Raw genomic sequence first — 72,089 nt, 5'->3', positions numbered from 1 at the left:
ACTTTGTAAACTGTGTATTATTTTGAGGTTAATGAATAGAAGATATAATAATATGTCACATGGGGAATCAAGAACACAGAGACCCCCTAGTATTTTTGTGAATAGAGTCGTTTATGAAAACTGTGTATTTGTTCATTTCTTCTGTATAATTGGACCATGCCAAAAATAAGGAAGGAGTAGCCTTAACATACATGAAGTAGGAAAAACTCCGTATAATACTCTTGGAGAAGATTGCACGTATTACTCTAGAACAACAAAATTTTACGTTTCTATGATTCTAACAAATTCTCGTTAGAATTGTGTTGTTGCAATTTAAAACCGCAACATTGGATTGAATTTGGTTATGTTCTTGAAATATTCGAACCAGGAAAGGATGTTCCTTGTTTAAGATTTTGGTCCTTTTTTTTGGTTCCTTTGTCTAAATGAAAATGGAATAAGATTGTAGTGAATATTTATCTATTAAATTCTAAATGTTTCTTAGTTAGCCACCTAATTCATTAATTAACTAGGTAATGACTAGTTATTCAATAATTAACCAGTTACCCGCATAATTAAGAATTCTCTCAAATTACCTAAAAATACTACTCATTTTGTTTATATACTTTATACATCATACTATTGTGGTCATATGATACCTGAAATGGTACTAGTCCATAATTATCGGGTATTATCGCTCGATCCGTATTTTATCCCAAATCGGACACCTTCAACGAAACTCATTTTATTTAATTCGTGTGCCCTTTATCCTTCATGACACTTACTTATCGCTTGTTATATATACCGTAAATTCATTAACCTCAAGATAATCTCATCCCCGAGTCTACGTCGATTAACTGAAGACGAAACTTTTAACGTACGAAAACGCGAGATGTAACATCATTTCCCACTTAGAAACATTCGTCCTCGAATGTTCAACTTCCCGGGATCTATATAACTTTTGGGAGAGTCTCCTTTGTAACAATACTACTACCAATTCTTCCTGTAGAAACTCAATAATTCGATGCCACATAGGACCACAATCATCAATAACGACAATGGCCTCACACGACCAATGAAAATAACCAACACAAGAATTTATACATGTACCTTATGGTTTGATGTCCCAATCGGACCCTTCTCTGGAGGAGGAAATAAGTAAGGATATCTAGACTTCATGTCTTCTTCGGCCTCCCAAGTCATTTCCTTCACATTGTTGTTTCTCCAAAGTACTTTCATGGAGGCTATCTCCTTATTCCGTAGCTTGCGGATTAGTCGGTGTAGGACAACAATCGAAATTTCCTTGTATGACAAGTTCTCTGTAATCTGTACATCATTCGTAGGCACCACTCGGGTAGGATCGCCAATGCACTTCCATAACATAGATACGTGAAAAATCGGATGGACATACTCCAATTCCGAGGGCAATTCTAACTCATAAGCTATTTGGCCTACTTCTGAATGATCCTATAAGACCCAATATACCATGGGATATGTTTACCTTTCTTACCCAACCTCATCACACCCTTCATAGGTGACACCTTTAAGAATACCCCGTCATTAACCCTGAACTCTAAATCTCGTCACCGAACGTCAGAATATGACTTTTGATGACTCTGAGCTGTCAACAATCGATCACGGATAAGCTTTATATTTTCTATGGCTTGCTGAACCAAGTCTTGCCCATGTAACCCAGATTCTCCAACATCAAACCACCATATAGGAGATCTTCACCTACGCCCATACAAAGCCTCATATGGAGCCATCTGGATACTGGAGTAGTAATTGTTACTATATACAAACTTGATAAGAGGTAGATGTTCATCCCAACTTCTCTTAAAATTCAATACACATGCTCGTAACATATCCTTGAGTGCTTGAATTGTGCGCTCGGCTTGTCCATCAGTATGTGGATGAAAAGTTATGCTAAGATTCACCTCTCTAAAATGACCTCAAAAAATGTTCTGTAAACTAGGCCCTATGGTCAGATATAATAGATACTGGTACTCCATGCAGTCGCACTATCTCTTTAATATATAACTTTGCATACTCTTCTATAGTATATGTCGATCTAACCGATAGGAAATGAGCTGATTTTGTGAGCCTATCGACTATTACCCATATGGAATCAAACTCACGATGAGAATGAGGTAAACTCGTGACAAAGTCCATGTTTATCGCCTCCTATTTCCATGTCGGGATCTCTATAGTCTACAGTAGCCCTCCAGGCTTCTGGTGCTCTATCTTCACCTGCTGGCAACTAGGGCACTGAGTGAAAAACTCAGCAATGTTCTTTTTTATATCATTCCACTAGTACACCTCCTTAATGTCATGATACATTTTCGTTGATCCAAGGTGAATGGAGTACCACGAATAATGTGCCTCTGACATAATCCAGTCTCGTGGCCCTGCTACATCTGGAACGCACAAACGACCCATGTATCTGAGAACTCTATCTCCCTTGAGTTCTAACAATGGCTTCTTCTGCTGTGGAACTCGCTCTCTCAACTTGACCAATTCTGATTCATCGTACTGCCTCTCCTTTACTTCAGCTATGAGAGATGATTATATAGTGTTCTGGAGTAGAACTCCACTATTGCTAGAGTCTACTAACTGAACCCCCAAACAAGCCAGATGATGAATCTCTCTAGTTAATTGCCTTTTTTCAGCCTCAACACGTGCTAAGCTACCCATAGATCGACGACTTAAGGCGTCTACGACTACATTAGCTTTACCTGGATGGTAGAGAATGTTAACATTCGAATCTTTCAATAACTCAAGCCATCGCCTCTGTAGCAAATTCAACTCTTTTTGCTTAAAGATATATTATGATCTGTGAATACATTAACATGAACACCATACAAATAATGTCGCCATATCTTAAGTGCATGAAAAAATGCAACTAACTCAAGGTCATGGGTCGGATAATTCTGCTCATGCTTCCTTAACTGCCTTGAAGCACACACAATTACCTTCCCATGTTGCATCAGGACACAACCCAATCAAATGCTTGAAGCATCACAATAGACAACATAACCATCTGTCCCTTCAAGGAGCGTTAGAATTGGTGCCGAAGTTAATCTATCTTTCAATGCCTAGAAACTCCGTTCGCAAGCATCAGTCCATTGAAACTTTGCTCCTTTCTGAGTCAACTTTGTCAGAGGTGCTAAATGGTCAGAAAATCTCTCTACAAATCTCCTGTAATATCCTGCCATACTGAGAAAGCTACGAACCTTCGTCGATGTTGTGGGTCTAAGCCAAGTCTTCATTGCCTTAATCTTTTGTGTATCCACCCGGATGCCTTCTCCCGAAATCATATTCCCAAGGAAAGCTATAGAGTTTAACAAGAATTCACATTTGGAGAATTTTGCAGACATCTTACCTTTTTTAAGAGTTCTGAGTACAGTATGCAAATGATCTACATGTTTAGCCTCTGAATGAGAATACACCAATATATCATCGATAAGTATAATTACAAACAGATCCAAAAAAGGCCTGAACACACGGTTCTTCAAATCCATGAATACTGCTGGGGAAATTGTCAAACTGAATGACATAACATGAAACTTAAAGTGCTCGTATCTTGTTCTGAATGCTGTCTTCGGAATAACTTCATCCTTAACCCTTACCTGATGGTACCCGGTCCTTATGTCTATCTTTGAAAACGCTTGACACCTTGCAACTGATCAAATAAATCATCAATCCTCGGGAGAGGGTACTTATTCTTTATCGTCACCTTATTCAACTGTCTATAATCAATACACATCCATAAGGAACCACCTTTCTTCCTCACATAAAACACAGTTGCTCCCCACGGTGACGTTCTAGGTCTGATAAAACCTTTTCCAAGCAAGTCCCTTTGTTATTCCTTTAACTCTTTCAGCTTTGTGGGGGCCATTCTATAGGGAGAAATAGATATTGGCTGAGTACATGGTAGTATATCAATGGAAAACTCAATTTCTCGCTCAGGCGGAAGACCCGAAAGCTCATCGGAAAAAACTTCGGGAAACTCGTTTACCACAGAGATGGACTGAATGGTTGGTGACTTTACATCCATATACTGAACCCGAATTATGTGATAAATGCATCCCTTACTGATCATCTTCCTTGCCTTGAGATAGCAAATAAATCTACCTCTCGGCGATGCCTATTACCTTTCCACTCCAAGACAAGCTCCCCTGGAGATTAAAATCAGACTATCTTTGCTCTACAATCAACGTTGGTATGACAAGAAGCCAACCAATCCATACCTATTATAACATCAAATTCTACCATATCTAACTCGATTAGGTCTGCTACAGCAGATCGATCATGAACTACTATTATACAACCCATATATACTCACTTAGCTACCACTGAGTCCCGAATAGGTTTAGACACTTCAAAGGATTTAACCAATAAGGGCTTTAGTCCAAACTTACTAGCAATTAATGGAGTAACATATAATAAGTTGGAAACTGGATCAATCAGTGCATATACATCATATGAGGAGACTGATAATATACCTGTAACAACATCAAGAGATGACTCCTGATCCTGTCATCCTGCAAATGCATAAATGCGGTTCTGAGGACTGCTCGAGCTAGATGTTCCACCTCTGCCTCCACCATGATTCATTGGTACTTACGGACCTTGATCGGGGGGCGTACTAATTATGAAGAACCAACTACAGATCCCACTGGTTGAGCTATGCTTCCATCACTTCTCATCGGACAATCCCTCATATCGGGTCCCGGATAACCACATGTGTAACAAACACCTAATCCCATATGACACTGCCTGGTATGCTGCTTACCACATTGAGCACATCTTGGCAAGGGCGGCCTCATCTGACTTGAATCACCCCTATACTGAGAACCTGATGACTTAAAATTTTGACCAGACCCTGAATATGTGGAATGATCAAATCTCTTACTGCCAAACTGAGGGGTTGCTCTAGCCGATGGCTGGGCTGGATACCTCGGGCACTATTGCCTCTAACCACCTCAAAACTCACCAGGAGGACCGAAGACCTCGCTCTCTTATTTTGGGCCCTATCATGCTCACGATCGGCCTTCTGTTTTTGGTTATGCTTCTCTACACCCTGAGTGTATGCCTGGATACAAGAAATATGCATGTTTGGCTGAAGTGAGACCAACATACAATCGTTAAGCAAGTGCGGCTCTAATCCCATCATGAACCGGTGAGCTCGATCCTCCATATTAGATACAATAGTGGGAGCATACCTAGACAATGAATCAAACTGAAGACTATACTCCGAACATTCATGTTACCCTGCCTAAGGGTCAAGAACCTATCAACTCTGACCCGTCTAAGCTCTGGTGGTAGATAATGATGAAGAAAAGCTTTTGTAAACTCCTACCATACTGCTGAAGGGGCATCCTCACCCCTGGACAATTCCAAAGACTCGTACCAATTAATTGCAACATCTCAGATCCTATAGGAATCTAGCTCAACTGACTCAGTTGTAGTGGCCTTCATTACCCTTAACGTCCTCTGCATCCTATTAACAAATACTTGAGGGTCCTCATTTGGATCTGCATCTAGTGAATATCGGAGGTTCTAAATTAACGAAGTCACAAACCCTTGCCCTGACGGACCTATCTGCATGCCCAATACCTACTTCCTGATGCCGAGCATGTGCAGCTACTAATCGGGTTAATAGCTGAATAGCATCTCTCATCTCCTGACCCGGTGCATCTGGCTGAGGAACTGGACGTACAGGGGCGGGCGCTGAAGCAAGTGCCTCTCGAAACTCTTATGGAAAGGGCGGGGTATGTGAAGTCTGAGATGGAATCTCATTATGAGACTCTCCCCGAGCCCTTGTAACTCGTGGCGCTCGACTAGTGGTCTCACCAGCCATAGAATTTCCCTTCTAGGCGGTTGTACTCTTTGGAGGCATCGCTGAAAATATAACATATCGTTAGGAACATGAATCCTAATATTGCACGATCTAAGATAAGAAGAAAGTATAACATCCTATATGTCTTGTAGCCGTATGTCTATAAGTGTGGTGCACAACACACCCATAAACAAGACTCTACCAGACATGGCTTGTAGACTACCCTAATACAGAACAACTCTGATACCACTTTTGTCACGACTCAAATCGAAGGGCCGCGACAGATGCCCGAGCCCTACCTGTCGATCACCCCTAAGCATGCATCTAAGCTATAAACCTGATTAACATCTGCCGAATTATGAGAATAACATACATGAAAGAAACCTATCCAAAAGATATATATACGTATATGAGCGGGTTACCGTGAGCGAGCCGACAAGGCCGCGATAGACAATTATATACCCAAACTAAAAGCCGGCAAGGCCAAATGCTATCCAATTGTACATAACTGTCTACAGAACTCTAACAAAAATACAATTGTAAAAAGACGAGACTGAGTCACATCATACCCATATATGTATACAAGCATATCGTACTAAAATCAAAAGTAGCTCCGTGTCAAGTGGAGCACGCAAACTCTCATTGATCAAGTATCCTAAGAAGGGGGACCGTCAACTTGCCTCCCTGCACCTGTAGGCATGAAACGCAGGACCTATAAAATAGGGCGTCAGTATAAAAAATGTACTGAGTATGTACGACATGAAAATCTGTAGGTAAAAGACATAAATGAAACATGGAATAAAGAAATCCATCTGTAAATCTGAATAACTTTGTAAATTCTGAAACATTTTTGTCGTTATGAACGTGCATATAAATGTCGTGTCATGCATGTATATAGGTGTACAAAACTTCATCAAGCCACTGAGGGCATCCCGTCATATCGTCTCGGCCACTGTGGGCAACATCATCAACATATACAAATTGATCAGGTGGTGGTGTGTATATAACGCCGTAACGTTTTTACCATATCCCATATACATAAATATATACATATAAATACGCGTATATAATGCCGTCTAGTTATGGGTCAATGTACATGCATAAATGAATAAAATGCATGAAAATATGTTAAAACTCTCAATATTTTTTTCGGATAAACTTTATGAATTGCGTATTATTTTGAGGCCCATGAACAGAAGATATAATAATGCGTCACATAGGGAATCAAGAACATAGAGGCCCCTATTATTTCTATGAATAGAGTCGTTTTTGAAAATTGTGTATTTGCTCATTTCTTCTGTATAATTGGACCATGCCAAAAAGAAGGAAGGGGTAGCCTTAACATACCTGGAGTAGGGAAAACTTTGTATAATACTCTTGGAGAAGATTGCACGTATTCCTCTAGAACCGCAAAATTTTACGTTGCTACGATTCTAACGAATTTTTGTTCGAATTGTGTTGTTGCAATTTAAAATTGCAACATCGGATTGAATTTTTGCTTCTGTTCTTGAAATATTTGAACCAGGAAAGGACATTCCTTGTTTTAAGATTTTGGACCTTTTTTTGGTTCCTTTGTCCAAATGAATATGGAATAAGATTGCAGTGAATCTTTATCTCTTAAATTCTAAATGTTTCTTAGTTAGCCACCTAATCTTTAGAATGACTAAGAGTCATTTTATGTTGTTTAGATAAAGCTTCCACGTTTCCTTTCTTGGGAGGGGGTTAGGCTTAACTCATAATTTATTAATTAATTAGGTAATATCCAGTTATCTAGTAATTAACCAATTACCCTGTATAATTATGAATTATCTCAAATTACCTAAAAATACTACTCATTTTTTTATATGCTTTATACATCATACTACCGTGGTCATATAGTACCTGGAATGGTACTAGTCCATAATTATCGAGTATTATCTCTCGATCCGTATTTTATCTCAAATCAGCCACCTTCTACGAAACTCGTTTTCTTTAATTTGTGTACCCATTATCCTTCATGACATTTACTTATCGCTTGTTATAAATAGCGTAAATACGTTAACCTCAAGATAATCTCTTCCCCGAGTCTACGTCGATTAATTGAAGACGAAACTTTTAATGTATGAAAATGCAAGATGTAACATCCTTCCCCCCTTAGAAACATTCGTCCTCGAATATTCAATTCCCCGCGATCTATATAACTTTTGGCAAAGTCACCTTTATAACAATACTACTACCAATTCTTCTTGTGTGAACTCAATAATTCGACGCCGCATAGGACTACAATCATCAATAATGTCAATGGCCTCATAGGACCAATGACAACAACCAACAGAAGAATTTATACACGTACCTTATGGTTGTGATGTCCCTGTCAGACCTTTCTCAGGAGGAGGAAATAAGTAAGGATATCTAGGCTTCTTGTCTACTTCAGCCTCCTAAGTCATTTCCTCCACATTGTTTGTGTACTGTGAAATCGGGGGACCAATTTCTCATTGACAAAGTGCTTCAGGAGACCGCCTCGGAGGCTTGAGGCCTCGAGCTAGGTATTTCCCTCATGCTCTGCCAACACCCAGTCTGGGGATAATGTTGGTCGAGACCCCGACGAGCATGGGAGACCTTCGAAGAAGCTAGTTAGCTGTCCCATGCCGCTTCCTTTATCACTTAACGCATCTTGTACTAATTTTGGTTTCCCCTCTTATAAAAGGGTAATCATTAACACTATGTAGAGACACAATTCAACTATTCTATACAAGATCAATAACAACTCCCTCTCTGTTTTCTCTCTAACTTACTCGCTCGAGGCGACTCTTTCCATTTATTGCTTTCATACTTGTTCTTCTTTTATTGCTTGATATTGGCCACAAAGAGCCTTGTTAATTATATCATTACTGTTATTCCCTTCCCGGTTATCCCCGATAGCTCGAGCTCGACCCCAGGCATCGACCTCGAGGCCTTTCATCGAACAGTCTGAGGCCCAGGTAGCAAGCCCCTCGGTTTGATTACTGCCCCATTTTAGCTTGTATTTCGTCGATAGAACTTCACATATCTAGCATCCACTGCTCTAACAACTGGCATAAAAATAGATCACATATTTTTAGAGTCCCATTTACAAATTTAATTGCTATTACCATTTTCACGGTAAATAGTTTGGTGCCACCGTGGGGCTAAAAATAATTGTGATTATTTTCTTGCTGGTTTCATTACACAACACAAGTCATATTTCACACTTTTTCTTATCCAAGATCTTTTGATTTCAGGACAAAATGTCTGGCTTAGTAAACAGAGTCAAGAACGAAAACCACAAAAAACATGGGGAAAACGGTGTGGATGTTCAAGCCATCAGCGCGCCACCGGTGAATCCTGATAACGCACCCAGACCGATTTCAGCGGACGCAGATTCGCAGGACACACAACAGGTCAACAAAACCTCACACATCGACAGGAGCATACGACATAACGACCAACAGGAAGCCCAAAAAACTCCAGCCCGGGAAGAGCAGGAAGTTAGTCTTCATGTTATTTTTGAAATGTTGCAGGCACAGCAGTTGGCTATTGCTAAGTTGCAAAGCCATCCAAACACTCCCAGCACAGTAGCGCCGGAAATAGCTCCCCCAGCCGAACAAGTACCCGAAAGATGGAGCAATAATAGGTCGATAGTAAAAATGATTGGGGATCTCACCAAAAGGATCGAATCAGGCGAGAAAATCATAGCAGCCAACGACAGGAAGGTCGAGACCTAGAAATCTAGGGTCGACCAGATCCCGGGTGCGCCCCCGGTCCTCAAGGGCATGGATTCGAAGAAGTTCATATGAAGGTCGTTCCCTGAGGAAGCGTCCTCAAAACCCATTCCAAAGAAGTTTAGAATACCGCAACTCCCTAAGTACAACGGGACCACTGACCCTAATGAACACGTTATAGCCTACACCCATTCGGTAAAAGGTAACGATATAAAGAATGACGAGATCGAGTCTGTATTGTTGAAAATATTAGGGGAAACACTCCCGAAAGGGGCCATGATGTTGTATCACAACTTTGCTCCTAAGTCCATAGATTAGTTCGCCATGCTAGCAGACTCCTTCGTAAAGGCACATGCTGGTGCCATCAAACTAGCGACGAGAGAGTCCGACGTTTTCAAAATCAAGCAAAGGGAGAATGAGATGCTGCGGGAATTCGTGGCTCGCTTTTAGATGGAACGGATGGAGCTACCGCCAGTCTCCAGCTACTGGGCAGTGTCAGCCTTCACTCAAGGTCTGAACGAACGAAGCCCGGTGGCTTCAAAACAGCTAAAACAGAACCTGATCGAGTACCTAGTTGTGACCTGGTCAGACATACACAACCGGTACCAGTCAAAAATTAGAGTCGAGGATGACCAACTGGGAGCCCCTTTGGGCTTAGTATATCCGAGAATGCTCCTAACAAAGGAACTAAAACCAAACAAAGAAAGGTATCAGCCATACCTCGAAGATAGGAGGAATGCCCCGAGGCGCAACCTACCTCGGAATGATAAGAGAGTGGATCGAGGACAGGATCCTCGAGGGCTCATCAACAGAGCCAGGTTTGATCGCAACGTAGTGACAACGGGTGCGCCTCACTTGTCAGAATACAACTTCAACATTGATGTGTCGGACATCGTGTTCGCCATCAGTAAAATCATAGACGCCAAGTGGCCCAAACCTATACAATCGGATCCTTCGCAAAGGAATTACAACTTGGTATGCGAATTTCACAACATGCACACACACAAGACCGAGTATTGTCATCAGTTGGGAGAAGAGGTAGCTCGACTGCTTAACAAAGGGCATCTCCGTGAATTCATTATCGATCGAGCCAAAAATCAGTTCCAGGAAAGGGAGGCGACCATGAAGAACAGGGCAAATGAGCCGCAAAATGTCATCCACATGATCACGGGGGGCGCCGATGCCCTGCAGAAACCTGTAATATGAAGAACAAAAATATGCATCACCAGAGAAAAGTGAACTTGGGGATATATTCCCGAGGACGCCCTCACATTCAGTGAAGAAGACACCGAGGCCTTGTCTTAACCTCACAATGACGCACTGGTAATCTCCTTCCTTGTGAATTCTTTTCAAATAAAACTTGTACTCGTAGATCCAGGTAGCTCGACTAATATTGTCAGGTCGAGGGTGATAAAGCAGCTTGTCGAGTCCTCAACAGATTAAGCGTGGCAAGTGAAACAACGAAAGGAGAAATCATCTTTCAGGTCACCGTGGCCGGCTTGACCCAAGACGCCAAATTCCATGTCATCGAAGGAGACATGAGGTATAACGACTTATTCGAGTGGTCGTGGATACACTACATGAGAGCTGTACCATCCATCCTTCACCGGATGATGAAATTTCCAACAAAGGATGGAATTAAAACCGTCTACGGGGAACAACATGCGGCAAAGGAAATGTTTGCAATATGTGATGTGGTACCAACGCTCGTACCTCCGCCCCTGAATAAACCAAAGGGCAAATGGGGCCTCACCCTCGATCGAAACAAATTAGTCCGCACGATTGTAGCAAATCAATTCTGAGGCGTAGCCAGCATATCTCACTTCAAGGTACGACCATCTCCCTTTTTGTTTTGAATTTAGGACTAACCCTTATGCAGGCACTCTATGGGAGCGGTCAGAACGCTAATCCTGCCCGAAGACCTTAAGGCTCTAAAAGCCCCCGTTGCACTCTTTTCCTTTGGTTGAGATTTTGTCCGAAAAGAAGGGTTTTTACCGGCAAGGTTTTTACCAAGGCAACGTCTATGGGCTACCTAAGGATAACTCAGCAAATGCTCAAAACTTCTTTTGCAATCATCTTTGAACGATGGGGGGCATTCCCTCAAGAAGCCACCCGCTCGGAAAAGTTGTGAAACGCCAAATGGGGTCCCTATAGGAAAGTAATGTACCAGGCCAAACGGTCAAACGAACTATTTCCATATAGCTAGGCACCCATCAGCAAATATGTGTACTGTTGTACCGAACTATCAAAAAATATCTTTTATCAAAAGCGCCTTCGCAAGCTCAGGTGATAATTTATCCGCTGGAAACATCTCGAACACTCGGGGACTGACGTCGGCAATTCAACACTCAGATAATCTCCGGGTTGAAACTCCAAAATCATAAAATCTTCAGGAAAGGCAATGCAGAAATCGCCAAGCATCTCCAAAATCGAGGGTACCTTGAGTACTCGGAAACTGACATCAAAAGCTCGAAAGAGAAACGTACGGCCTCAAAGGTCAGAACTCCATGCTCATAAGGCCTCAACAAGGCAATTCCGAGCTCACGAGTAATGGCCTTCGAACCTAAGCAAACTGGATGACTCGGAGACTATCGTCAATCGCCACTCACTTCAAAAACCCAAGCCCGTAAGACCCTGAGCGGGCAAACTCGGTCCAGGAAGGTCTATTCAACATAGCAACAAAATCTGTAAGACCTCAACTGCATGAGAAATGTTTTAAGACCTCAACGGCATGAAAAACGCTGTGAGACCTCAACGGCGGGAAAAACCTGTAAGACCTCAACGACATGAAAAACCTGTAAGACCTCAACGGCATGAAAAAAGCTGTAAGACCTCAACGGCATGAAAAAACTATAAGACCTCAACGGCGTGAAAAATCTGTAAGTTCTCAACAGGCATGAAAAAACTGTAAGACCTCAACAGGCATGAAAAAAACTGTAAGACCTCAACAGGCATGAAAAAACTGTAAGACCACAACAGGCATGAAAACTTTGTACGACCTTACTACAAGCATAAAACTAAATCCCGAAGTTTAGGCTATGTGTCGCATTTTTAAGACTCCCGAAAGGGCATACCCTCGATCTAGACACCTAAACTATCACACTCGGGATAAAAAACGGCTTCGGCCAAATACACATGACTATGGTCTAAATGGTTGCACCATCCAAATTAATGCGACTCGAGGATGCTCGACCGTTGCTAAAGAAATCACAGGCCATTACTTCGAATCTACTTCGAAAAGAACCGGTTAAAACAGGCTACCCTCGATAGGCAAATGAGCTTCGACCATGTAAGCTCCAAATCACGAAGGCTTCAAGCTACTTAGCCTACGAGCTAAACCTTCCGAGATTCTCGAACATCACTGCTAAACGACTTAAAATCGAGGTTCTTCCCAAACCGACAACGGGTCAGGCAAAATTATCTCAAAGTCCTTAACGAGAGGAAAACAAAGCCTACACATGCCTAAGGGAAAAAACGTAAAAGCTATTGTTGCTAGCCAAATGAGCCTCAGGGCCACAGATTAAAAGATCGCAATGGCTAAAAGCGTAAGAGCCACTGTCGCTAGCTTAAAATTTGAAAACTTAAGGGTAAAAGTGAGCTCGAGTCGTAACCAGATTCGGAAACCGGATCCAAAATAGGTAAATATACATGCCTAAGGGCATGTCATAAGAGCCATCGTCGCCAGCTTCACAAGCCTCAGGGCCAAATACATAAGAGGTCGCTTCGACCCAAGGCGTAAGAGCCATTATCGCCAGCCCTAAAAAAAACTTGAGGGCCAATTAAGCTCGAGTCGCAACCCGACTCGGAGACTGAATCCAAAATAGTTAAAGTACAAATGCCCAAGGGCAAGGCATAAGTGCCATTTTCGCTCGCCCATACAGACGCAAAAGCTTAAGGGTCGAATAGGCTCGAGTCGAAACCCGACTCGGAGACTAAACCCAAAGCTGTTGAACAAAGCAGAAGAGCTCTAACGCCAGATTGCACTAAAGGCCACATCAACCAAGAGTGTAAAAGCCTCCGGGCTTGCCTAATGAGCTCCGGAACCGTACTACGAATCTAAGGATTCTCGCCAACTCCGAAACTAGCCCGCCTGGTCAAAAGCAAAGTAGAAAGGGATACATAAGAGGTAAAGTATCAGGTTTTCTTTTATTTACATACGCAAAAAGGATTGTTCTCAATTTACAAATGCGCTCTGTGAGTATCACATACAAAATGGCAAAGTCTACGCTCCACTTCAGAAGGCTACGGCCTACCAGCCTCATCTTCACTCTTCGCGGCATCGACAAGAAGTGACCAAGCATCATGCTCGTCCGCCCTTGCTCGAGCCAGCTCTTCTGGGAGAACAAAAACCCTAGCGCCGACCTCTTCAAGTACCTCTCTTCGAGATCTGCAACGAACATATTCCTCGATCCTCTTTTCACGATCGAGGGCCCTCTTAAACTCGGCTTGGGCATCAGTAGCATCCTTCAAATGAATCACCATCTCCTGATCAGGCCTAGTCCGACTCAATGCTGCTTCAGCTCGAGCATCAACGATTTCAGTCCTGACCTTCGAAAGTTTGAACTCGAGCTTTGCGATCATATCCGCTTGAACTGAAACATTGTCACGAGCCAAGCGAAGTTGGGCCTCGAAAGCGGGAACTTTAGCCAAGGCACCCTTTTCCTCTGAAGCTTGAGCCTGCACCTAAGCTCTTAGTTCGTCATATTCATTCCTAACTCGGTCGGCTCCACCCCTAAGGTGCTCTAGAGCCTCTGTCTTTCTCTACAACTGAAACAGGCAGGAAGTTAAATTGAAATGTTAAAAGGCAAAATATGTACCGCGGGAAGTTACCTGCTCCATCAAATAGCTCTCGTAATTCGATCACCAATATTCCTCATATCGCCAGTACATCAACCCAACTTCCTTCTCCTCGCGAAGGAGCCTAAGGGAAATTGTCACGCCCAAAAAACCGAGGAGCGCAACCGGCGCTCAACCGAGTAAACCCGACTGAGCAAGCCTATTAGGTTTCATTCTACCCATGCAAATTCATAAATAAAGAGAAGATGGACTCCATTAATCGTACTTTGTACATATATCATTAACGACTTCCATTTCATTTCCATTAGAGATTTCATTCATAATGTTTTAAAAAAAATTACAAGTTTTATACATCTTTGTCAAATATCAATATTTCTAATTCAATTCCCCATTATCAAATTCATCCACAACCTGTATACAGAGCCTCTAAATACAACTGAAGAATAATATGATAATGGCAGCAACAAGGCTCCAGCTATACCTCAAATACAAAGTACATGATAAACAGATGAAACAGGACCCCAAATTGAAGTGGGGCTCACCAACTCAGCTGAAAGAATAATGCAGCACTAGATGCGACCAACACTGCCTGCTATAGAAACACCTACATTCATTTAAAGACATAGCTCCCCCGGCAAAAGGGACGTTAGTGCCATCTAATAGCACTAGTATGTATAACTAAACACCATCTCGTTAGAAAGAACAACCATACAAGGGCAAAGAAATAATAAGGATTCAACAAAAGCTTTAAACAATCACTACATCATCAAATAAAAGGAATCACATAGCTTTCACATTATTTACATAGCTTTAGTTTGGGGCTTTTAATATTGTTCATCATCATTCACAATACCACCGCTTTCTTGAGCAGAGTTCGATCACAGCCCAATCGGCTAAGCCGTCTTACATGATGTTACCCTTATTTCAGTCTCACTTTCCAGTTTCAGTTATCATTGCATTACCACCATGTGTGTATAACATGATGTCCAATCATGGCCCGATAGGATAAGCCGTCTCACCAAGACATTACCCCTTTTCCGTTAACCATCTCACTTCAATCTTTGATTTTACATGTGTTAGTTAATTGGCACTTGGGGCCACAATTATCACATCATGCTTGGCACTAGGCCATATTTCATAGCTCTCATTCCGGATCACTTTTACTTTCAACTTCAAACTTGCAATTTAAGATAATGGGCACATACAAGAGCAATTCAAGTTATAAGCATAGAGAGGAATTCTCATGATTCGGCATAATAATCACAATTTAACTTAACTTGAAATCTAGGCAATTTAGAATATAGTTCACATTGAACACATTGAGACACACCTTTCACATATATTCTTGCAACACCAAATCCTTTGAAATAACAAATACTACATAAATCAAATTCCGGACTTACAACATATGCGGGGACACCATGGGAGCTCAATTTCTAAGAATAGGGTGTTTTAGCCATACATACCTTGTTTAAGCGTTCCTTAAGTTAGTACGACATTCCAAATATTCTAGCAATCCCAATCTACTTTGATACATGACAAAATTGAATACAAATTAGGAAGGTATTCATGGTTTTAGCTCATTTGAGCATTTTATCAAATACTAGTTGTGCATCTTAATTTCAAATCACTCTTTTACAAGATTTCCTTCATTGCCCAGCCCAATCTTTACTTATTTATGATCAACAAACTTTTGCAAAACCTAATTTGTAAATGCATGTATACATAATACTTTTACGCCCAAGAATCATACCTCAATAATCCCATCTTATACCCAAAACTCAAAATTAAAGTTTAGTGTATAGAACCTTACCTCTTAGATGAAGATCTTGTGATTGGTTTCCTTGATTCTTGAAGATTGATCGAAGATTGAATGGTTAGAATGTTAGGCTCCCTCCTTCTCTCTCTAAAATTCTCTTAACTCTCTCTAAAATCATCAGAATATCGCCCCAAATGAAAACACAAAGCCTATATATTAATATGGGGTCAAGTCATGAAAATAGGAAGATTAACCCTCCGAATTCGGGTTTGCGGTCGCATAATGGACCACATAATGGCTATGCTGGCCGCATACACGTCACAAAACCTGGTGCACAAAACTAGGCTACACTGGTCCAATTTCGACCAGATTTACGATCGCAGATCATTATGCGGACCGCATAATGGTTTTGCGATCGCAGAACTGACACAGGATCGCATTTTCCCAGCCTTTGGTAATTTTATCATAACTCTTTGTAGGAAGTACAAATGACGAACGGTTTGAAGCATTGGAAACTAGACTCGAAGAACTTTCATATGATAGGTTGTTCATTAAATAAAACCTCATACATATTTAGATATGCTCGTTAAAGTGCGGACTTGTGCAAAGGCATTTGGAATTTTAGCCTATTATGAAATTTTCTAACCTGACTATAGACTTATGCCTCCCATTAGACCCCACATTACTGATTAATATACTTATACACTTATTTACCAAATCCAATTGATGCCCATCATGTTAATAGCACATAAAACATTATAATTAGCATACATGGAACCACGAAATCCTAAATTACTTAGCGAAATTTCCCAGGGCCTTACATTCTCCCCCGCTTAGGATCATTCGTCCTCGAATGAGTAGTAGAGCCTGCCCCAAACGTTTAACATAAAATATCTCTTTTCTAACCTACCTCAAGTCCCTAAATTTTGACTAACTCCTAAATCTTTTAGAAATTTCGGCAGCATCTCCTTTGTAACTAGGACTATCCACCTGCCAGACAACCACCAAAACATCCTAACAACTCATCCACAACTCAAAAAAGATCCACATTGTATATTTCCATAACACTAATCTCACACATTACAAGCGCTACATTATCACAATGATACCGAAACATGGGCTGCACATTTTTAAGTCATAACACCTATAAGGTACCTTTCAAGTCGAAAGTAATTGTTGCACAATCAAGGAAAAATATTTTCTTTTCACGACACTCTTGGCCCTCAATGTGGCCTCCTCGACTTACATAGTTTGCCATAACACGTTCATGGAAACAATCCCTACCCCCAAACTTATCTAACAAGGATGACAGCTAGATACCTCGCATAAGCTAACTATCTATTAACTTCACCTTCAATAGTTTCCTCCGGGATGATATACAAAAGGGTCTCCTAACTACCTTCTTAGACATAGACATGTGAAAACACAAAATATATGGGGAGTAACCACGGGAAAACTTCATACTCATAGCACGGCCTGATGTGAACTACACTCATTTCACCTTCATTATCAATTCACGTAACATTTTCAAGGGGAAAATATTGGGAACAACCTGTTCGCCCTCCTAAATTCTGAATTTGTATGCGAACAACCACACTAAACCTTTGATGACCTTCAACATTTACACTAAGATGTGCTATCCTGAACTAACCATAAAAATTACATATCGAATACATGTGATCACACTGCGAAGCTTCCTCTTTGACTTATTTGAACCTTCAATACCCAATGGATAATGCAATGAGGAAAAACAGAGTTCAAGATTAGGGTGGAATTATTCAGGAATCCATTAATGTGCTGAGCAGAGTATTTAATGAGGTTAAATACTAAGAGACATAAAGATTACTACTAACAATACTGACATGATTAATCATTGTTACGACATCAATTATTAAGGAACCATTAAGGAGGAATATTCAAGTACGTGAACCAGTCATCTTCCGGAGTGTAGGGAAAATCTGTTTATCCAGAATGAGAATACCCTAGCACCTTGAATGCGATATGGGTTTCAAAATATATGAAGTTGAATTGCACTCTTACCATTAACTGACACACGAAATCTATGCCACAAGCCCATGAGGATGAAAAGAAGTTGAACACTTATGAGATTATCATATTTCAAACAGCTTAACCCTTCCAGATAGTTGATCCTATATGAGAGAATTAAAGATACAACAACTTGTCTTAAAATCAATATGCTCATGATATGTGGAAAACTCTAAAGGCATCTAATCTCAACCTTTCACGAGACAGACCACATATCTAGGACATCCTACCATAAGGGTGAAATCATGTATTGGTTAGAGGAGTTCCAATGGTTAACGTAATGCTCCGGGAATTAAGACAATTAAAACTCATATCCTCCTTAAGGAGGTGGAACGCTAGGGGTAGCAAAATTTACCACACATGAAAATGACATTGTCAATAATCCTAGAAGCCGAGTGAGCAGAAGGCCACGTAACCCATCCAATCCGACCCATTTAAGACTTTTGAAAAGGGGATGCACTTTGGTTTGTAATCAAGGCAATATAAGCTTCAACTTAGGGGAAATCATTACTTTTGGAAACCATGAGACAAGCCCACGTAGCCCTAGAAAATCGTTAACAATGGCGAGAAAGTACTTAAAACCATTACGAGTTGGTATAAAATAAGGCCTCAAAGAGCCCACATGGATAAGTTTGAAAGAATGAGATGTCTTAATGTATCTATCGGGGAAAAGTAACCTAGGTTAACTAGTCACATGGACAAGCAGAGCAGATAAATAAAAAGAAAGTGAGAGAGCCTATAGAAGCAACCTTTACATTGTAACCACTAGGAAGGGTGGTAATATAAAGCGATTACGGGAAGCTACATTTCTGAAAGAAGATCTCTGTATGAAGTCATGTGATGTATAGCTCCAGAATTCAAAAATCCAATTAGCAACTCTACTTCATAACAAAGCACTACAACACACTTCTACTCAACCTGCTATTACAAGCCACATTTGGGAGATGCTATAAGACTTGACTGAGTTAGGCATTGACATATGAATGTGTTACTAGGTGTATTTCTCCTTGGTCAACCCAAAAACAAAAGGCGAGAGTTAGACTGATAAGTAGTTCATTGGACTAGGACATGTGTAGATAATTCATTATTGAAAGGAGATCATTCAATCCCAGCTATTGCGGCATAAAACCCTTGATGAACTTGAAGTGAGGTGGGAACCCAATGAGATAGTATAAAATAATCATGGAAGGTTTGCAGATGTTCATAATGAGTTCTCCATGGATTTTGACATGAGAAATACCTAGATGCTAATAAAAGACAAAAAACAGGAGAAACAGGCGTTGTGCTACGATAACCTCCAAAAGTGCCCTTGGTCTTGACGGAGAGCCTAGTAAGGGTCATCACGAGAAAGGAAGTGTTACAATGGCTCATAGAAGGATATGATCTCTCATGGATATTGAGCAGGTGTGGGGAAACTAGCACAATCAATTCACTAACTAAGGAACACAATTGTCATATGTTATGGATGTGTAAAGAGAAAATAAACATTTTTTATGAGCTGGACATACTTATGCTATATTAACTCCCAACTACAATACATGACCATGCCACGGGCAACTACGATACTAGGAACAAAGTGAGCTACTTACTCCGGGATGTCCCAAGTGGACACGAAAGTTATACAAAGATGGCGACACAAGATCTTCCTATGACGGGAATGTGAGGATCTCAATTTTCAGAGAGACTTTATGCACACGGTGACCATTTAGATTGACATGCAACCATGTGATGGGTGTTAAGGTATGCTCTTATGTTACTAGACATTGAGAAGCTTTCATGATGTTGCAAGAGAGTAGAGTAATTGTTCAAACCATATAAGCCATATACACAAGTGAGTAAAATAGCGACTCGAAAAGGATCGCAACATTGGGATGCTTTACATGGAACTTGATACCACATAGGTAAACTTTACAACGACGCATTCATAGGCACAAATAAGCAGACGTTTTCCATAAAAAAAATTTGTAACAAATTCATCGGATGTAGTCCCCTGTTGAAAATTTAGGAAAGAAAGTGGTAAGTATTAAGCCTAGAGTTATAACTCTATTCAAGGACGTATTTATAGAACTTAATTCCACAAGAGGATGTAAATAAGAGAATTTGTGATAGAGTGGATTCACAAACAATATGTCTCCTTCAAGGAGTAGGTAAAAACAAGTTTTTGTGACTCACATCTTACTAAGACCATGTTTATGAGTAATCTTCAATAAGGATGTAGACCTGCAATGAGTAAAATTTTTGTGGTTTTCATAATGATGTCCTAGGGAGTGACTTACTTGGTGACTTTAGGTTGATAGGGAAATAACTTAATCGATTCCCCTCGACTCCACATCCCTAACGCACATTGGTAACATACTAATATACTACATTATCTGGTGGTGTAGTGACATTAATAGGAACAAGGGTACTCCCCTTAGCAACAAGTTCTACCAATCCCTCCATGGATCGATAAATTCTCCTAACAAATGTTAGGGCAATCTCCCTCAGATTCAATGGTGGGGTCATTCCCTCATTAATCCTTCAAACTCGTGGATTATGGTATCGAGATTACCCATCTAGAGAATAAGACATAGTGAGGAAATTAACTTCCTATCTTGGGTTCTACCGCACAATCTAGAGTATCAAAGAAGGGTGAAATTCCTAAATGTTCGAATAGCCTCCAACTTATAGATGTGGTCGACAACACACCGATAAGAAGGACTCTACTAGACACGGCTCCGAGACATCCTACGACACATTCAAACTTTAGGCTCTGATACCAAGTTTGTCACGCCCCAAAAACCGAGGAGCGCGACTGGCGCTCAACCAAGTAAACCCGACTGAGCAAGTCGGTTAGGTTTCATTCTACCCAAACTAATTCATAAATAAGGAGACGATGGGCACCATTAATCATACTTTTTACATATATCATTAACGACTTCCATTTCATTTCTATTAGCAATTTCATTCATAATTTTAAAAAATAACAATATAAGTTTTATACATCATTGCCAAATATCAATATTTCTAATTCAATTCCCCATTATCAAACTCCACCCACAACCAATTTATGGAGCCTTTAAATACAACTGAAGAATAATATGGACATGTCGGCAACAAGGCTCCAGCTATACCTCAAATACAAAGTATATGATAAATAGATGAAACAGGACCCTGAAATGGAGTGGGGCTCACCAAGTCAGCTGAAAGGATGGTGCGGCACTAGCTGCAACCAATAGTGCCTGCAATAGAAACACCTACTACCATTTAAAGACGTAACACCCCGGCAAAAGGGACGTTAGTGCCATAGAATAGCACTAGTATGTATAACTAAACATCATCTCATTAGAAAGAACAACCATACAAGTACAAAGAAATCATAAGGATTCAACATAAACTTTAAACAATAACTACATAATCAAATAAAAGGAATCACATAGCTTTCACATAATTTCCATAGCTTTAGTTTGGGGCTTTTAATATTGTTCATCATCATTCAAAATACCATCGCTTTCTTGAGCGGAGTCTGATCACGGCCCGATAGGCTAAGCCATCTTACAAGACATTGCCCTTATTTCAATCTCATTTTCCAGTTTCAATTATCATTGCATTACCACCATATGTGTATAATATGGCATCCGATTATGAAGTGATAGGCTAAGCCGTCTCACCAAGACGTTACCCTTTTCCGTTAACCATCTCACTTCAATCTTTGGTTTCACGTGTATTAGTTCCTCGGCACTTGGGGCCACAATTATCACATCATAATTGGCACTAGGCCATATTTCATAGCTCTCATTCCACATCACTTTCTCTTTCAACATCAAACTTGCAATTTAAGATAATGGGCACATACAAGAGCAATTCAAGTTATAAGCATAGAGAGGAATTCTCACGATTCGGCATAATAATCACAATTTAACTTGACTTAAAATCTAGAACATATGCGGGGACACCATGGGAGCTCAATTTCTAAGAATAGGGTGTTTTAGCCATACATACCTTGTTTAAGCGTTCCTTAAGTTAGTACGACATTCCAAAAATTCTAGTAATCCCAATCTACTTTGAGATATGACAAAATTGAATACAAATTAGGAAGGTATTCATGGTTTTAGCTCATTTGAGCATTTTATCGAATACTAGTTGTGCATCTTGATTTCAAATCACTCTTTTACAAGATTTCCTTCATTGCCCAACCCAATCTTTACTTATTTATGATCAACAAACTTTTGCAAAACCTAATTTGTAAATTCATGTATACATAATACTTTTACGCCTAAGAATCATACCTCAATAATCCCATCTTATACCCAAAACTCAAAATTAAAGTCTAGTGTATAGAACCTTACCTCTTAGATGAAGATCTTGTGATTGGTTTCCTTGATTCTTGAAGATTGATCGAAGATTGTATGGTTAGAATGTTAGGCTCCCTCCTTTTCTCCCTAAAATTCTCTTAATTGTCTCTAAAATCATCAGAATATCGCCCTAAATGAAGCCCCAAAGCCTATATATTAAAATGGGGTCCGGTCAGGAAAATAGGAAGATTAACCCTCCGAATTCAGGTTTACGGTCGCATAATGGACCACATAATAGGTATGCTGGCCGTAGACGCGTAACAAAACCCAGTGCCACAAACTGGGATACACTGGTCCAATTTGCGACTAGATTTGCGATCGCAGATCCATTATGTGGACCGCATAATGGTTTAGCCATCGCATAACTGAGACAAGATAGCATTTTTCCAGCCTTTGGTAATTTGATCATAACTTTGTGTCGGAATGTCCAAATGACAAATGGTTTGAAGCTTTGGAAACTAGACTCATAGACCTTTCATATGATAGGTTTTTCATCACATAAAACTTTATAAATATTTAGATATGATCGTTCAAAGTGTATACTTGTGCAAACTCATTTGAAATTTTAACCTATTATGAAGTTTTTTAACTTGACTTAGACTTAGGCCTCCATTAGGCCCCACATTACTTATTATAAGACTCATACACTTATTTACCAAATCCAATTGATGCCCAACATGTTAATAGCACATAAAACATTATAATTAGCCTACATGGCACCACAAAATCCTACATTACTTAGCGAAATTTACCGGGGCCTTACATTTTCCCCCGCTTAGGATCATTCGTCCTCGAATGAGGAGTAGAGCCTGCCCCAAACACTTAACATAACATATCTATTTTCTAACCTACCTCAAGTCCTTAAATTTTGACTAATTCCTAAATTTTTCAGAAATTTCGGCATGATCTCCTTTGTAACTAGGCCTATCCACCTGCCAGAAAACCACCAAAACATTGTGACAACTCATCTAAAACTCAACAAAGCACCACAATATATATTTCCATAACACTAATCTCACTATTACAAGCGCTACATTATCACAATGATACCGGAACATTGACTGCACATTTTTATATCATAACACCAATAAGGTACCTTTCAAGTCAAAACTAATTGTTACACAATCAAGCAAAAATATTTTCTTTTCACGACACTCTCTGCCTTCAAGGTGGCCTCCTCGACTTACATACTTTGCCATAACACGTTCATGGAAACAATCCCAACCCCCAAACTTACCTAACAAGGATGACAACTAGATACCTCTCATAAGCTACCTATCCATTAACTTCACCTTCATTAGTTTCCACCGGGATGATATACAAAAGGGTCTCCTAACTACCTTCTTAGACATAGACATGTGAAAACACAAAATATATGGATAATAACCATGGGGAAACTTCATACTCACAGCGCAGTCTAATGTGAACTACACTTATTTCACCTTCATTATCAATTCACGTAACATATTCAAGGGGAAAATATTGGGAACATCATGTTCTCCCTCCTAAATTCAGAATCTCTATGAGAACATCCACACCAAACCTTTGATGACCTTCAACATTTACACTAAGATGTGCTATCTTGGACTGACATAAAAATTACCTAACGAATATATGTGATCACACTGTGAAGCTTCCTCTTTGACTTGTTTGAACCTTCAATACACAATGGATTTAATACAATGAGGAACAATAGAGTTCAATATCAAGGTGGAATTATTCAGGAATCCATTAATGTGCTGAGCAGAGTATTTCATGAGGTTATATGCTAAGAGACATAAAGATTACTACTAACAATACTGACATGGTTAATCATTGTTACGACATCAATTATTAGACAAATAAGGCATAGGGGTAACTCGTACATTGGCAATAGGAACCATTAAGGAGGAATATTCAAGTACGTGAACCAGTCATCTTCTGAAGTGTAGGAAAAATCCGTTTATCAAGAATGAGAATACCCAAGCACCTTGAATGTGATATAGGTTTCAAAATACATATTGAACTGCACTCTTAGCATTAACTGACACACGGAATCTATGCCACAAGCCCATGAGGATGAAAAGAAGTTGAACACTTATGAGATTATCATATTTCAAACAGCTTAACCCTTCCTGATAGTTAATCCTATATGAGAGAACTTATGATACGACAAATTGTATTCCAAATCAATATGCTCATGATATGTGCAAAATCTAAAGGCATCTAATCTCAATCTATCACGAGTGAAACCATATATCTAGGACATCCTACCATAAGGGTGAAATCATGTATTGGTTACAGGAGTTCCAATGGTTGACGTATTGCTCTGGGAAGAAAGACAATTAAAACTCATATCCTCCTTAAGGAGGTGAAACACTAGGGGTAGCAAAATTTCCCACACATGAAAATGACGTTGTCAATAATCCTAGAAGATGAATGAGCAGAAGGTCACGTAACCTATCCAATCCGACCCATTTAAGACTTTTGAAAAGGGGACGCACTTTGGTTTGTAATCATGGAAATATAATCTTGAACTTAGGGGAAATCATTACTTTTGGAAGCCATGAGACAAGCCTACGTAGCCTTAGAAAATCGTTAACAATGGCGAGAAAGTACTTAAAACCATTACGAGTTGGTATAAAACAAGGTCTCAAAGTGCCCACATGGATAAGTTTGAATGAATGAGATGTCTTAATGTATCTATCGGTGAAAAGTAACCTAGGTTATGTAGTCACATGGACAAGCAGAGCAGTTAAATGAAAAGAAAGTGAGAGAGCATATGGAAGTAACCTTTACATTGTAACCACTAGGAAGGGTGGTAATATAAAGCGATTGCGAGAAGCTACATTTCTGAAAGAAGATCTCTGTATGAAGTCACGTGATGTATAGCTCCAGAATTCAAAAATCGAATTATTTTTACAAACTATACTTCATAATGAAGCACTACAACACACTTCTACACAACCAGCGATTACAAGCCACATTTGGGAGATGCTATAGGACTTGACTGAGAAAAAGGCTTTGACATATGAATGTGTTACTAGGTGTATTTCTCCTTGGTCAACCCAAAATCAAAAGGCATGAGTTATAATGATAAGCAGTTCGTTGGACTAGCACATGTGTAGATAATTCATTATCGAAAGGAGATCATTCAATCTCAGCAATTGCGGCATACTATCAACCATTGATGAACTTGAAGTGAGGTGGGAACCCAATGAGATAGTATAAAATAATCATGGAAGGTTTGCAGATGTTCATAATGAGTTCTCCATAGATTTTGACATGAGAAATACCTAGATGCTAATGAAAGACAGAAAACAGGAGAAACAGGCGTTGTGCTACGATAACCTCCAAAAGTGCCCTTGGTCTTGATGGAGAGCCTAGTAAGGGTCCTCACGAGAAAGGAAGTGTTACAATGGCTCATAGAAGGATATTCTCTCTCATGGATATCGAGCAGGTGTGGGGAAACTAGCACAATGAATTCACTAACTAAGGAACACAATTATCATATGTTGTGGATATGTAAAGAGAAAATAAACATTTTTTATGAGCTGGACATGCTTCTGCTATATTAACTCCCAACTGCAATACATGACTATGCCACGGGCAACCACGATACTAGCAAAAAAGTGAGCTACTTACTCCGGGATGTCCCAAGTGGACACGAAAGTTATACGAAGACGGCGACACAAGATCTTCCTATGACGGGAATGTGAGGATCTCAATTTTCAGAGAGACTTTATGCACACGGTGACCATTTAGATTGACATGCAACCATGTGATGGGTGTTAAGGTATGCTCTTATGTTACTAGACATTGAGAAGCTTTCATGATGTTGCAAGAGAGTAGAGTGACTGTTCAAACCATATAAGCCAAATATCCAAGTGAGTAAAATAGCGACTCAAGAAGGATCGCAACACTGAGATGCTTTACATGGAACTTGACACCACATAGGTAAATTTTACGATGGTGCACGCATAGGCACAAATGAGTAGACGTTGTCCATAAAAAGATTTTGTAACAAATTCATCGGATGTAGTCCCCTGTTGAAAATTTAGGAAAGAAAGTGGGAAGTATTAATCCTAGAGTTATAACTCCATTTAAGGACGTATTTATAGAACTTAATTCCACAAGAGGATGTAAATAAGAGAATTTGTGATAGAGTGGATTCACGAACAATATGTCTCCTTCAAGGAGTAGGTACACACAAGTTTTTGTGACTCACATCTTACTAAGACCATGTTTATGATGACTCTTCAATAGGGATGTAGACATGCAATGAGTAAAATTTTTGTGTTGTTCATAATGATTTAATAGGGAGTTACTTACTTGGTGACTTTAGGTTGATAGGGCAATAACTTAATCGATGCCCCTCGAATCCACATCCCTAACGCACGTTGGTAACATACTAATATACTACATTATTTGGTGGTGTAGTGACATTAATAGGAACAAGGTCACTCCCCTTAGCAACAAGCTCTACCAACCCCCCCATGGCTCGATACATTCTCCTAACAAATGTTAGGGCAATCTCCCTCAGATTCAATGGTGGGGTCATTCACTCCTTAATGTTTCAAACTCATGGATTATGGTATCGAGATTACCCATCTGGAGAATAATACATAGCAAGGAAATTAGCTCCCTATCTTGGGTTCTACGGCACGATCTAGAGTATCAAAGAAGGGTGAAATTCCTAAATGTCCGAATAGCCTCCAACTTATAGATGTGGTCAACAACACACCGATAAGAAGGACTCTACTCGACACGGCTCCGAGACATCCTAGGACACTTTAAAACTTTAGGCTCTGATACCAAGTTTGTCATGCCCAAAAAACCGAGGAGCGCGACTGGCGCTCAACCGAGTAAACCCGACTGAGCAAGCCTGTTAGGTTTCATTCTACCCAAGCTAATTCATAAATAAGGAGAAGATGGACTCCATTAATCGAACGTTGTACATATATCATTAACGATTTCCATTTCATTTCCATTAGCAATTTCATTCATAATTTAAAAAAAAATATTACAAGTTTTATACATCTTTGCCAAATATCAATATTTCTAATTCAATTCCCCATTATCAAACTTCACCCACAACCTGTCTACGGAGCCTCTAAATACAACTGAAGAATAATATGGACATGTTGGCAATAAGGCTCCAGCTATACCTCAAATACAAAGTACATGATAAACAGATAAAACAGGACCTCGAAATGAAGTGGGGCTAACCAAGTCAGCTGAAAGGATGATGCGGCACTAGCTGTGACCAACACTGCCTGCTATAGAAACACCTACATCCATTTAAAGATGTAGCACCCCCATCCAAAGGGATGTTAGTGCCATCGAATAGCACTAGTATGTATAACTAAACACCATCTCATTAGAAAGAACAACCATACAAGGACAAAGAAATCATAAGGATTCAAGAAAAGCTTTAAACAATCACTACATCATCAAATAAATGGAATCAAATAGCTTTCACATAATTTCCATACCTTTAGTTTGGGGCTTTTAATATTGTTCATCATCATTCACAATACCACCGCTTTCTTGAGCGGAGTCCGATCACGGCCCGATCGGCTAAGCCATCTTACAAGATGTTACCCTTATTTCAGTCTCACTTTCCAGTTTCAATTCTCATTGCATTACCACCACATGTGTATAACATGGCTTCCGATTACGACCCGATAGGCTAAGCCATCTCACCAAGACGTTACCCTTTTCCGTTAACCATCGCACTTCAATCTTTGGTTTCACATGTATTAGTTCATCGACACTTGGGGCCACAATTATCACATCATACTTGGCACTAGGCCATATTTCATAGCTCTCATTCCACATCACTTTCACTTTTAACATCAAACTTGCAATTTAATATAATGGGCACATACAAGAGCAATTCAAGTTATAAGTATAGAGCGGAATTCTCATGATTCGGCATAATAATCACAATTTAACTTGACTTAAAATCTAGAAAATTTAACATATAGTTCACATTGAACACATTGAGACACACCTTTCACATATATTCTTGCAACACCAAATCCTTTGAAATAACAAATACTACATAAATCAAATTTCGGACTTACAACATATGTGGGGACACCATGGGAGCTCAATTTCTAAGAAGAGGGGGTTTTAGCCATACATACCTTGTTTAAGCGTTCCTTAAGTTACTACAACATTCCGAAAATCTAGCAATCCCAATCTACTTTGAGACATGACAAAATTGAACACAAATTAGGAAGGTATTCATGATTATAGCTCATTTGAGCATTTTATCAAATACTAGTTGTGTATCTTCATTTCAAATCTCTCTTTTACAAGATTTCCTTCATTCCCCAACCCAATCTTTACTTATTTTTGGTCAACAAACTTTCCACAAACCTAATTTGTAAATGCATACATACATAATACTTTTACGCCCAAGAATCATACCTCAATAATCCCATCTTATACCCAAAACTCGAAATTAAAGTCTAGTGTATAGAACCTTACCTCTTAGATGAAGATCTTGTGATTGGTTTCCATGATTCTTGAAGATTGATGGAAGATTGAATGGTTAGAATGTTAGGCTCCCTACTTCTCTCTCTAAAATTCTCTCAACTCACTCTAAAATCTTCAGAATATCTCCCCAAATGAAACCCCAAAGCCTAGATTTTAAAATAGGGTCGGGTCATGAAAATAGGAAGATTAACCCTGCGAATTCGGGTCTGCGGTTTCATAATGGACCGCGTAATGGGTATGTTGGCCGCAGACGCATCACAAAACCCGGTGCCCAAAACTGGGCTACACTGGTCCAATTTGTGACCAGATTTGCGATCGCAGATCATTTATGCGAACCGCATAATGGTTTTGTGATCGCAGAACTGACATAGGATCGCATTTTTCCAGCATTTGGTAATTTGGTCATAACTTTGTGTAGGAATGTTCAAATGACAAACGGTTTGAAGTGCTAGAAACTAGACTCGAAGACCTTTCATATGATAGATTTTCATCACATAAAACCTTATACATGTTTAGATATGCTTGTTCAAATTGTGAACTTATGCAAACTCATTTGGAATTTTAGCCTATTATGAAATTTTCTAACTTGACTTAGACTTAGGCCTCCCATTAGACCCCACATTACTTATTATAAGACTTATACATTTATTTACTAAATCCAATTGATGCCTATCATGTTAATAGCACATAAAACATTATAATTAGCCTACATGGCACCACGAAATCGTAGATTACTTAGCGAATTTCCCGGGACCTTACATTCTCCCCTGCTTAGGATCATTCGTACTTGAATGAGGAGTAGAGCCTTTCCCAAACACTTGACATAACATATCTCTTTTCGAATCTACCTCAAGTCCCAAAATTTTGACTAACTCCTAAATTTTTCAGAAATTTTGGCAGCATCTCCTTTGTAACAAGGCCTATCCACCTGCCAGAGAACCACCAAAACATCCTAACAACTCATCCACAACTCAACAAGGCACCATAATGTATATTTCCATAACACTAATCTCACCATTACAAGCGCTACATTATCACAATGATACCGGAACATGGACTGCTCATTTTTAAATTATAGCACCTATAAGGTACCTTTCAAGTCGAAACTAATTGTTACACAATCATCCAGAATTCGGAGGGTTAATCTTCCTACTTTCATGACCCGACCCCATTTTAATATATAGGCTTTGGGGTTTCATTTGGGGCGATATTATGATGATTTTAGAGAGAGTTAAGAGAATTTTAGAGAGAGAAGGAGGGAGCCTATCATTCTAACCATTCAATCTTCAAGAATCAAGGAAACCAATCACAAGATCTTCATCTAAGAGGTAAGGTTCTATACACTAGACTTTAATTTCGAGTTTTAGGTATAAGATGGGATTATTGAGGTATGATTATTGGGTGTAAAAGTATTATGTATACATGCATTTACAAATTAGGTTTGTGGAAAGATTGTTGAACATAAATAAGTAATGATTGGGTTGGGGAATGACTGAAATCTTGTAAAAGAGAGATTTAAAATCAAGATGCACAACTAGTATTTGATAAACTGTTCAAATGAGCTGAAACCATGAATAATTCCTAATTTGTGTTTAATTTTGTCATGTCTCAAAGTAGATTGGGATTGCTAGAATTTTCAAAATGTCGTAGTAACATAAGGAACGCTTACCAAGGTATGTATGGCCAAAACCCCCTCTTCTTAGAAATTGAGCTCCCATTGTGTCACCGCATATGTTGTAAGTTCAGAATTTGATTTATGTAGTATTTGTTATTTCAAAGGATTTGGTATTGCAAGAATATATGTGAAAGGTGTGTCTCAATGTGTTCAATGTGAACTATATGCTAAATTGCCTAGATTTCAAGTCAAGGTAAATTGTTATTATTATGCCGAATCATGAGAATTCCTCTCTATGCTTATAACATGAATTGCTCTTGTATGTGACCACTATCTTAAATTGCAAGTTTGACGTTGAAAGTGAAAGTGATATGGAATGAGAGCTATGAAATATAGCCTAGTTCCAAGTATGATGTGATAATTGTGGGCTCAAGTGCCGATGAACTAATACATGTGAAACCAAAGATTGAAGTGAGATGGTTAACGTAATAAAGATCCTTTGCCAAGGGAATTCAGAGCCATTTGACAATGATTGTGGTGGAATCCGAGATGATGGTTATGATGGGCAGAATGAAGAGGTACAATACGTGAACAACTATCAAGGCGAAAGGGACAATTCTTCCAACCAACAACAATGGAGACCCCAAGGCAATTGGGGAAATCAACAACATCAAGGCAATGGTAATTGGGGGAACAACAACCACAATTCCAATTGGGGCAATCAGAACAATAATCGGAATAATTAGGGTAATTGGAATGGCAACAACAACAACTGGGGTAGTAACAACAATCAGGGTTTTTGGAACAATGGCAATCAAAGAAATCGGGGCAAGGTTTTCAAAGGCCCCCAATGTACCAACAACCGAACAATCCATCCCCATTTCCATCCCAAGGTCCGTGTTCCTCTAACAATGAAATGGGGAGAATTGAGATGATGTTTGAACAGATGATGAAAAAGAATGCGGACTCTGATGCTTAGTTGGCTTCCAACAATACCTCAATCAGAAATTTGGAGGTTTAATTAGGCCAAATCTCACAGTCCTTGAATACTCGCCCTAAGGGTGCTCTACCAAGTGATACAGTAGTAAACCCGAAGGGTGGGAACAATCATGTTATGGCAGTATTTACAAGGAGTGGACGAGGCTATGATGTGAATGCCTCCAAACAAAAGTAAATTTTGAGTGATGAAGTTGAGTTGCAAGAAGATTAAGTTCCTTTGGTAGTTGAAAATGTGATTGATGAAAATATGAATGAAGAAGTGAGGATTGATATTCAAGATGCCGAGGTGGAAACTCAGAATGACGCGAACCCATCTAGGGAACATGTAAAAGACAAGCCGGAACCGGTTGTGCCTAAAGCCAAAGCTCCTTTGCCAAGGCCACTTGACAATGGCCTTACAGACATACCCTCATCCAGAGTCTAGCTCCACAACAAAGCAGTCCAAAATCAAGATTGTTGGAGGTCTGTAGAAGAAAACTCAGTAAGAAGTATCAGGCGATAGCGAGGAAAGGATAGCACAATGCTCACCATAATATTTTTCTTCCCATTTTCCCAAGGACAAAGCTCGCCACTGACGCTCCTCGAAGAACGAGTGGGCTACCAGATCCTCAGGATGAGCCTGGCAAATCAAGGGCGTCGCCTGACGCCCGAAAAAGGGAGTAAGACACAGCTACTAAATACACTCTCGCCATAGGCAGAACTGGTAAAGCATGGGGCGTGCCATCTAAAAGTATAGCTCTATTCTCCAATAAAAAATACGAGTTCCTAAGGTATAGTACCAGCAGTCAGCACCCGGGCGAAGCGACTTGTCCATGCCCGGTATCTACTATCCCCGACAACAGCAACGAAGGGTGTCATCGACCAGCATCATGAAGTTAGCAGACCTCGATGATCCCAAAGACTGGAGGGAGCTCTCCCTTCCCTGTCAGATCAACCAAGACATTGCCGCCATAGCAGTCGCAAAGTTGAAAAACTAAAGGACGAAAATATGTACATACGTGTTAATACCGGAAACCTAGCACGGAAACAAAATGGCAACTACGTGAGACGGGATAACCCCTGAGAAGGCGGAAACGGCCTCACATTATATGTAGGAAGGGCGACGATGATTAGCCTATCTCAAAGCCGATCGGGAACGCTAACCAATAGCATCCTCTCCAGCCTCGAGGCGGTACCCGACCTCGAGGACCTGTATCAAAGTAAGGTTGCATTCTAGAGAGCCGACAATGCCTTCGCCAACACAAGGGTGGCACACGACTTCGAGGATCTCCATCAAAGGGAACCAGGCTATGAAGAAATGAGCATTTTTTTGAAACGTCGGACCTGGCTCCGAGTGCTGTCCAGGGTCGGACAAACCCCCTTTTTTCAGAATCTATCTACAACACCATAAGGTTTTCACACTTAAACGCGCTTCCGGATGGTCCGAATGCAAGCAAGCCTTCGCTCGGGGACTACTTTCAAGAAATCACAAATAACCCCCATCCACGGGTCCCCGAACAAATTTCTTCTCAAAGGTTATTATGAAACTCAACTGGTAATTCACAACCCCGAAGCCCAAAACATTATTCTCATTTTCGCTTGAAGTTAGGGTCCCGACAGCCCGAGGTTATTGGCCTTATTCGTGTTCAATCCAAGGAACCACAAACGACCCCGCACGAAGCCGCTTCTCTTGGCTTTTTTGATGTAAATGGCTTATCAAATACGGTATTTAGGTTTACATTGATATGTGGCTTTTTGCTAACTTGTTTGCTTGTACCTGCAGCTGTATATAAAGCAACTGTGTTATGGGTTTTTTGGAGTTTCCCAACGTCTCCTTCTACCTCTGGAAGTTTAGAGTCTTCCGATTGACTTAGCTCCGTATTTTTATAGTCATGCTGCTGACTTTCTAGCTGTTGTAATCTTTTTCCCATACTCTCCATCTGTAAGGATAGAGTAGTAAGGATTGTAAATATGTCTTTTGATTCTTGGCTTTCATCTGTTTGGGTACCTTTGTCTTGATAGGTAGTCTGCAATAACATTTTTGTCAGTCCGTATTACTTCAATTGTAAATGTAAAATTTTGTATATTTAATACAAGTCTCCTTATTTCCTTTGTAGTTACTGAATCCTGTACTTTCCGAGTTATCCACCATTTTACTTGTGTATTATCTGTTCTTACTATAAATTTGTTATAAACAATATATGGCTCAAATGCTAACAAATATTTATATAATCCAAATAGTTCTTTCCTATTTATTTCCCATTTTAATTGTGGTTCCGTGTATGATCCGGAATAATATCTACAATGGTGTTCAATTTTTTCATTATCATATTTATATTTTAGAACTCCTCCGTAGCTGTGATCACTAGAATCAGTTTCTACAATATATGTAAATTGTTTCTTTTCATCTGGAAAATATAGTTTTGGTAATTTTTTACACATATTTTTTATCTTCTGTATATGTATTTTATCTTTTTCGTCAAAATGATATTCTATGTCCTTTTTAATTTTTTCTGTAATGGTTTTAAGTTTTCTGCTAATTTAGGAATATATTCTCTTACTTGGTTAACCAATCCTAAAAATGATTGTAACTTCTTTTTTGTATCAAGTGTTTCATTCAAGTTAATTATTTTTTGTACTACATGGGTTTGCATTTTTATTCCGTTTTTATCTATTTGTATACCTAAAAATTCTATTTGATTTTTCATTACTTCTGCTTTCTTTTTACTTAAACTTATTCCTGATATTTCTACAATGTGTATGAATTTTTCTAGTAGTTTTATATGTTCGTTCTCTGTTCTAGAATATAGCAATATATCATCTATATATATTATACAATTTTCTAATTGGTTGAAGTAATTATCCATAAAATGTTGATACCTACCTGGTGCATTTTTATATCCAAAAGGTAATACGTTCCACTCGTAAAATCCTTGTGGTACTGTGAATGCTGTTAACTTTTTAGATTCATCTTCTAGTTTTAAATGGTAAAATCCTGATTTACAGTCAAATTTACTAAAATAGTTATATCCTTGTATTTGTCTATTTTTTAGTATTTTATTTGGTATCGGATAATTATATGTTTTTGTTTTTGCATTTAAGTTTCTATAATCTATAACCATACGGCTTTTTCCTCTTTCTTGTTCACTATGCTTATTTACTATAAATGCTGGGCTAGTATGTTTACTATTACTTTCTTGTATGTAGTTATTATCTAATAATTCTTTTATATGCATTTTAAATTCTTTTAAATCATTAAAATTGTATTTTAAAGGTTTTTGTGTTATTATGCTATTTTCATCTATTAGTTCAATCTTTATTTTTGTTTGATGTTTTTCCCATCCTTGGAGTGGATTATCATTATATAGTAATTCTAGTTTATCTTGTAGTGGTTTTATCTTATTTATGGAGAAAATGATTATCTCTATATTATGGTTACTTTGTATTACATTTTCTAATTTTTGGGTAATCTTTTCACTTCCTTTAATCCAGGGTGTTGTTTTTCTTACTTTATTATTTACTCTTTTTTCTCCTAATTTTTGTTTACACGGGGTAGTAAACCACCAATGTGTTTTTGTTATAATATGTGGGTATAATTTATCTAAAAATGGCATTCCTAATAATATATCTTTATTTGTGAATTCGTAACTATATATTTCTTCTATGGTTAATATTTTATCTCATATTTGTATTTTTATATTTCTTGCTTTATATGTTATCATACTTCCTTCATTATTAAATCCTGTTACTACTATGGGGGTTTTTAGCTTTTCCCATTTACTTTCTGGTAAACAATTATGTCTACACATATTAGCTTCTGCTCCTGTATCCACCATAGGTGTATAATATCTATTATAATATCCTTCTACTATTATTTTGGAAAGTATGTATATCTTTGGCATTATATCAAAGTTCTTTTTATTATTATTTTCTTATTTTCATAACTTATTGTTAATTGCCTATCTTCTAATTTATATGGTTTGACTTTTTCTAACCATTTTATCCCTAGTGTAATATTTTTATCTCCTTGATATATTTTAAAATTTATTAATATTGGTATTCCTCCAATAATTAATTCCTTTTCAGTTGTTTCTTCGTTTTTTCTTAACGCTTTTGGTAGTTCTGAATTTTGTTGTTCTATTGTTACTATCTCTTGTTCTGGTATTAGTTCTCTTATAACATAATTCTCTTCCTGCCCTGTATTTATTAGTATTAAATATTTTCTTTGGTCCATTATTCCTGTTATATAATAATGATGTGGGTTTATTTCTTCTATTTTTTGTTCTATTAATTTTTGTGGAGTGGTATAATTTATTCTTTTTGATGTACTTCTTGATGTACTTCTTGATGATGTTTCTGGCATTTCATTATTTATTCGTTTTGATGTGCTTAATCTTTCTTTTACTATTTCTAAATCTTCATCCATGTCTATTTCTGTATAACTGTAATCATTGTTGTCTATAACTGATACTATTCTTTCGAATGGATTTTCTATTTTTATTTTATTTATTTTATTTTTAGCTGTTATCTTATGTTTTGTTGTTAAGACATATAGATTTTTACATCTTGCTGTGAATATTTTACTTCCTGGTGCTAATTCTATTCCAGACATATATCATGAGCCTATCGACCATTACCCATATGGAATCAAACTTACGATGAGAACGAGGTAAAACCGTGACAATGTCCATGTTTATTGCTTCCCATTTCCATGTCGGGATCTCTATAGTCTGCATTAGCCCTCCACACTTCTAGTGCTGTATCTTCACCTGCTGGCAACTAGGGCACTAAGCAACAAACTCAGCAATGTTCTTCTTCATATCGTTCCACCAGTGCACCTCCTTAATGTCATGATACATCTTCGTTGATCCAGGGTGAATGGAGTACCACGAACAATGTGCCTCTGACATAATCCTGTCTCGTAGCCATTTCACATTTGGAACTCACAAATGACCCCTGTATCTGAGAACTCCATCTCCGTTCAGTTCTAACAACGATTTCTTTTGCTACGGAACTCGCTCTCTCAACTTGACCAACTCCGAGTCATCGTACTGCCTCTCCTTTCATTCAGATATGAGAGATGATTATACAGTGTTCTAGAGTACAACTCCACCATTGCTAGAGTCTACTAACCGAACCCCCAAACAAGCCAGTTGATGAATCTCTCTAGTTAATTGCCATATTTTGGCCTCCAAGCCATCGCCTCTATCGCAAATTCAACTATTTTTGCTTAAAGATATATTATGATCTGTGAATACATCAACATGACACCATATAAATAATGTCGTCATATCTTACGTGCATGGAGAACCGTAGCTAATTCAAGGTCATGGGTCGGATAATTCTACTCATACTTCCTTAACTGCCTTGAAGCACACACAATTAATTCCCCATGTAGCATCAAGACATAACCCAATCCAATGCCTAAAGTGTCATAATAGATGACATAACCATCGGTCCCTTCTAGGAGCGTTAGAACCGGTGCTGAAGTTAATCTACGCTTCAATGCCTGGAAACTCTGTTCGCAAGCATCAGTCCATTGAAACTTTGCTCCATTCTAAGTCATCTTTGTCAGAGGTGCTGAAAGGGAAGAAAATATCTCTACAAATCTTCTATAATATCCTGCCATATCGAGAAAGCTACGAACCTCCGTCGGTGTTGTTGGTCTAGGCCAAGTCTTCACTGCCTCTATCTTTTGTGTATCCACCTAGATGCCTTCTCCCGAAATGATATGCCTAAGGAAAGCTACAGAGTTTAACCAGAATTCACATTTGAAAAATTTTGCATACAACTTCCATTTTTGTAGAGTTCTAAGCACAGTACGCAAATGATCTGCATGTTCAGCCTCTAAACGAGAATACACCAATATATCGTCGATAAATACAATTACGAACATATCCAAAATGGGCCTGAACACACAGTTCATCAAATCCATGAATACTGTTGGGGCATTGATCAAACCGAACAACATAACATGAAATTCAAACTGCCCATATTTGGTTCTGAATGTTATCTTCAGAATATCATAATCCTTAACCCTTATCTGATGGTACTCGGTCCATAAGTCTATTTTTGAAAAATACTTGGCACCTTGTAACTGATCAAATAAATTATTAACCATCGGGAGAGAGTACTTATTCTTGATTGTCACCTTATTGAACTGTCTATAATCAATACACATCCTTAAGGAACCATCTTTCTTCCTCACAAATAACACAGGTGCCCCCAACAGTGACATTCTAAGTCTGATAAAACCTTTTTCAAGCAAGTCATTTAGTTGTTCCTTTAACTCTTTTAGCTCTACGGGGGCCATTCTAAAGGGAGGAATAGATATTGGATGAGTACCTAGTAGTAGATCAATGATAAACTCAATTTCTCACTCTGGCGGAATACCCGAAAGCTCCTCGGGAAACTCGTTAACCACAAGGATGGACTGAATGGTTGGTAACTTTACTTCCATATCCTGAACTCGAACTAAGTGATAAATAGAGCCCTTACTGATCATTTTCCTTGCCTTGAGATAGTAAATAAATCTGTCTCTCGGTGACGCCGTATTACCTTTCCACTCCAAAACAAGCTACCCTAGAGATTGAAATCGGACTATCTTTGCTCTACAATCAACGTTGGCATGACAAGAAGCCAACCAATCCATACCCATTATAACATCAAATTCTACCATATCTAACTCGATTAGGTCTGCTATGGCAGATCGATCATGAACTACTATTATACAACCCCTATATACTTGCTTAGCTATCATTGATTCGAACAAGTGTAGACACTTCAAAATGTTTAACCAATTAAGGTTTTATGCCAAACTTACTAGCTATTAACGGAGTAACATATGATAAGATGGAACCTGGGTCAATCAGTGCATATATATCATATGAGGAGACTGATAATATACCTTTAACAACATCAGGCGATGACTCATGATCCTGTCATCCTGCCAACGCATAAGTACGGTTTGGAGGACTGCTCGAGCTACATGCTCCGCCTCTGTCTCTACCACGACTCATCTGTGCTTGTGGACCTTGCCTAGGGGGCGTACTGATGATGACGAACCAGCTACAGATCCCACTGGCTAAGCTATTCTTACATCACCTCTCATTGAACAATCCCTCATAACGTGTCCCAGATAACCACATGTGTAACAAACACCTAATCTTAGGAATGACTAAGAGTCATTTTATATTGTTTATCTAATGCTGCCACGTTATCTTTCTTGGGGGGGAGGGGTTAGGTTTATCTCATAATTCATTAATTAACTAGATAATTCCCTGTTATCCAGTAATTAACCAATTACCCATATAATTAAGAATTATCTCAAATTACCTAAAAATACTACTAGTTTTTATATACTTTATACATCATACTACCGTGGTCATATAGTACCTAGAATGGTAGTAGTCCATAATTATCGGGTATTATCGCTCGATCCATATTTTATCCCAAATCGACCACCTTCAACGAAACTCGTTTTTTTTATATCGTGTACCCTTTATCCTTCATGACACTTACTTACCGCTTGTTATAAATACCGTAAATACGTTAACCTTAAGATAATTCATCCCCGAGTCTACGACGATTAAATGAAGATGAAACTTTTAACGTACGAAAATGCGAGATGTAACATCCTTCCCCTCTTAGAAACATTCATCCTCGAATGTTCAACTCCTAGGGATCTATATAACGTTTGGCAGAGTCGCCTTTATAACAATACTACTACCAATTCTTCCTGTGGAAACTCAATAATTCGACGCCACATAGGACCACAACCATCAATAACGACAATGGCCTCACACGACCAATGACAATAACCAACACAAGAATTTATATACGTACCTAATGATTGTGATGTCCTAGTCGGACCCTTCTCTGGAGGAGGAAATAACTAAGGATATCTAGACTTCATGACTTCTTTGGTCTCCCAAGTCATTTTCTCCACATTTTTATTTCTCCAAAGTACTTTCACGGAGGCTACCTCCTTTTTCGCAGGAAAAAGCATTGACCAATAACAACCAGTCGCGCTCGACGATAATATCACAATTTGAGGGCTCAACATGCCTATTCACTAGGCCGCATGGAAAGACGACATCGCAACTCGACGCTTTACAGATGCCGCCTTCAAGGCCAAGGCGTAGCAATATGTCGATTACAACGGTGTTAAGCTTGTATGGTCGTGGTTGGTAATCGTGATTTAGAATATCTACCTTTTAAATATTTTTCTTACTTTTATTATTTATTGTATATTGCCTTTTGATCTTTTCCATAATTATCCTCTTTAAAAAAATTAATATTTCATGTAAAAAAACATCCTTTAGAATGCGTAAAACTCATTTGTGAATTTATTAGATCTACCGTCGATATATTAAAAGAAGTAGGATATAAATTTTGCCAAAAAGAGGGATGCAACACGAGGACTTTCCAGGGGGTCACCCATCCTAGGACTACTCTCGCTGAAGCACGCTTGACTTCGAAATTCTGATGGGATCCATTGCGTTAGTGCTGGTATGATCATATTCATCATTCCTTGCACTCTAAATTCTCTTAATACCTTTCTTTCTTCCGCCTTAGGTGCGAAAGTGTAATGCTTTATAACGACATAAATTTACGCTCATTTATCCATTTTACGCGATTCCTCTTTTTGATTTTATGTACATTTTACGGGCAAAAGCATATACCAATAATAGCCAGTCGTGCTCGACGATAATATCACAATTAAAGGGCCCGACATGCCTATTACACTAGGCCGTACAGAACGACAGCATCACAACTCGATGTTTTACGGATGCCGCCTTTGAGGCCAAGTCGTAGCGACATGTCGAGTGCAACATTGTTAAGCCCATAAGATCGTGGTTAGTAATCGTAATTTACAATATTTTTATTATTTACTGTGTACTGCCTTTTTGATCTTTTTCATAATTATCCTCTTTAAAAAAATTAATATTTCATGTAAAAGAAGATCGTTTACAATGCGTAAAACGCATTTGTAAATTTATTAGATCTACCATCGATATATTAAAAGAAGTAGGTTACAAATTTTGCCAAAAAGAGGGATGCAACATGAGGAGTTCCTAGTGACAGGTCACCCATCTTAGTACTACTCTCGCCCATGCACGCTTAACTTTGGATTTCTGATGGGATCTGGTGTGTTAGTGCTGGTATGATCGCATCCGACATTCCTTGTACTGTAAATTATCTTAGTACCCCTCTTCCTTCCTCTTTTGGTCCCAAAGTGTAAAGCCTTAAAACGTCATAACTTTACGCTTATTTATCCGTTTTACGCAATTCCTCTTTTGAATTTATGTATTTTTTCTAGGGGATAGCATTGACCAATAACAACCAGCCGTGCTCGATGATAATATCACAATTAGAGGTCCCGGCATGCCAGCCACACTAAGCCGCATGGAATGACGACATCACAACTAGATGTCTTATGGATGTCGCCTTCGATGCCAAGGTGTAGTGACATGTCAAGTGCGATGGTGTTAAGCCCGTAAGGTCGTGATTTACAATATCTACCGTTTAAATATTTTCCTTATTTTTATTTTTCCCTAATTATTTTCTTGTAAAAAAATTATTATTTCATGTAAAAAAATATCGTTTACATTGCATAAAACTCATTTATGAATTTATTATATCTACCATCGATATATTAAAAGAAGTAAGATATAAATTTTGCCAAAAAGAGGGATGCAACACGAGGACTTCTCAGGGGTCAGCCATTCAAATACTACTCTCGCCCAAGCACGCTTAACTTCGGAGTTCTAATGGGATCCAGTGCGTTAGTGCTGGTATGATAGCATCCGATATTCCTTTCACTCTAAATTCACTTATTGCCTTTCCTCCTTCCGCTGTAGGTCCCAAAGTGTAAAACCTTAAAACGACGTACATTTACACTCATTTATCCGTTTTACATGACTCCTCCTTTGATCATATGTATTTTTCACGGGCAAAAGCATTGATCAATAACAACAAGTTGTGCTCGACAATAATATGACAATTAGAGGGCTCAACATGCCTATCACACCAGGCTGCATGGAACGACGACATCGCAGCTAGACGTATTACGGATGCCGCCTTCGAGGAAAAGGCGTAGTGACATGTCAACTGCAATGGTGTTAAGCCCGTACGGTCGTGATTTACTATCTACCTTTTTAATATTTTATTATTTTTTATTTTTCCCTATTCATTTTCTTTTTTAAAAAAATTATTATTTCATGTAAAAACATCGTTTACATTGCTTAAAACTCATTTATGAATTTATTATATCTATTCTCGATATATTAAAAGAAGTCACATATACATCTTGCAAAAAAGAGGGATGCAACACGAGGACTTCCCAAGGGTTCACCCATCCTAGTACTACTCTCGCCCAAGCACGCTTGACTTCGGAGTTCTGATGGGATCTGGTGTGTTAGTGCTGGTTTGATAACATCCGACATTCCTTACACTCTAAATTCCCTTATTACCTTTCCTCCTTCCACTTTAGGTCCCAAAGTGTAAAACCTTAAAACGACGTACAATTACGCTCATTTATCCGTTTAACGTGATTCCGCTTTTGATCTTATGTACTCTTCCCCAGCAAAAGTGTTGACCAATAACAACAAGCCGAGCTCGATGATAATATCACAATTAGAGGGCCTGACATGCCTATCACAGTTCGCAGCATGGAACGATGGCATAGCAACTAGACATCTTACAGATGCCGCCTTCGAGGCCAAGGCATAGTGACTGTCAAGTGCAACGGAGTTAAGCCCGTAAGGTCGTGATTTACAATATCTACCTTTTAAATATTTTCCTTATTTTTATATTTCCTTAATTATTTTGTTTTTAAAAAAATATTATTTCATGTAAAAAACACATTGTTTACATTGCTTAAAACTCATTTATGAATTTATTATAGCTACCGTTGATATATTAAAAGAAGTAAGATATAAATTTTTCCAAAAAGAGGGATGCAACACGAGGACTTCCCAAGGGTTCACCCATCCTAGTACTACTCACGCTCAAGCATGTTTAACTTCGGAGTTCCGATGGAATCCGGTGTGCTAGTGTTGGTATGATTCCATCTGACATTCCTTGCACTTTAAACTCCCTTATTACCTTTCCTCCTTCCGTTTTAGGTCCTAAAGTGTAAAACCTTAAAATGACGTATATTTACGCTCATTTATCTGTTTTACGCAATTCCTCTTTTGATTTCCACTATTTTTCGCGGACAAAAGCATTGTCCAATAGCAACAAGCCGCGCTCGATGATAATATCAAAATTAGAGGGCCGGACATGCCTATCACACTAGGCCGCATGATACGACGACATCGCAACTAGACGTCTTACGAATGCCACCTTTGAGGCCAAGGCGTAGTGACATGTTAGGTGCAACAGTGCTAAACCCGTAAGGTCGTAATTTACAATATCTACTTTTAAATATTTTCCTTATTTTTATTTTTCCTTAATTATTTTCTTTTAAAAGAATTATTATTTCATGTAAAAAAAATCGTTTACGTTGCTTAAAACTCATTTATGGGTTTATTATATTTACCGTTGATATATTAAAAGAAGTAAGATATAAAATTTTCCAAAAAGAGGGATGCAACATGAGGACTTCCCAAGGGTTGACCCATCCTAGTACTACTCTGGCCCAAGCATGCTTAACTTTGGAGTTCTGATGGAATCCGGTGCGTTAGTGCTGGTATGATCCCATCCGACATTCCTTGCACTTTAAATTCCCTTATTACCTTTCCTCCATCCGCTTTAGGTCCCAAAGTGTAAAATCTTAAAACGATATACATTTACATTAATTTATCTGTTTTACGCGATTCCTCTTTTGATCTTAAGTATTTTTCGCGAGCAAAAGCGTTGACCAATAACAACAAGCTGCGCTCGACCATAATATTACAATTAGCAGGCCCGGCATGCCTATCACACTAGGCCGCATGGAATGACGGCATCGCAACTAGACGTCTTACGGATGCCGCCTTCGAGGCCAATGCCTAGTGGCATGTCAAGTGCAACAGTGTTAATCCCGTAAGGTTGTTGTTGATACCCAATTTTTCCTCATATGCTTTTTAACATATATATATATATATATATATATATATATATATATATATATATATATATATGAATTTATTGTATCTAATGTCAATATATTAAAAGAAGTAAGATATAAATTTTGCCAAAAAGAGTGATGCAACACGAGAACTTCCTAGAGGGTTAGCCATCCTAGTACTACTCACGCCCAAGCATGGTTAACTTTGGAGTTCTGATGGGATCCAGTGCGTTAATGCTGGTATGATAGCATCCGACATTCCTTGCACTCTAAATTCCATTATTACCTTTCCTCCTTCCGCTTTAGGTCCCAAAGTGTAAAACCATAAAACGACATGCATTTAAGCTCATTTATCCGTTTTATGCGATTCCTCTTTTGATATTATGTATTTTTCTTGAGCAAAAGTGTTGACCAATAACAACAAGCCGCGCTCGACGATAATATGACAATTAAAGGGCCTGGAATGCCTATCACACTAGGCCGCATGGAACAACAACATCGCAGCTAGACGTATTACTGATACCACCTTCGAGGCAAAGGCGTAGTAGCATATCAAGTTCAATGGTGTTAAGCCTGTACGGTCGTGATTTACAATATCTACCTTTTTAATATTTTCCTTATTGTTATTTTTCCCTATTTATTTTCTTTAAAAAAAATTATTATTTCATGTAAAAAAACATCGTTTACATTGCTTAAAACTCATTTATGAATTTATTATATCTACCGCCGATATATTAAAAGATGAAAGATATAAATTTTGCCAAAAAGAGGGATGCAACACGAGGAATTCCTAGAGGGTCACCCATCCTAGTACTACTCTCGCTCAAGCACGCTTGACTTCAGAGTTCTGATGGGATCCGGTGCGTTAGTGATGGTATGATAGCATCATACTTTCCTTGCACTCTAAATTTCCTTATTACCTTTCCTCCTTCCGCTTTAGGTACCAAAGTGTAAAACCTTAAAACGACGTACATTTACGCTCATTTATCTGTTTAACTCTATGCCTCCTTTGATCTTATGTATTTTTCCCAAGAAAAAGCGTTGACCAATTGCAACAAGCCGCGATCAACGATAATATCACAATTAGAGGGCCCGACATGCCTATCACACTAGGCCGCATGGAACGACGGCATCGCAACTAGACGTCTTACGGATGCCGCCTTCGAGGCCAATGCCTAGTGGCATGTCAAGTGCAACAGTGTTAATCCCGTAAGGTTGTTGTTGATACCCAATTTTTCCTCATATGCTTTTAACACACACACACACACACATATATACACACACACACACACACACACACATATATATATATATATACACACACACACACACACACATATATACACACACACACACACACACACACACACACACACACACATATATATATATATATATATATATATATATATATTCTTTCAAAATAGCACATATGCAGTTATAAGCATGCATAAGCATTTTTATAATTTTTTTATAATTTCTAAAAGCTCCAAATTGATTTATTTCTTCTCTTTCTTATTTATAAAATTTACAATAATTATCTTTCAAATTGTTTTTGTGGTTATTTCGTCATCTAAATTTTTTATTTATGCCAAAATAGTGTTTAAACATTTTTAGTACATTTTTTATAATAGCATTTACATTTTTAGGCTAAATTGCATATCTTTGCAATAATAGCCCTACTAATGCATAATTATATTATTGATGCATAAAATGATCTTTTATATTTTTAAAAAATATTAAGCAACAATTTTAAATTATTTTAGTAAATAAAAATATTTTTGGAAATTATTTATTATTCTTATAAATTATATAACAATTAAAAGTGGCTATTTAAAATATAGCCTATTTTATTTTCAATTTCAGCCCCAGTTAATCCCAATTACCAGCCCAATCCCCAACCAATTTATCCAGCCCAAATCCTGAAGACCCGATCTGGCCCCCAATACCCTTTAATCTCGGTCGTTGATTATAAAGAACAACGGCCACAAACGACCCTTCCTAAATTAAACCCAAAAGACCCCCCCCCCAAACCCTACCATTCTACACTACTTGCCGCCCTGAAACCCCTCTCTGCTCTCAAACGCTCTCAAACCTAACCCTAATGAAACCTCACTGACCCTCGTCCATGGTTGTCTACTATGATCTCTCACTACCCCCAAGCCTCCAATGTCCTCCCTCACGTTAATCTTGCCATCTCCAGGGCCCTCAAGGGACCAGGGCTAGTTGACTTGCATCTATGGTTCCTCTCTTGCCTGTTTCAAGCCATTCCAGTGTGATTCCGAGTAAGATTGTCCTATATTGACTACGATCTATGGGTTTCTCAGTATGTTTCTTCACCTCTGTGCCGTTCTTTTCGAAAACCTAATTTATTTTTCTGAACCTCTTAGATCTGTACAGATCTAAGAGGATGTAGACTTGTTTCATGTGAGTTTTACAACAATCATGAGATTATTTACAATAATCATATGATTTTTAAGTGATTTTCATCTTTTTATAAACTAGGGTTTCCAGAATTTCTTTTTACAAAATGTTTGATGATTTTTTTTTAGTGTTGGATCTTCTGCTTCTCATGTGTTTTGACTGATTTTGTAAGTCTTCTATAACCCTAGCTCGCTCGTACTGAAAGCCCTAATTTTCTGAGGTTCTTCATTTGGTTTCTGGGTACTGGTACATCTGATTGTGTTCTTGGTTTGGGTTCTTGTGATTTCACGTGATTTTCTTGTCCTAATATGCTTCTAATGAATTTCTTAGTTTAACCCTTTCACTAATTCCATATTCGTGTGTTCATCCTGACCATTCATGTTAAGACATGTATCTTTCTCCTTGAATCAGTGTCGTTTAACTTTTTTTTTTGTTAAAGTTATGTGTCGATTTCTAACTATTCATGTTTCGCCTTATTTTATATTCTAAAATTGCTGACTCTTTATTGACTTTATCTTTGATTGAACCCTTGATTATTCTGAATTCCTTATTTTCTGGTTTAATTTGAACACTTTCCCTTAAACTTTCGATTCTTACCTCTTCACTCGACTTGATTGAATTGTCTGCCTTAATTAATTTTCCCTTGCCTTGTTTGTATTTTGTTGATTCTTACTGATTTGTTTCCTTAATAAAAACTTCTGTTCATTTACCCCTAATTACCTACTCTATACCCAAACCTTACTTGATCCTTTTTCTTAAATACCTAGCATGCTTTTACCGTTGACTTGATTGTCCTTTGATTAAGGGAAGGACTTCCTGATTTATATATGACTTCTCTGATTTGCTACATAATTGATATCTTACCTTATTTGTTAAGCTTTTGATTACTATATAAACCCCCTCTTATTTTTTTGTTCTGAACAATTAACACTAGTTCATATACACTCTCACACTCTCAAAAGTCCTCTATTCTCTTCCGTTCCTTGCAATTCTTATTAGTCCGGCCGGCTGTAAGCCAAGGCTAGCCATTTGCACCATCTCTGCTCTATACTATGTATTCTCTCCTTAACTGGTATGTCTGATTCAATTCACATTCCAAACTATGTGTTTTCTTTGTTGCTGCAGTTCATCAGTTTGTGATTTCCAGTTCTATGTGCTATTCTACTTGATATGCAATCAGCATGCCTAGATTACTGTATCACAAAAGCATGTTTAAGCTTATAGCTATTATACTGTTTAGCATTGTCAATCCTGCTTTAAATAATTGGTTAACTAAAATGTCCCAAGCTGCATTGTGTGTTTATGATTTCACCCAGTATGACAAAATTCCGCATGTTCTGTATATGACCGGTATTTCTAAAACCTTGAATGTTTCATAAAGTGTCTGTCTAGTTTGTTCATCTAAGTCCAGTTTGTTTTATTTCACTAATGAGATCCTACTTGTGTCTAAAATCTATGTATTCTCAACTTAACTTTGCAACTACAATCTATGTATCTGATTGCCATCACTAAGGTGCATTCTAGGTGTCCCCCTACCCTTTTCCTTTGTGTTAGGTCTGTTCTGAAACTGTGTGTTCTTTGACTTGCTTTCTGCTTATTTTAAAAAAAATGTTCTTCATGTTTTCTCAAACTATTCCTACTCTAACTATGTTATGATTTTTATAAAATTCTTTCTATTACTAAGACCTTCTTTCTACTGTTTACCAAACTGTTTCAAAGTCAACATGCACTCTCACATTACTCTTAGAATATTAGGTTCTACCCCTCTAACATGTGTATTGCCTTGAGATCCTTGAGATCTCTCTAAACTCTGGCATGTCAAAACTGGCCTTTTCACACTGCACCTAAATCAGTTATCATTTGAGAAAAGGTCTAGGTGTGAGCACCGCCTGGGATCCTTGAGGTACTTAGGGAACTTTGACACACCTAGGCATGAAATTTGCTATAGAACTTTGGCATTTGAGGCTATTGGAGGCTTGGATAGTCATTTGGGCCTACTGCAGGCTCCCTATAGATTAACTCCTAGTTATTTATGTATTTTTATTTAATTCATTGGTCTGTAATAATTATTGTAAACAATATGTGATTAGTAAAAAAGGGGTGGGTAGTTATATATATGCAGGGTAAATCGGGCAGATACCATGCCTATAGGGTTGTGTTAATTCAAATGTATTTGCTATGTTTACTTTACTTCCACAATAGTAGAAACCATACCTATAGGATCTTCATGGCTTTAATAGAGATCATGCCTATAAGGTTAAAATCAACCTTATAATTAGATATCTTGCCTATAAAGTGTAAAGTAATTAAAGTTTAGTTTTTCGTTACAACAAGTATTTACATTCGTCTTCTTAGAAATCATGCCTATAAGTTCAAAGGTCAGCTTTAATAATTAGATGTCATGCCTACAGGAATTAAAATCAGCTCTAGTAAAAATTATGCCTATAGAACGCAAAACCAGTTTAGTAAAATAAATCAGTTTAATTCATGTTTGTTCATTCTGAATTGGTTTAATTAATCAGTCTGCTTCACTAAATAAGTTTCCAAATAATGCCTTAAATTAGTACCGCTAGAGAGTATGTCTATAGGATCTCAAGTTATCCATTTAAAATTGATCACTGTTTTACTGCATTCCTAATAGATATCATGCTTTTAGGACGTCACTGTTATGCGTTTAGGCAAGTCTCTAGGGCGATTAAAATTCTGCAACTCTAAAACTACACATTGTTATTTCAACTTGAGAACATTCTCATGTCTAAAATCAGTAGGCAAGTTAATAGGTCTCTGACACTTAATGTTGCATAATCCCTACTCACCTAGATATCATGTTTTAGGATTTTCTCTTAAATACTTGAGTGTTGTTTGAAGATGTGCACTTACTTGTTATATTTTCGGAGGTGACTGTGAGCCTGTAATTTGTTTTCTTTAAATGCAGTCCTAATTGTTTTTGCTTGATGCCTAGACTTTTATCTTTTAAAACCTTAGAAAGTTCTAGAACTACCTAAATTAGAGGTCCTAAATACCTCTAGGGCCACAAAAAAGGAACGGGTAATGCACACATAGGACATTTTCAAGGTTGTTAGAATGCTTTGGGCTATGACCAAGGGGACAGAATTGGGGTAGTAAGGATATGATGACTACGCCCTAATGTCACGTGTAGCACCTCATTGAGGAGTGTTTACCGGGGACCCCTCTTTCCCAATTCCCGATGTTTAACTTTACTTTTCTCTATATATGTGCAACTTCTTCAAAGTCTTTTCCTTTTGTCTAATTTCTTGATTCATACAATGTCCAAAAGACATGCCTTTATTTGAAAGTATGTGTTTAAACTATTTATTTGTTAAAAGGACTAATTCATAAGTATAAGTTCGGCCGGGACCCACCGTTGTGGACCGCGAGGGGTGCCTAACACCTTTCCCTCATGGTTATTTCGAGCCCCTACCCTAAATCAATGGTAATGCAAGCTAGTCTAAAAGTTAATCGCTCTATATGCCCTAATGCACCATAATCCGTTAGGTGACGACTCTTCAAAATACCCAAATCCCAAAAGGAAATGAGTTATTATCCCCATGATTGTCAGATCCCGAACTTCTCTCCTCGTAGAGGGAAAAAGGGGCGCGACAGCATGACGACTCTGCTGGGGATATTTTTTAGGCTCTTACCATGATGAATTTATCCTTTGTGAATTAGTCCAAGTATGATCTATCCCACGTACCCTTTCCCCATATTTGAATTTAACTATCTATTTTCAAGCATTCATGATTCTTACTCCTGAAACTGACTTGTCACTTTGTTTTCTTTTCCGTAACTGTCTTTCAATTATTTAAATACTGTATTTATTTTTTCCTACGTGCAAACACTTGACTACATTTTATTGCTGCATAAATTATGCTCCACATCATATTCCACTCGTGTGTATTATAGCAACACTTGATGAGTGGTGCGTTCTTCCTATTTATTACCCTTATATTTGGAAAGGCTTATTTGCGGTAAAACCAGTCGATCAGTGGTGCAGTCGATGGTTCCGTGCCTTTCCCCCTCGAGATGTCCACTTGAGGGTACCAGTCTAAACCCCCATAGTAACCTTACTCTGATCGAAATTGTGCATGCATCATGGTCAAACCTAGTCGGATCAATATGTTGTCCACATAATGATCCTTTAAGATGAGCCTTATCCGAAAGTCCACCGGGGTTTCCATAATCCTAACGGACACAACCACGTTCTGTGCATTAATTTGAAGAACTAAATGCTAATATGCTAATCATGAATGTATAAATAGTCGAGTCTGGTGGGGGAGAAAAACCTAACCCTTTTTTTGTAGAAAATGAGGCATGAGGTCCCCAGATTTGGTATGGTTAGGAACATTCCACCATTGTTGCTAGATTGGCGGAAGGACCTTTCTTCAAGGGACAAGAAACATGTAAGAAAGTACCTGGGTAACTTACCTTCCCTACTAGACATTGAGCCAAACAAAAGGTTGATCGAGGCTGCCAATTAATTCTGGGATAGTGAAAGGGATGTGTTCCGTTTTGGCGACATAGAAATGACACCACTTCTAGAAGAAATTGGAGGGCTTGCGGGATTGACTTTGGATAGCCCAGGGTTATTGGTGTCGGAGAATCGTACTGGTAAAGGGTTTTTAAAGATGATGGGGCTGAAAAGAATGCTGACCTGGTATGCCAGAAGGAATCTTACATACCCTTCGAATATCTATATGAGAGTTATGGCCATAGCAAGTCCTAATGTACCTACCATGATAAGCTCTCTCTCGCTTCTCTGGGCCACATCTACCGTAGAGTGTTCGTGTTCATTGTATGCTTCTTAGGCCTGATAGTATTCCCAATGAAAAGGGAAAGAATCCACACTAGGTTGGCCATGGTCGCCAAGACTTTGATGGAAGGGATCAATGGACAGACATACACCATAGTCCCCATGATCATAGCCGACATCTATAAGGCCTCTGGAGTGCTGTCAAAGAGGGGTCCAGCATTTCGAGGGTTGTAACATGTTGCTGCAGTTGTGGTTATTAGAACATTTTCACAAGGGCCAGTATAACCAAGAATTTACGCGAGGGGCTTGGAATGACCATATTGCCTTCCATCATCCCAAGCGGATGACCTACATTCCGAATAGGTTTTCTCAGTCAGAAAGTGCCAAAGAGTGGGTGGAGTTCTTCAACAATCTGACCGAAGATCAAGTTTAATGGATGTTTGAATGGTTCCCAACAGACGAATTCATCATCAGATCCAAGGACGCCCCACACCTGGTGCTGATTGGGTTGAGAGTGATAAACCCTTATGTCCCTATCCGAGTTGTGAGGCAAGTAGGTAGGAAACAGGTTTTACCAAGGGTTTCCAAGATGAGTCATTTCAGAGCAGACTTTGAAGATGACGACGTCCCTTACAAGTGCCAAGCTCAGCACATGTGGCACTGCAAGATCATTGTTGTAAAGAACACCATCGAGCCCGACAAGTATCATGCATGGTGCGAACCTCTCTACCTGGAGTGGTTAGAATACAATCTAAAAGGAATGGTGATTCCAGGAGCCAGTCGAGGGAATAGAATGATAGATGAAGAAGTTGAAGCTCAAGTCAAATACAACAGGCTGTACAAGAGGGTCCACGACTCTGAGAATGAGCATCGGGAAATACATGAGAGGAATGTGAGGTTGATCAAAAAATGGAAAGAAATGACAGTCACTTCCAATAGGAAGTTGGAATATCTGGAGCGAGGAATAGTGGAGCTAGAAGGTAAAGTCACAAAGAGGATCGAGGATTGCCAGAACGCTGAAGGAACTGAAGGAGGACATCTGGCCAGAGCCTACTTGCTGCTGGGTCTGTGCAAGCTGGGGGACCTGTATGATGGAGTTAGGAAGATCGAATCTGGGGAAGGTCTTTTTGGGACCAAATAGGCTAGATTTATTTGCTTTCCTGAAATATAATAAGGCCAGGTGCCAGTAGTGACTTATTTTTCTATTATCTTAGTGTCGTTTGGGATTTGTCTATTTTTCATGTTATGAAATTAAGCATTTATTGGTATCTAAATTTCTCCAAATTTATTTGTCGCTAGGCCTATCTCGAGCACAACGAGGCTCCCAAATTAGGACATGAATTTACATTTCCGCAATATGTGTTTAAATACTGCAAACATTTCAGAAACCTTACTGACTTGTTTACCTTTTCATTTTTCTTTATTTCTTATTCCCATCCCCTAAGGTTGGTTCACTTATACTGGCCTCATCAACATATCACATCAGATCTAGAGGCCCTCTACCTCCTCCTCCTCCAAGCAATACAAAAGTAAAGGAAAAGCAAAAATGGATGACCTAAGTGGTATCCGAAAGAAGAATGTTGAGAACGTATAAACTTCAGATGGACGAAGTACTCAGGCACCAAATGATCTAGTCTTGAGATTGTAACAAAAGATATTGGAATTACAAGGAGAACTTGAGCAGGTTTACAACTTGGAAAACTTGTCACTCACCCTGAATGTCCCTGACAACAACTAAGAAAGGACAAAGAACCCAACACCTCCCCAAAACACACAAAATCAACATCCACAAAACACTCCCGCACCAAATCAACACGCAACTCCACCCCAAAATCTCAATCCATTACTAAGACCAACTCCGCCACAACATTACCACCAACCAATTTAGTACCCACCAACCACCACTTACCACACTCCCCAAAATACACCACAACCCATTCCCGATCCTCAAAACTCAACCAATGACCATCATTACGCCCAAGTCCCTGGAACCTATCAAAGCAACCCTATATATGTGGAAATTGTTCCTCACTCTATCCAACCAATCTCCTATACACCGAAATCTTCCGAGAAGGACCTTCTCATTAAAAACATGGCTGAAGAACTCAAGAAGTTGACGAGCCGAGTTCACGGTGTTGAAGGCGACAAAGGAATAGAAGGCTTGAACTATGAGGACTTATGCATATAGCTAGATGTAGAACTGCCAGAGGGGTACAAACTCCCCAAGTTTGAGATGTTTGACCGCGCGGGTGATCCCAGGGTTCATTTGAAGACTTATTGTAACAAGCTTGTTAGGGTCAGAAAGGATGAAAAGCTCTGGATGAAACTCTTTCTGAGGAGTCTTACTAGAGATACTTTGTCCTGGTACATCAGTCAGGATCTCAAGAAATGGTACAATTAGGTAAGTATGGCGTCTGATTTCATGGACCGGTTTAGGTTCAACACAAAAAATGCACCAGATGTTTTCTACATCCAGAATCTCAAAGAGAAACCCACCGAGACCTTCCGCGAATACGCTACCCATTGGAGGTCGGAAGCAACCAAAGTCAGACCCTCTTTGGATGAGGAACAAATGAACAATTTCTTTGTCAGAGCACAGGATCCGCAGTACTATGAAAGATTGATGATTATTGAAAATCATAAGTTCTCTGATATCATCAAACTCGGGGAAAGAATCAAAGAAGGAATCAAAATAGGGATGGTAACAAACTTTGAGGCACTACAGGCCACAAATAAGGCATTACAATCAAGCGACATATCAAAGAAGAAAGATGTTGGGACAGTAATTGTGGCTCAAGGCCCGAAATCTCCATACACATACCAAAAACCTCCGCCCATATACCAAACACCTCCACCCATATATCAAACAACCTCCACCTACATACCAAGCACCACCGCCCATATATCAACCCTCATCTCCCAGATATTCCCAACCGGCCATTGTCCATCACACCTATAACTCCCAACCATCCCATTTTCAATCACCTCCAACTCGCTAAAACTTTCCAATACCAAGACCAGATTTCAACCCCAAGCCACCCAAACAATACACTGCCACTATAGAACCCATCGACCAAATGTATTAAAGGATGAAAGTCGTTGGTTATGTCACCATCATTCCTATTGTGGCATTAGAGAATCCATCCCAATGGGTCACTCCGAACAAAACTTGTGCGTACCACTCCAGTATGAAGGGGCACATCATTAAAGAGTTCCAAACATTGAAGGATAAGATCTAGACGCTAATTGACAACAAGGTCATATAGGCAAAGGAAGTCGCACCTAATGTTTGCAATAACCCCCTCCCTGATCATAGAGACAGTGGGGTACATGAGATAGAAACAAACGAAGAGTGGGACCCTTAGGGGTCGATTAGGCTTATTCGAGAAGGTGACGACTTTAAAGTTACAGTCACACTTACACCTATTGTGGTACAAACTCAGTCACCAATCGAGGTTGAGGTAGCTGTACTGGTTCTATTTGAGGTAGAGGTAGCTATACCTGCGGCCACCCCCGCTCCATTTGAATTAGACGTGGTCACACCTTTCACAGTGACAATATCAACCACACCTCCTTTCGACTCAAAAGCAATACCATGGGATTAAGTTGTCGAAGCTCGGTGAAAAGGAAAGGCAAAAATAGAAGAATCCGATGTTGCACAAGGAATGACTAGTACTGGAAGAGTTTATACACCTGAACATTTGGGAGGACCAAGTAAGGATGCCACTTCAAGGCAGCCTGTCATTAAAACAGGGCCAGATGACCTGTGGAGGAAAGTACAAGAAAAGGAGTATTATGTCCTTGACCATTTGAACAAAACCCCTGCTCAGATATCTATCATGTCACTACTGCAAAATTCAGAGGCACATAAAAATGCTTTAATGGAAGTGTTGAGCGTGGCTTATGTACCCAATAACATCACTAGCGGAGAAATGGCCAATATGGTAGGGCAAGTACCAGAAAGTCAAAAGATTATCTTCTACGGATATGAGCTACCGCCTGAGGGGTTGAATCACAATCGAGAATTGTATATCACAGTGCAATTTGAAGACAAATTCATTTCCAGGGTTTTGGTTGACGGAGGTTCAAGCCTCAACATTTGTCCGTTGGACACTATAAAAAGGTTGGACAAGGGTTTTCATGAAATACGGGTAGGAAGCATGAACATGAAAGCTTTCGATGGGTCTCAAAGGGCCACAATCAGGGAAATTAACCTTTGCTTGAAGATGGGGACAACATGGTTCGATGTCGAGTTTCAGGTGCTCGACATACCAACCTCATATAATCTTCTGTTGGGCTGATCATGGATCCATACCGCTGGAGCCGTGCTTTCCACACTACATCAGGTTGTGAAATTTGAATGGAATCGTTAGAAGGTGATCATTCACGGAGATGGTAGTAACCCCATTTACACCAGTCAAACCATCCCGGCTATTAGGCATAGAAGAAGGCTATGAGGGGAAACCTATCATCACAATGAACTTGTCAATGCCGTCGAGAAAGATAAATGGTGGAGCAGTAAAATAGAAAGCATATTAGCATGGTCTGGGTATGAGCCCGGTAAAGGGCTGGAGAAGAATCTCCAGGGTATCACTAAACCAATACGGCTGAAGGGTCATGGTACTACCTTTGGGCTCGGATATCAGTACACATGGCAAGAATACAATGATTGGACGTCTCTATGGTGCATACCGTATTACCTTCTCGAGCAACCAGTTCCATATCTGGATCAAGCTTTTTGCCAAGCTGATATGATATGGGGAACTGCAGAAGAAGAAGCATTAGCTGGGCTGAAGAATCTGTTCTTGGAGGATGAATACATGGACTACAGTGCCATAATTGAGGAGGAGGAGAAAGAAGGCCTCACTATTCAGACCGTGAAGAAGGGAGTTGTTCCTAGGAACTGGACCTCCACACCATCTGGGCCTACCGAGTCCATAGGTAGCTTGGCAGAATTTTATTTCTATAACCATTCTAGGCATTTAAGATTTCCAGTTATTTTGATTTAAAGACTTACTTGTTTCAAAATAAATGCTCGATTCATCGAGCTTCACTTGTTTGGATGTTGTTTAATTTTAATCAAATGCATTTGCTATTTATTATTCATTACTACTTTCTAAACTTTTTCTTTCTACAACATTATTATTACTTTTCCTGATAAACCGGTGACTGTGACATGTAATGAGGCAATGCAACATTAGGACAGTGATTCAGATGAAGAAGATGAGGTACCCGAGGAAGTTGTTAGGGATGTTGAAAATTTTGAGAATAAGCCTAAGTCCAATCTGGACGAAACCGAAGCAGTAAACTTGGGGGACGCTGAGACCGTCAAGGAGACTCACATCAGCATTCATTTGTCATCAGCAGAAAAGGAAGAGTACATTCGTTTCCTAAAAGAATATGAGGACATTTTTGCATGGTCATATGATGACATGACCGGTTTGAGCATGTCCATAATGGCTCACAAATTGCCTACTAATCCTATGTGTCCGCCAGTGAAGCAGAAACTCAGAAAATTCAAACCAAACATGAGCTTGAAAATCAAGGAGGAAGTTACCAAGCAGATCAAATCCAAAGTTCTCAGGGTGGTCGAGTACCCAACCTGGTTAGCTAACATAGTGCTAGTTCCGACGAAGGATGGTAAAGTCAGAGTAGGTGTTGACTATCGAGATTTAAGTAGAGCAAGCCCCAAGGATGACTTTCCACTGCCAAACATACACATTTTGATCGACAAATATGCCAAACATGAACTCCAATCCTTTGTAGATTGCTTCGCAGGTTGTCACCAAATTTGGATGGATGAATAAGACGCGAATAAAAGAGCCTTTATTACACCTTGGGGGTATACTATTACAAGATGATGCCATTCGGTCTGAAGAACGCTGGGGCTACTGACATGGGAGCCATGACAACCATCTTTCATAATATGATACAAAATGAGATAGAGTTGTATGTGGACAACGTCATTATCAAATCTAAGAGGGACGCAAATCACATAGCGGAGGTACAACTTAAAGCTGAACCTCGCAAAATGTGCCTTCGGGGTTCCCGCAGGAAAGTTGTTGGGATTCATTGTCAGTCGTCGAGGGATCAAGCTCGATCCATCTAAAGTCAAAGCTATTCAGGAGTTATCACCGCCTAGGAGCAAAAAAAACGTGATGAGCTTCCTAAGATGTCTCAATTATATCAGTCGCTTCATAGCACAGTCCATAATCATATGTGAACCCATCTTCAAGATGCTGAGGAAAGATGCCGAGACAAGTTGTACTGAGGATTGTCAGAAAGCTTTTGATAAGATCAAGGAGTAACTGTCCACACCCCCAGTTCTAGTCCTGCCAGAACCAGTATGACCTTTGCCATTTTATCTATCCGTATTGGATGGAGCCTTTGGATGTGTTTTGAGACAACATGGCGAGACAGGAAGAAAGGAGCAAGCCATATATTACTTGTGTAAAAAGTTTACACCTTATGAAGCATGGTACTCTCTGCTGGAACGCATTTGCTGTGCTTTGACCCGGACAACTCAGAAATTGAGGCAATACTTTTGTGCCTATACTACATACCTTATATCCAGGATGGACCCTAGTACATATTCAAAAAGACCATGACAACTGGGAAGTTAGCCAAGTGACAGATAATGTTGAGTGAGTTCGACATCGTTTATGTAACAAAGGACAAGCATTGGCAGATCATCTTGCCGAAAATCCAGTGGGAGGAGAATATGAACCCTTGAAAACGTATTTTCCTGATGAAGAAATATCATTCGTAGGAGAAGACATTATCGAAGCATACGACAGTTGGAGGATGTTCTTTGATGGAGCTGCAAATTTTAGAGGAGTAGGTATTGGAGCAGCTTTGGTATTAGAAACGGGTCAACATTATCCGGTATCTGCTAAACTCAGGTTTCCCTGCACCAACAACATAGCAGAATATGAAGCATGCATACTAGGGCTCAACATGGCAATCGACATGAACATTCAGGAGCTTTTGGTGATCGGTGATTCAGATTTGCTTGTGCACCAGGTACAAAGAGAGTGGGCCACCAAGAATTCCAAGATACTGCCATATCTGCACCATATGCAGGAATTGAGAAAGAGGTTTACGAAGATAGAATTCCGACATGCGCCCAGAATTCAGAATGAGTTTGCCGATACATTGACCACATTTTCATCTATGATACAACGTCCAGATAAGAATTATATTGATCCCATTCTGGTGAAGATCCATAATCAGCCGGCATATTGTGCTCATGTTGAAGAAGAAACAGATGGAAAGCCTTGGTTCCATGACATCAAGGAGTATTTGTCAAAGGGAGAATATTTAGAGCATGCAAACCAAACTTAGAAACGCACACTCCGAAAATTGTCCAATCACTTCTTCCACAGTCGAGGATATCTGTATAGAAGAACTCTCGATTTGGGATTGTTAAGATGTATCGATGCAAAAGAAGCTTCCAAACTACTTGAGGACGTACATACTAGGACCTATGGCCCGCACATGAATGGTTTCATATTGGCTAAGAAAATACTTAGGGCCAGATACTTTTGGATGACCATGGAGACAGATTGCATCCAGTATGTCCGCAAATGTTTTTAATGTTGTATGCATGCCGATATGATAAAATACTTCCAAACGAGCTCATTGCAACAAGCTCACCTTCGCCATTCACTGTCTGGGGAATGGATGTTATTGGTCTGATTGAGACCACTGCTTCAAACGAACATAGCTTTATTCTGGTAGCCATTGATTATATCATAAAATGGGTAGAGGCTGCATCTTACAAAGCTGTGACCAAGAAAGTCATCGCAGATTTTGTCAAAGATTGTATTGTTTGTCGATTCGGAGTTCCTATGACTGATAATGCCACCAATCTCAACAATGATCTGATGAAAGCTATGTGTGAAACTTTCAAAATCGATCACAAGAATTCCACAGCCTAAAGACCTCAGATGAATGGAGTCATAGAAGCCGCCAAGAAAAGCATCAAGAAGATACTAAGGAAGATGGTAAAGAACCACAAACAATGGCACGAGAAGCTACTTTTTTCTTTATTGGGATACCCCACTACGGTTCGCACATCAACCGGGGCAACTCCCTACATGTTGGTTTATGGTACTGAGGCTGTCATCCCAGCTAAGGTAGAGATTCCTTTTTTAAGAATCATACAGGAAGTTGAACTCAGCGATGTAGAGTGGATAAGGGATCGCTATGAACAATTAGCCCTTATCGATGGAAATAGGATGAACGCAGTGTGTCACGATCAACTTTATCAGAATAGAATGTCCAAAGCTTTCAATAAAAGGGTCAAACCAAGGCAATTTGCACCAGGACAACTGGTGCTGAAAAAGATCTTCTCACATCAAGATGAAGCCAAAGAGAAATTCTCTCCCAACTGGCAAGGTTCGTACATAGTTCATAGGAGAAGCACTCATACTTGCACAAATGGATGGAGAAATTTGGCCAAAACCAATCAATTCAGACGCAGTCAAGAGATACTATGCTTAGATTATTTACATTTTATCATCTGATGTAATTGAACTACGCTTGACCAGATTCCCGTTTAAGAGGGAATATGTAGGCAGCCTTATGGGTTAAGTCATATCATAATAAAATTTCCATTTCCCCCAAGATTAGAAACTAGGGCAGAATTTTGAGGAGGACCCTCAAAATTCCAGAGCAAGTCCAGCCAATGCCAACCTGAGTCAGACGGTCAGAAATCAGTTAAGAAACTGGGGCAGAATTTTGAGAAGGATTCTCAAAATTTCAAAGAAGGTTAAGCAAGGCCTATTATCCGCAAACAGTCAAAAGATCACCTACCAAACTAGGGTAGAATTTTGAGGAGGACCCTCAAAATTCCTACATAAGAAACCTGCAGTGTCTCTGAAATGTGTTACAGTCACTAGTTCATCTAAAATTACTTAATATATCAATATGTTTCTAAAATGACTCTATTTTATCAATAATTGCATAATTTTGGAAAATTTTATTTCCGTAACAATCATTAGTTACCTAGAGGAACTCGAAAAGGCCTCCAGAACGGAGCAAAGCAAGGCCAGCAGACGGAAGCACGAACTAACCTCCCCTCACGAAACTAACAATTTTTCTTTCAACGCAGGCACGTTTGACGTAACGATAGCATTTGCAGATATGTATACACAAAGCAAATTCGCTATCAAACAGGACATCAGACACCGAAATATCTCCAGCTAAGACATATACTACCCTTATTTGCTACTTGCTCTCTACATGAGGCTAATCACTGCCTCCCTATCTGCATGAGGCTAATCACTACCTCCACATTTGCATAAGGCTAATCCCTGCCTCCCTGTTTGCATGAGGCTAATCCCTGCCTCCCTATTTGCGTGAGGATAATCCCTTCCTCCATATTTGCATGAGGCTAATCCCTGCCTCCACATTCAAATGAGGCTAATCCCTGCCTCCACATCTGCAAGAGGCTAATCCCTTCCTCCACATTTGCATGAGGGTAATCATTACCTCCATATTTGCATGAGGCTAATCCTTGCCTCCATATTTGCATGAGGCTAATCCCTGCCTCCGTATCTGAATGAGGCTAATACTTGCCTCCACATTGGCATGGGACTAAGCATTGTCCCTCCTTACATAAATATTGCTCTTTTCTAGTACTATCTATTTGCTTTTCTATCGAGCTAAGCTCTGCCCTCCATTTCACAAGATTAAGCCCTGTCTAGTTAACATCATATTATTACATATAATGTGATGAAATATCGCCAAATCTATCCAAAGATGTCATAGTCTAAAAGGCATCATCCTCATAGCCGAAAGACACCATGCGATGGCCCGAGGACCCCTCAAATATTCATATCATCATTCATAGGCGTCATGGTTTGGAGGTACCATCTGCATGGCCCGAGAACAACATTTTATGGCCTGCGAATCCCTCACTAAACAATTCATGGCCCAGGACGTTATGGTCCAAGGACGTCATCTTTAACCGTCCAAAGACAGCCTTCATGGTCCAAAGGGAACTGCATCATGTTTAAATTTTCGCACAAATACATGTCGGCAGCATCTTTTCATCTGTAGGTGACCAGCAAGCAACCGCTATCCTAGCAGGAGTGACCTCGCTCCAGTTCCTTCAACTATCTCAAACTTTAACCTTTTACCACAACCGCTCTTGCAACCCGTGTCCGTTATTGCAATGACTTCATCGGTATATTCCTCCAATTAATCCAGAACTACACATGGCATGATTCCTGTAAAACCAGGGATATGTAGGAAACTCAAGACCAGAGTCCGGCCTCTGTCATTCAAAATATCCCGTCCGGTCAAAATTGGCCATCATTTCTTTACCCGAAAACTCTTTAATCCTTCCCGGGTAAAGAGGGGCAGCTGTTGTTACCCAAATTTTTCCTCATATGTTTTTAACACACACACACACACGCACACACATATATATACTTTCAAAATAGCACATATATAGTTATAAGCATGCATAAATTTTTTTATAATTTTTCAATAATTTTTAAAAAGCTCCAAATTGATTTATTTCTTCTCTTTCTTATTTATAAAATTTCAAATAAATATCTTTAAAATTATTTTTGTGGTGATTTAGTCATCTAAATTCTTTATTTATGTAAAAATAGCGTTTAAACATTTTTAGTTCATTTTTTATAATTGCATTTATATTTTTACGCTAAATTGCATATCTTTGCAATAATAGCCCTACTGATGCATAATTACATTATTGATGCATAAAATGATCTTTTATATTTTTAAAAAATGTTAAACAACTATTTTAAATTATTTTAGTATACAAAAATAATTTTGGAAATCATTTATTATTCTTATAAATTATATAACTATTATAAGTGGCTATTTAAAATCTAGCCTATTTTATTTTCAATTTCAGCCCCAATTCAACCCAATTACCAGCCCAATCCCCAATCAAATTACCCAGCCCAAACCCTGAAGACCCGATCCGGCCCCCAATACCCTTTATTCTCGGCCGTTGATCATAAAGATCAACAACCATAAACGACCCTTCCTAAAATAAACCCAAAAGACCCCCCCCCCCCCGAAACCCTACCATTCTACACAACCCGCCGCCCAGAAACCCCTCTCTGCTCTCAAACGCTCTCAAACCTAACCCTAATTAAATCTCAACCCTCGTCCACGGCTGTCCATTCATGTTCAGACCTGTATCTTTCTCCTTGAGTCAGTGTCGTTTAACTTTTTGTTTTGTTAAAGTTATGTGTCAATTTTTGACTATTCATGTCTCGCCTTATTTTATATGCTAAAATTACTGAATCTTTCATGACTTTCTCTTTGATTGAGCCCTTGATTATTCTGAATTCCTTATTTCCTTGTTTAATTTGAACACTTTCCCTTAAACTTTCGATTCTCACCTCTTTACTCGATTTGATTGAATTGCCTGCCTTAATTAATTTTACCTTGCCTTGTTTGTATTTTGCTGATTCTTACTGATTTTTTTCCTTAATTGAAACTTCTGTTCATTTACCCCTAATTACCTACTCTATACATGTCACGACCCCAGTTCGCCCTCCGTGAACTGTCGTGACGACACCTAGTCTCTACGACTAGGTAAGCCTAACAATGCAGAAAAATAAATGTAAACTTGCGGAAATGTAAATTAAAAGCTAGGAATAACCAAGTGAAAGAAGAATATAGGATGCCACTCGGCATATACAACACAACATCTCAAACTTCTACATCTCTATCCCAAAACCCGGAAACTCACGGGAACATAAGCTAAAGGAAATTCAGTAGAACGCTCTAACTCCAGAAGGATACAACAACAGTACGATAGAAGGCTAAATACTAAAATATAGAATAAGAAGGAGACTCTTCGGTCTACGGATGCGGCAGATGTACCTTGAAGTTTCCAAAATCTCTCCCTGTCTCAAGGATGGTAAGACTATGCAGAGGTACCTGGATCTGCACATGAAAAATATGTGCAGAAAGGGCATGAGTACACCATAGTGGTACTCAGTAAGTGCCAAGCCTAACCTTTGTCGGGTAGTGATGGGGAAGATCAGGGCCCTACTGAGATCAAATAAGATACAAAGGTTAACAGTGTAATTAAAATAGTATAAATAAGTGCAACAGTATGAAATAACATAGAATTGAAAGAAAAACAGCTAGAACAGAGACAAACAAACAACGGAAAGAAATACATCCCAACACAAAGATAACAACCGAGCACCTTCCAGGTTACCGTCATGTACTCCTAATTACAACTGTCCAGTGGATCTCCCGGGATACCGTCCCGTGGTCCATCATACATATATCTGAAGGATCTCCCGAAATCCCCTCCCGTAGTCCAACTATCAATGCGCGGGGATCTACCAGAATCTCGATCCGTAGTCCCAAATATAAATATACAGGGGGGACTATCGGGAATCTAACCCGCAGTCCCAAAGTAAATATGCAGGGGATCAATCGGGAATCTAACCCGCAGTCCTAAAGTAAACAGGCAAGGGGGGAGCTACCGAAATCCCATATCCGTAGTCCCAATGTAAATACACAGCAGCAGCAGGAAAACATTCACAGAAGGGAAATTTCATATTAAGGCAACAAATGATTCTAGCCTAGCATGCTGCACAGAGTTCATGTAAACAGATTGAACAATTAAAGCAAATAAATCACTTAGGCATGCTTTCCTAAGCTAACACAGGCTTAAATAGTACAAGTAATAAAAACAGGAAAAGAAACAGGCAAATGAATACTTTAAGAAAGACCGTATTTTTAAAAATTTGAACAAGTATGCGCTCATCACCTCACGCACAAGGCAATTTAGTTACCATATATACAAATCCTAAGGGGAAGGTCCCCTACACAAGGTTAGACAAGCAACTTACCTCAAACCGGCTCAAAATCAACTCGAAACCACACTTTTGCCACGAGTATCCGACTCTAAATGGTCCAAATCTATTCACTTCAATTGCATATTGTAAATAACATTTCAAGTAACTGATTCTACAATTAAATTCTAAGCTAATACGCGAAATCATGTAAAATGACCAAAACGCCCCTAAAGCGAATGTCTCGGAATTGGGTGAATTTTATATTTTCAAAAACCTCGTACTCTCACGAGTCTAAACATAACAAGAACACTAAAATAGGAGTTCAAATGACCCCTCAAATCTTCATTTAAAAGTTTCTTAAACTAAAGGCCTAATTACCCATTTTCCCAAATTTCTCACCATTAATTAGATCTTTAATCACATAGAAACGAGTTATGAAGTCAAGAACGTTACCTCCAAGTGATTTCCCTTTGTTTTCCTCAAAAACCTCTCTTAGAAGCTTCAAACCCGAATGAAAATGGTGGAAGAATGGCTCAATTTCGCAAAGGCAACTATTTATATGTTTTGCCCAGCGACTTCCGCATCTGCGGTCCCGCTTCTGCAGACCAAATGTCGCATCTGTGACTCTCACTTAAAAGTCCAATTTCCGCATCTACGGTTACTCTTCCGCAGGTGCGCTACCGCTTCTGCGGTAAAATTCCCACATCTGCGGAACCTGCTATTCCTTTCCAAAACCGCATCTACACATGCCTTGTCGTTTCTGCGGCTCTACATCTGCGGTCCCCATATCGTAGATGCAAAAATACCAGAAGACCAGCTGTTGCACAATTTCAACTACAAAATTTTCCCCGTTAACCATCCGAATTCATCCCGAGTTCCCCGGGACCTCAACCAAAAGCATCAACATATCCTAAAACCTTATTCAAACTTCAACCAATCCTTAAAACAGCTAAAAAAACATCGAAACCTCGGATTAATCAAGGATTTAAGCCTAAGAACTCCAAATTTTCTCAAAATACCCTTTCAATCAAAAACCCAACCAAACCATCTCTGAATAACCTAAAATTTTGCACACACATCCCAAATGACATGACAGAACTACTGCAACTCTCAGAACTCCATTCCGACCCTCGTATCAAAATCTCACTATCGGATCGGAAACTCCCAAATTTCAATTTTCGGCATTTCAAGCCTAAATTAGCTACGGACCTCCAAAACACATTCCGGTCACGCACCTAACCCTGAAATCAACGGAGCTAACGAAACCATCAGATTTCCATTCCGAGACCATTTTCACACTGTTCTGACTACGGATAACTTTCCAACACTTAAGCTCTTATTTGGGGACTAAGTGTCCTAAAACTCTCCGAAACTCAAAACTAAAGATCTAGGAAAAACAAATTAGAAGAGATAAATTTGGGTAAAGCAGTTAATAGGGGATCGAGCATTAATTCTTAAGACAACCGACCGGTTTGTCACATCCTTCTACACTTAAACATTCGTTCGTCCTCGAACGAGCATAGAGACATACTTGAAGTAGTGAAAAGATGAGGGTAACGGCTGCGCATATCCTGCTCGGTCTCCCAGGTTGCCTCCTCGACCGAGCTGACACCGCCACTGAACCTTTACTGAAGCAATGTTCTTTGACCTCGACTTTCTTACCTGCCTGTCCAATATAGCCACTAGCTCCTTAACATAGGATAGATCCTTATCCAACTGGACTGAACTGAAATCTAACACGTGTGACGGATCACCGTGATACCTCCGAACCATCGAAACATAAAATACCGGATGAACTCCTGCCAAGCTGGGAGGTAAGGCGAGCTCATAAGCAATCTCCCAATATGCCTCAATATCTCAAAAGGGCCAATAAACTTCGGACTCAACTTCCATTTCTTCCCAAATCTCATAACGCCGTTCATAGGCGAAACCTGAAGCAAAACCCGCTCTCCAACCATATAGGAAACATCATGAACCTTCTGGTCCGCGTAACTCTTTTGTCTGGATTGGGGTGTATGGAGTCTATCCTGAATCACCTTAACCTTCTCCAAAACATCCTAAATCAAATCTGTGCCCAATAGTCTAGCTTCACCCGGCTCAAACCAACCCACCGGAGATCTACACCGCCTACCATATAAAGCCTCATACGGCCTGAATGCTGGGCTGATAGCTGTTGTTGGAAGCAAACTCCGCCAATGGCAAGAACTGATCCCAAGACCCTCCAAACTCAATCACATACGCACAGAGCATATCCTCAAGAATCTGAATAGTGTGCTTGGACTGTCCGTCTGTCTGAAAATGAAATGTTGTACTCAACTCTACTCGAGTGCCCAACTCATGTTAAACGGCCCTCCAAAACCGTGATGTAAACTGAGTACCTCTATCTGAAATAATGGAAACTGGAATACCATGCAGACGAACAATCTCCCATATATAAATCTCTATCAACCGCTCTGATGAATAGGTAGTACACATAGGAATGAAATGAGAGGACTTGGTCAGCCGATCCACAATCACCTAAATAGCATCAAACTTCTTCAAGGTCCGTGGGAGTTCAACTACAAAGTCCATGGTGATCCTCTCCCACTTCCACTCCGGAATCTCTATCTGTTGAAGCAACCCACCCGGTCTCTGGTGCTCACACTTCACCTGCTGACAGTTGAGGCACCGAGCTACAAATCCCAACTATATCCTTTTTCATCCTCCTCCACCAATAGTGCTGCCTCAAATCCTGATACGTCTTCGCGGAACCAAGATGTATGGAATACCGCGAAATATGGGCCTCCCCTAAAATCAACTCTTGAAGCCCATCAACATTGGGCACACAAATCTGACCATGCATCCTCAATACCCCATCATCTCCACTAGTCACATCTCTGTTATCACCGTGCTGGACCTTGTCCTTGAGGACAAGCAAATGAGGGTTATCATACTGTCGCTCCCTGATATGATCAAATAAGGAAGACCGAGAAACCACGCAAGCTAGAACCCGAATGGGCTCCGAAAGATCCAATCTCACAAACTGACTGGCTAAGGCCTGAACATCCATTGCCATAGGCCTCTCTAATGCTAGTAAATATGCCAAACTCTCTACCCGACGACTCAAGGCATCAGCCACTACATTGGCCTTGCCCGGGTGATATAAAATATTGATGTCATAATCCTTCAGCAACTCTAACCACCTCTTCTGGCGCAAATTTAGATCCTTCTGCTTGAACAAATGTTGCAAGCTTTGATGGTAGGTATAAATCTCATAGGGAAACCCATATAAATAATGGCGCCAAATATTCAGGGCGTGAACAATGGCAGCTAACTCAAGGTCGTGAACAGGGTAGTCCTTCTCATGTATCTTCAACTACCTGGATGTGTAGGCAATCACCCTACTGTCCTGCATCAATACCGCTCCAAGATCAACCCTCGAGGCATCACAATAGACTGTATAAGACCTCGAACTAGTAGGCAATATCAAAACTGGGGCTGTAGTCAAAGCTGTCTTGAGCTTCTGAAAGCTCGCCTCACACTCCTTTGTCCACTGAAATGGAGCACCCTTCTCGGTCAATCTAGTCATAGGGGCTGCAATCGATGAAAATCCCTTCACAAAACGATGGTAGTATCCCACCAAGCCAAGGAAACTACAAATCTTTGTAGCTAAGGACGGTCTGGGCCAACTCTGCACAACCTCTACCTTCTTCGGATCCACCTGAATACCCTCACTCGACACCATGTGGCCTAAGAATGCCTCTGAATCCAACCAAAACTCACATTTCGAAAACTTCGCATATAACTTCTTCTCTCTCAAAGTGTGCAACACAATCCTCAGGTGTTGCTCATGATCTTCCCGACTCCGGGAATAAACCAGAATATCATCAATAAAAACAATGACAAACGAGTCAAGATAGGGCCAGAACACACTATGCATCAAATGCATAAAAGCTACTAGGGCATTGGTCAGCCCAAATGACATAACAAGAAACTCGTAATGACCATACCGAGTCTTGAAGGCAGTCTTCGGGACATCTGGCTCCCAAATCTTCAACTGATGGTACCCTAAGCGCAAATCGATCTTAGAAAACACACGTGCGCCCTGAAGCTAGTCAACAGATCATCAATGCGAGGCAAAGGATAATGGTTCTTCTCTGTAACCTTGTTCAACTGGCAATAATCAATGCACATACGCATAGAACCATCATTTTTCTTCACAAACAAGACAGGAGCACCCCAAGGTGAAACACTGGGTCTAATAAAGCCTTTATCAAGCAATTCCTGTAACTAATCCTTCAACTCAGGAGGAGCCATACGATACGGAGGAATAGAAATGGGCTGAGTGCTTGGCAACAGATCAATGCCAAAATCAATATCTCTATCAGGCGGCATGCCTGGAAGATCAGCTGGAAACACATCGGGATTATCCCGTACCACTGAGACTGAATCAACAGAAGGAGTATCAATACTGACATCTGTCACATAAGCTAAATATGCGTCACACCCCTTCTCAACCATACGCTGAGCTTTAAGGAAAGAGATAACTCTACTGGGAGTGTGATCTAAAGTACTACTCTACTCAACACGCAGTATACCTAGCATAGCCAACGTCACGATCTTGGCGTGACAATCAAGAATAGCAAAATGGGGCAACAACCAGTCCATGCAACAAATAACATCAAAATCAACCATACTGAGTAGCAATAAATCGGCTCTGGTCTCAAAACCACGAATACTAACCAAACATGACTGATAAACGTGGTCCAAAACAAGAGAATCTCCCACAGGAGTAGAAACATAAACAGGAGAACTCAAAGAATCTCGGGGTACACCCAAATGCGGAGCAAAATATGAAGACATATAAGAATAAGTGGAGCCTGGATCGAATAGAACCGATGCATCTCTGTGACAAACCATAACAATATCTGTGATGACAGAATTGGAGGCAACAGCCTCGGTACAAGCAGAAAGGGCATAGTATCTGGACTGGCCTCCCTCTCGAGGGAGACCTCCACCTCTAGCTGGCTGAGCAGGTGGGGCAGCAACTAGAGCTGTAACCATAGCCTGAGAACTCTATGGGGCACGCTGTGGCTGAGAAGTATGCGGAGGTGATCCCTTCCCAAGGCTTGGGCAATCCCTCACCATATGGCGTGTATCACCACACTCAAAACAAGCTTTGGGAGGATGTGGTGGTTGTGACTGGCTAGGGCCAGGTCTGCTGGACTAACCTCTGAAAGCACCACGCGAAGGAGGCGCGCTAGATACCGGTGGTGCATAATACGGCTCCTGAGGTCTAAGAAGAGCTGGAGCACTACTGGCTACTAGAAGAGCTGAATGAACAGGGCGACTCATATAACCCATACCATGACGATTTGTAGCTGGGGTACGGGCACCAGAATAATGGCCCGACTTTCGAGACCTCTTGGCCTCCCTCTCCTCTCTCTCCCTAGTATGCATACCCTCAATCCTCCTAGCAATGCTCACCACCTTCTAGTAAGAAATGTCCATCTCCAACACTCGAGCCATGCTAGATCTGATGGGTAGGATAAGGCCTTCAATGAACCGGCGAACCCTCTCGCGGACAGTAGCAACCAAGGCCGGTGCATGCCAAGCCAATCTGGTGTAACGGATAACATACTCTAAAATAGTCATAGCACCCTGGCGCAAATGCTCAAACTTTGCGTTCCATACGTCCCTGAGGCTCTGAGGAACAAACTCTCTTAGTAACATATCTGAGAACTAGGTCCAAGCCAGTGAAGCAGCCGTATCTGAACTGTCTAACTCATAGGTGCGCCACCAATCATAGGCGGCTCCCCGAAGCTGGCAAGCAGCAAAACAAACCCCACTCGATCCTGATATGCCCATAGTACGAAGAATATGGTGGCACTCCTCCAGAAATCCCAAGGCATCATCTGATGCTAGTCCACTGAATACCGGAGGATCATACTTCTTGAACCTCTCAAGTCTCCGCTGCTCATCCTCTAAAGCAGTTGCCTCGTCCTCGGGCTGAACTGGCACTGTGGGCGGTGTTGGAATGATCTATGGGACCTACTCAACATGCACTTGCTGCTCCGAAGTGCGGGCGGCGGGAGTCTGTACTCATCCCCTGGCCTGGAATGTGGCTGCAGCAAGGGGAAGCAACCCTGCCTGAGCCAAGGTGGTGTACATACTCATGAACTGAGCCAAAGTCTCCTGAAGGACTGGAGTAGTAGTGATAGTAGGCGTGTCAGGTGCCTGGACTCCAACTAGATCTGCTAGCGGTACCTCGGCGGAAGCTCGCGCAGGTGATCTCGCTGCACCACATGCGCGTCCTCGGCCTCTACCCCGACCCTGGCCTCTAATGGCTGCAGTAGGGGGCGTGGGTGCCTGATCATCTCGAGTGGCAGGTGTCCTCACCATCTGTGAGAGAATAGAAGACAAACGTTTAGAATTGTGGTGCCAAAATATCGCACAACAAGGAAATCAAAAGAAGTGGAAATTTTCCTAACAGTTACATAGCCTCTCGTAGATAAGTACAAACGTCTCTGTACCGATCAGCGAGACTCTAACAAACCAGTCTGTGTCCCGTGACTCCTATGAAGCTATAGCTCTGATACTAACTTGTCACAACCCCACTTCACCCTCCGTGAACTGTCGTGACGGCACCTAGTCTCTACGCCTAGGTAAGCCTAACAGTGCGGAAAAATAAATAAAAACATGCGGAAAGGTAAATTAAAGCTAGGAATAACCAAGTGAAAGCAGTATAAAGGATGCCACTCGGCATATACAACACAACATCTCAAATTTCTACATCTCTATCCCAAAACCCGGAAACTCACGGGAACACAAGCTAAAGGAAATACAGTAGAATGCTCTAACTCCAGAAGGTCCACAACAACAGTACAAAAGAAGGCTAAATACTAAAAGATAGAATAAAATGGAGACTCTTCGATCTGCGGACGCAGGAGATGTACCTCGAAGTCTCCAAAAGCTCTCCATGTCTCAAGGATGGTAAGCCTATGCAGAGGCACCTGGATCTGCACATGAAAAACATGCGCAGAAACAGCATGAGTACACCACAGCGGTACTCAGTAAGTGTCAAGCCTAACCTCGGTCGGGTAGTGACGAGGAAGATCAGGGCCCTACTGAGATCAAATAAGATACAAGGGTTAACAGTGTAATTAAAATAGTATAAATAAGTGCAACAGTATGAAATAATATAGAATTGAAAGAACAACAACTAGAACAGAGACAAACAAACAACGTAAAGAAATACAGCCCAACACAGAGATAACAACTGAGCACCTTCCAGGATACCATCCTGTAGTCCTAATTACAACTGTCCAGTGGATATCCCGGGATACCATCCCATAGTCCATCATACATATGTCCAAAGGATCTCCGAGGATCCCGTCCAATAGTCCAACTATCAATGCGAGGGGATCTACCGGAATCCCGATCCGTAATCCCAAATATAAATATGCAGGGGGATCTATCGGGAATCTAACCTGCAATCCCAAAATAAATGTGCAGGGGGATCTATCGAGAATCTAACCCGCAGTCCCATATTAAATGTGCAGGGGGGTCTATCAGAAATCTAACCTGCAGTCCCAAAGTGAACAGGCAAGGGGGGAGCTACCAGAATCCCACATCTGTAGTCCCAATGTAAATACACAGCAGAAGCAAGAAAACATTCACAGAAGGGAAATTTCATATTAAGGCAACAAATGATTCTAGCCTAGCATGCTGCACAGAGTTCAGGTAAACAGATTTAACAATTAAAGCAAATAAATCACTTAGGCATGCGTTCCTAAGCTAACACAGGCTTAAATAGTACAAGTAATAAAAGATTAAAAGAAACATGCAAATGAATACTTTAAGAAAGACCGGATTTTTAACAATTTGCACAAGTACGCGCTCGTCACCTCACACACAAGGAAATTTAGTTACCAAATATACAAATCCTAAGGGGAAGGTCCCCACACAAGGTTAGACAAGCAACTTACCTCAAACCGGCTCAAAATCAACTCGAAACCACACTTTTGCCACGAGTATCCGACTCCAAATGGCCCAAATCTATTTAATTCAATTGCATATTGTAAATAACAATTCAAGTAACTGATTCTACAATTAAATTCTAAGCTAATACATGAAATGATGTAAAATGACCAAAATGCCCCTCAGGAAAACATCACGGAATCGGGTGAAATTTATATTTTCAAAAACCTTGTACTCTCATGCGTCTATACATAACAAGAACACTAAAATCGGAGTTCAAATGACCCCTCAAATATTCATTTAAAGGTTTCTTAAACGCAAGCCCTAATTACCCATTTTTCCCAAATTTCTTACCCATTAATTAGGTCTTTAATCACATAGAAACGAGTTATGAAGTCAAGAACGTTACCTCCAAGTGATTTCCCTTTGTTTTCCTCAAAAACTCCTCTTAGAAGCTTCAAACCCGGATGAAAATGGTGGAAGGATGGCTCAATTTCGCAAAGGCAACTATTTATATGTTCT

At 39.7% G+C, this 72,089-nt stretch overlaps 4 non-coding genes and 4 pseudogenes across 4 annotated transcripts; all 8 read right to left on the bottom strand.

The window, feature by feature from the left end:
* Window positions 1-39,958: 39,958 nt before the first annotated feature.
* Window positions 39,959-40,077, bottom strand: LOC142171284 (5S ribosomal RNA; annotated as a pseudogene).
* A 531-nt stretch (window positions 40,078-40,608) lies between these two features.
* LOC142171266 (5S ribosomal RNA) lies at window positions 40,609-40,730 on the bottom strand (annotated as a pseudogene).
* Window positions 40,731-41,245: 515 nt separating this feature from the next.
* Window positions 41,246-41,363, bottom strand: LOC142171192 (5S ribosomal RNA). Its single transcript, XR_012700805.1, has one exon. It is a non-coding gene; the product is annotated as a 5S ribosomal RNA (ribosomal RNA).
* A 513-nt stretch (window positions 41,364-41,876) lies between these two features.
* LOC142171178 (5S ribosomal RNA) lies at window positions 41,877-41,995 on the bottom strand. The gene has a single exon (XR_012700791.1). It is a non-coding gene; the product is annotated as a 5S ribosomal RNA (ribosomal RNA).
* Window positions 41,996-42,510: 515 nt separating this feature from the next.
* LOC142171274 (5S ribosomal RNA) lies at window positions 42,511-42,629 on the bottom strand (annotated as a pseudogene).
* Window positions 42,630-43,142: 513 nt separating this feature from the next.
* On the bottom strand, window positions 43,143-43,261 carry LOC142171263 (5S ribosomal RNA; annotated as a pseudogene).
* Window positions 43,262-43,742: 481 nt separating this feature from the next.
* Window positions 43,743-43,861, bottom strand: LOC142171189 (5S ribosomal RNA). Its single transcript, XR_012700802.1, has one exon. It is a non-coding gene; the product is annotated as a 5S ribosomal RNA (ribosomal RNA).
* Window positions 43,862-44,376: 515 nt separating this feature from the next.
* LOC142171218 (5S ribosomal RNA) lies at window positions 44,377-44,495 on the bottom strand. Its single transcript, XR_012700831.1, has one exon. It is a non-coding gene; the product is annotated as a 5S ribosomal RNA (ribosomal RNA).
* Between the last annotated feature and the right edge of the window lie 27,594 nt (window positions 44,496-72,089).

This window comes from Nicotiana tabacum, chromosome 16 (genome assembly GCF_000715075.1).
Source record: "Nicotiana tabacum cultivar K326 chromosome 16, ASM71507v2, whole genome shotgun sequence".
In the NCBI taxonomy this organism is placed as follows: domain Eukaryota; kingdom Viridiplantae; phylum Streptophyta; class Magnoliopsida; order Solanales; family Solanaceae; genus Nicotiana; species Nicotiana tabacum.
Note: the sequence above shows the minus strand (reverse complement) of the source record. Positions and strands in the feature narration are given on the sequence as shown.